The 72089-nt window shown below is 38.3% G+C and overlaps 4 protein-coding genes across 4 annotated transcripts; 3 read left to right on the top strand and 1 right to left on the bottom strand.

Moving 5' to 3' along the window:
* Positions 1 to 4148: 4148 nt before the first annotated feature.
* Positions 4149 to 4616, bottom strand: LOC142170256 (uncharacterized). The gene has a single exon (XM_075232119.1). The coding sequence runs from the start codon at positions 4614 to 4616 to the stop codon at positions 4149 to 4151; it is 468 nt and encodes a 155-aa protein (XP_075088220.1).
* A 27040-nt stretch (positions 4617 to 31656) lies between these two features.
* LOC107775240 (uncharacterized) lies at positions 31657 to 55256 on the top strand. Its single transcript, XM_075232118.1, has 11 exons — positions 31657 to 31728; positions 32877 to 33106; positions 48947 to 49134; positions 49288 to 49370; positions 49726 to 49838; positions 51678 to 51704; positions 51894 to 52258; positions 52344 to 52470; positions 52557 to 52840; positions 54269 to 54537; positions 54669 to 55256. Exons 1-7 carry the CDS (start codon positions 31657 to 31659, stop codon positions 51907 to 51909), a joined length of 729 nt encoding a protein of 242 aa, XP_075088219.1. The 3' UTR covers positions 51910 to 52258; positions 52344 to 52470; positions 52557 to 52840; positions 54269 to 54537; positions 54669 to 55256.
* Positions 51977 to 54942, top strand: LOC142170255 (uncharacterized). Its single transcript, XM_075232117.1, has 5 exons — positions 51977 to 52101; positions 52344 to 52470; positions 52557 to 52631; positions 53830 to 54053; positions 54669 to 54942. Exons 1-5 carry the CDS (start codon positions 51977 to 51979, stop codon positions 54940 to 54942), a joined length of 825 nt encoding a protein of 274 aa, XP_075088218.1.
* Positions 55257 to 59889: 4633 nt separating the features above from the next.
* On the top strand, positions 59890 to 65337 carry LOC107775238 (E3 ubiquitin-protein ligase RZF1-like). The gene is made up of 2 exons (XM_016594954.2): positions 59890 to 60945; positions 64951 to 65337. Exons 1-2 carry the CDS (start codon positions 59964 to 59966, stop codon positions 64983 to 64985), a joined length of 1017 nt encoding a protein of 338 aa, XP_016450440.1. The 5' UTR covers positions 59890 to 59963; the 3' UTR covers positions 64986 to 65337.
* The last annotated feature ends 6752 nt before the right edge of the window (positions 65338 to 72089 follow it).

Here is a 72089-nt window from a genome sequence, read left to right as displayed (position 1 = left end):
ACGCGCATTAACTCCCCCTGATGAGAGCATCAATTCACATCCTTGAGCCTTCGCATCCCAATCTTGTGCACTAGTTTCTTGAAGATTGACGTCGGTAGAGATTTTGTGAACAAATCAACCATATTATCACTTTGAACGAATCTGTTGCACATTGATATCACCATTCTTTTGAAGATAATGTATGAAAACTAACTTTGGTGAAATGTGCTTTGTCCTATCTCCTTTTATGAATCCTCCCTTCGATTGAGCTATGCATGCTGCATTGTCTTCATACAAAATCGTGGGTAACTTGTCACATTTCAAACCACATTTGTCTCGAATAAGATGTATTATAGACCTCAACCACACACACTCTCGACTTGCTTCATGAATAGCAATTATCTCAGCATATTAGATGAAGTAGCCACAATTGATTGCTTAGTCGATCGCCAAGATATGGCAGTGCCTCCACAGGTAAACACATAACCTGTTTGAGATCGAGCCTTGTGTGGGTCAGATAAATACCCAGCATCAGCATAACCAACAAGATCGGGACTGTAATTATTGTCATAAAATAAGCCCATATCGGTAGTCCCTTTTAGATACTGCAATATGTGTTTGATTCCATTCTAATATCTCCTTGTAGGAGCAGAGCTATATCTTGCAAAGACATTAACTGAAAAATTTATGTCAGGCCTTGTAGTATTAGCAAGATACATTAGTGCACCAATTGCACTAAGATATGGTACTTCAGGACCAAGTAGCTCTTCATTCTTTTCTTGAGGTCGGAATGGATCCTTATTCACATCAAGTGATCGAACAACCATCGGAGTACTTAATGGATGTGCTCCATCCATGTAAAACAGTTTCAATACCTTTTCTATGTAGGCAGATTGATGAACAAAAATTCTGTATGCCAAATGTTCAATTTGCAAACCAAGGCATAATTTTGTCTTTCCGAGATCTTTCATCTCGAATTTCTTCTTTAAATAATCAATTGCCTTTTGGAGTTCTATAGGAGTTCCAATAAGGTTTATGTCATCAACATATACGGCAAGTACAACAAATTCCGATGTTGTTTTCTTTATAAAAACACATGGGCAAATGGCATCATTTATATAGCCTTCCTTTAATAAATACTCACTAAGACGATTATACCACATTCGTCCTAATTGCTTTAGACCATACAACGATCTTTGCAATTTGATTGAAAACATTTCCCAGGACTTTGAATTATTTGCGTTTGGCATTTTAAATCCATTGAGAATTTTCATATATATCTCATTATCAAGTGAGCCATAAATGTAGGCGGTAACCACATCCATTAAATGCATGTCAAGCTTTTCATGGACAGCAAAACTAATGAGATATCGGAAAGTTATAGCACCCATAACGGGTGAATATGTCTCTTCATAATCGATACCAGGCCTTTGTGAAAATCCTTGTGCAACAAGGCGTGCCTTATATATTTGTACCTCATTTTTCTCATTTCTCTTGTGTACAAAAACCCACTTATAGCCAACAGGCTTAACACCATTAGGTGTTTGATCTACAGGCCCAAAAACTTCACATTTTGCAAGTGAGTTCAACTCTGATTGGATTACTTCTTGCCATTTTGGCCAATCAAGTCTTTGTCGACATTCTCCAACAGATTGAGGTTCAAGATCCTCACTTTCTTGCATAATGCTAGATGCAACATTATATGCAAAGACATAATCCACCACTATATCCACTCGATTCAACTTTGTCTCAATCTCGATTGGATTTATTGATAGTTCCTTATTTTCTTGAGTCTCGGGCTCAGTGGATTCCTTATGAATCTCAGAATTTATTAAATTGTGGATTTCTTCATGAGATTCTTTCGTAGTGTCATTTTGATCATTTGTTTTCCTTTTTCTAGGATTTCGATCCTTAGAACCTAATGGTCTACCACGTTTTAGGCGTGCTTTTGACTCATTAGCTATGACACTAGAAGATTGTCCAACAGGGACATCAATATGGATTGGAACATTCTCTGCAGGGATATGTGATTTTGTTATCCTTTTCAAATCCGTAAATGCATCTGACATTTGATTTGCTATTCTCTGCAAATGGATAATCTTTTGCACCTCTTTTTCACAAATAGAGGCACGTGGATCAAGATGAGATAATGATAGATTTTTCCACAAAATTTCTCGTTTGGTTTCACCAACTTCTCCCCCCAATTTAGGAAAAGTGTCTCATCGAATCGATAGTCTGCAAATCGAGCAGTGAATAAATCCCCCGTTAATGTTTCAAGATAGCGAATAATGGAGGGTGATTCAAACCCAACATATATTCCTAACCTTCTTTGCGGACCTATTTTGGTGTGATATGGCGATGCTACAGGCACATATATTGAGCATCCAAAAATTCTTAAATGGGATATATTAGGTTCATGACCCAAAACTAATTGCAACGGGAAATATTTATGATAATTTATCGGTCTGAGACGAACTAGCATTGCTGCATGCAAAATGGCGTGACCCCAAACAGAAGTGGGCAGCCTCGTTTTCATGAGTAACGGTCTTGCTATCAATTGCAAACGTTTAATTAAAGACTCTGTAAGACCATTTTGAGTGTGAACATGAGCTACATGATGTTCCACTTTTATCCCAATTGATAAGCAATAATCGTTAAATGCTTGGAATGAAAACTCAGCAACATTATCAAGTTTAATAGACTTAATTGGATTATCGGGAAATTGTGCTCGTAATCGAACTATTTGTGCCATTAATTTGCAAACGCGAGGTTGCGAGATGACAATAGGCACACATGAGACCATCTAGAAAATGCGTCTATTAAGACCATAAAATATCTAAACGACCCACTAGGTGGGTGAATAGGTCCACAAATGTCCCCTTGTATACGTTCTAAAAATGCAGGGGACTTAATTCCAACCTTTGTTGGTGATGGTCTAATAATTAACTTTCCTTGATAACAAGAAGTGCAAGAAAATTATCATTTAAAAGAATCTTTAAATTCTTTAATGGATGCCCATTTGAGTTTTCTATAATTCGTCTCATCATAATTGATCCAGGGTGTCCCAATCGATCATGCCAAAGTACAAAAATATTGGAATCAGTAACCTTTTGGTTTACGGTAGAATGTGCTTCAATTGCACTAATTCTTGTCCAATATAGGCCACAAGATAAAGATGGAAACTTCTCAATAACCCTCTTTTGGCCAGAGACATTATTGGTAATGATGAGATATTCAAGATTATTCTCATCTATTGTCTCAATATGATATCCATTTCGACGGATATCTTTAAAACTCAACAAGTTCCTCTTGAACTTGGAGGGGAACATTGCATTCTCTATGATAAGTATTGTTCCCTTAGGCGGAGTTATAATAGCTCTTCTAGAGCCTTCAATTAATTTACTACTACCAGAAATTGTAGTAACATCTGCCTTACACATATTTAAATGAGAGAAATATTTCTTCCCTTTGAATATTGTATGTGTCGTACATGAATCAATTAAACAAATATTTTTACAGTTGAATCCAAGTTCGTTTTGTGAGATATCCATATTTGCTTCCCATTGTTTGACATATAAAAAAAATTATACGATAAACATTAGTACGAATAACAACACGTTTTTTTCTTTATTTGTTGGTACAAAACTAGTAACTTGAAGTATCATTTTGTTGTTATAATAAATGTATAAAATATAAACATTCGCAAACCATAACTGTATGTTCTCGGAAGTATGAACACGTAAGGATAAAGTAACAAGGGATCATAACAGATTATGTAATGAATTATGAATAATGTAAGTTTTACATGTAACATGATTTAACACACATTGTTTTAAAACGGATATTAAGCAAACTGATCAATTTGGATACTTTGTTTTGAGAAGACTAAGCAAGCCGAAACATTATTTTAAAGCGAACTAATACTATCCCATAAAATTATATTTAATCAAAATGAACTAACACTATTTTATAAAATAAATAATACTAATGACTACTACTCATGTAAAAAAAATTATGATTACATGATATTTATTCACTAGCTACTACGAATAGGAAAAATAAAAATTAAACTACTCAATCATCTTTAACCACGGATCCATCACCGATCAAGTGGTCTATTTTCCCATCAGGGTGCTCAAAGAAGTCTGTCACATCCAAGTGGGTGATGTCTAAATCATTGTCGAGGCAAAATTAGCTTCAGGGCCTTTGTTCTTTAGAAATGCTTGATAAAGCTCAACCAAATGTCTTGGTACACGACAAATATTTGCCCAATGGCCTTTTCCACCGCAACGATAACATTCGGTTTTTGAACCATTTGCCTTTGGTTTCTCATCTTTCCCTTTCCACTTTTGGTGGTTATTTTTCTTTGGGGGCTGATCAACACTAGGAAAATTTTTTCCTTGTCCACGGCCACGACCATGCCCACGACCACGACCAAAAATAGGGCCACGGCCTTTTCCACGCTTAGCATAATGGGAATACACCTCATCCACTTCAGGCAATAGTGTAGACCCAGTGGGCCGATTTTTGTGATTTCTCATGAGCAAGTCATTGTTTCGCTCAGTCACAAGGAGAAGAGAAATCAGCTCAGAGTGCTTCTTGAAATCTTTCTCTCTGTACTGTTGTTGCAGAACCATATTGGAGGCATGAAATGTTGTAAATGTTTTTTCAAACATATCATAATCAGTGATAGTATCTCCACAGAGTTTCAATTTAAAAGTAATTCTGAACATTGCAGAATTATATTCAGAAACAGACTTAAAGTCTTGGAGCCTAAGATGAGCCCAATTATATCGTGCTTGTGGAAGAGTGACCAACTTTAAGTTGTCATATCTTTCCTTTAAGCCATTCCACAAAACAAGTGGATCTTTGACTGTGAGATATTCTATTTTCAACCCTTCATCAAGGTGATGGCGCAAGAAAATCAAGGCCTTAGCACAGTCTTGGGTGTATGCTTTAGTTTTGTCTTTAATGGCGTCTCCAAGACTCATTGCATCTAAATGGATTTCAGCATCCAACACCCATGTCATATAATTCTTGCCCGAAATTTCAAGGGCAACGAACTTTCTTTTCATGATATCAGTCATAAATAAAAGAGGAGAAAAGTTGTACCTTAATATTCTTGAGACGGTAGAGTCTCGTGCTGATAACGTGTAATAAAACAATAAAGAGAACAAGAGCAATATTGCAGAGAAAGAGAGAGAGGAAATTCTTATTGAATTTTGGGATGATTTACAATGGGGTAAGACTCCTCTATTTATAGGGGGAAAATGACTTAGCCACAAAGTAAAACTCTCTACAAGATAGACATTCACTCTAAATAGAATTCTATTCATAACAAAGATATAATTGTAAATTACCTTAGGCTGGTTTTTCTTTCCAGTTAAACTACGCATACATCAAACTCTTTCCTATTGAGGGTCAAATTCTTTTTTCCGTGACATAACCTAAAACTTAAATTGAATCATAAACCTAAACAAAGAATATACACCCGTAAGTAACAATAAAAATAAAAGACATAATTAAGTAGAGAATCCTAAACAAAGAAAATCCTATTCTAATTTAGAGTCTCCACCTAATGGAAACAAAAAAAATAAAAAAGATACGGTGTAAGGAAACAATCCTAAACAAAGTAAAATCTAAAGAATCATAAACCTAAAGGAAACTGTCATTTTTCTTTTCTAACAACAATATGCTTCCATATTTAATCATCTCCCGTCTGCATATAATTCAGCTTTATTGCACGAATTCATATAGGAAAAGAATAAGTCAGTTATTCTTATAAAAATTGCCATTATTCCATATTATTCATTATTCACTAAAGGTTTTGGTGTAGAACGAAGAAATTTTCTCCAAAGGTATTATTAGTTCTCTTTATTATTTCCGATTTTTGTAATTGAGTAAGTTCCCATTTTTCATAGAAAAATAATGACATCTTAACTTTTATTGTAATTATTTTTGCGTCGTACTTCTTTATTTTTTGGCGTAATTTTTAGTTTTGGATATCAAAGTCTGTTACATTAACATAGTATTATGTTTAAATTGTTTACCTTTAGAGATCAATGGTTTGTGTTATTTCAACTAGTATTAGTGTAACAATATTAATTTTCAGCTATTAGATAATATTTTGCAGCTTTTACTTATATATTGCAGGTACTTTACGTGGTGTAATGGAATCAGATTTGGAGAATAATATGTCCCAATAAATAACCTTAAACGTTATGAATGGGTAATTAAATATTGGGTATTCGAAGAGGACCAATAATAAAATATAAGAACGATAATAGAGAGGGTTTCCGTTGGCATTTAACATTTGTTGACGAGGAGGCAAACTTCTTTTGTATATTTATTTTGATATAATTTATTACTTATTCGTATTATTTTTAATTAATCTACAATTCTGTTTATATTAATTTATAGGGGACAAAGATCCAGGTAGTACTTTTTAATAAAAATATTGAAGATTGGAAAAATTTATTTCAACATAACAGAAGTTATTACATTATAAATGGTCGCGTGAAGGCTGCTAATTCTACCTATATATCTGTGCTCAAGGAGTTGGAAAAATGAAGGATATCCTTTTAAATTTGTGCGTAAATAATTTTCTGTCATGACCCAGATTTCCACCCTCGCGAGTCATGATGGCGCCTACTCGTGAAAGTTAGGCAAGCCGAATATTGTGAAATTATCTCTCATTTTATTTAAACATATTAAACAATGTAAAATACTAAGTAGTTAAACGACGGGATAAGATTAAACAAGCGGAAAACGCGGAAGCCGAAACTTAATATTCCAACGGAACGATGCTACATAATTTGAAGTACAATACTACCCAGAACTGGAGTCATAGCTTTACAGACAATCTAAGAACACTATAAACAAAGTCTGAATGAAATACATAAGTATGTCTCTGAATAGGTAAAAACAGAAAAAGGAAAGATAGGAGGTGAGCCAAGGTCCCCGGACGTCTGCAGGACTACCTCGGGTCGCCTGTTGGACTGAAGGCAGCAACCTCATTGCGGTCCAAACGCTCCGGTACTAGTATCTGCACACAGTGTACAGAGTGTAGTATCAGCACAACTGACCCTATGTACTGGTAAGTGCCTAGCCTAACGTCGGCGAAGTAGTGACGAGGCTTAGACCATACTACTAACTAAACCTATGTAGTTAAATCATATACTGCAGAAAAATAAAAGCAGATAATTACAGTTATAGATGGGAGGGGGAAAACATGATTCGGGGAATAACAGATAACAACAGAATATCAAGAGGAATATGAAGAAACCGAAATCCAATTACTAACAGGGATAAGGAAAACAAAATGCAGAATTTACTTTCTTTTCACATCTTGTTACAGGCGTGCAACCCGATCCCATTTCATGTATCTCGTTGCAGGCGTGCAACCCGATCCCATGTCATATATCTCGTTGCAGGCGTGCAACCCGCTCCCATTTCATATATCTTGTTGCACGCTCCCATTTCGTGTATCTTGTTGCAGGCGTGCAACCCGCTCCCATTTCATATATCTTGTTGCAGGCGTGCAGCCCGCTCCCATTTCGTATATCTTGTTGCAGGCGTGCAACCCGCTCCCGTTTCACATATTACTGTTGCAGGCGTGCAACCCGCTCCCATTTCTTTTATCAACACCAATCATAAAAGGGTCCCGGCAAAGGAACAATAATATGACAATAACATCCCGACAAGGGAACAATAATAATAATAATATCCCGGCAAGGAAACAATAATGATAATAACATTCCGGGAAGGGAACAATAACGATAACAATATCCCGGCAAGGGAACAATAATGATAATCCTCATATGAAGCGCAATAAACCACAACGGAGTCATAACAAGTATAATACAAGACTGCGGGCATGCTTGACACCGACGTATAGATACTCGTCACCATGCTTATACGTCGTACCCAACGAGTAACACGTAGCAAATAGGATACAACTCCTAATGCCTCAAGCTAAGGTTAGACCAAACACTTACCTCAAGCTTCCACAACCAACTCAAGCCTCAAACACCGTTTTTCCTTTTGAATTTGGCTCCGAATCAATTGTATCTAGACATAATCGACTTAATAACATCAATAAACACTAAACAATCCAATTTCAATGCTTAATTATAAAGTCAAAAATTTCCTATCGTTCTTCCCAAAAAGTCAAAAATTGACCTCGGGCCCGCTTGGTCAAAATACAAGGTTCGGACCAAAATCCGATCACCCATTCACCCACGAGCCCGAATATGTAATTAGTTTCAAAATCTGACCTCAAAACAAGGTCTAAACCCTAATTATGCAAAAAGCCCTAACTCTACCCAAATTCCTAATTTTCTACCCTTAAGAATATGATTTAGGCCTAGAAATCTAATATGTGTTAATGGAAATTGAAGAAAATGAGTCTAATATTGCATGCCTATGGATTTGTGGTGAAGTTCTCTTTCAAAAATCGCCCAATTTGGAGTTTGGAAGAAGAAGTTATGAAATTTTGGTTTAATCCTGAGTGTTTTGTTACTGTTTAAAAATCACTGGGCAGGCCTTCATCGCGTTCACGATAGGCCTGTCGCATTCGTGATGGGGCAGTCCTAGCTGACCTTCGCGTTTGCGGAGCTTCTGCTCTTAGAGCCTTCGCGTTCGCGGTCAGATGGCCGCGTTCGCGTAGAACAAATGTGAACCCCTCCCCCACGGCCATTAGCCTTACGCGTTTGCGAGTGCCTGGACGTGTTCGTGAAGGGTACTCCCCCTCCCCCCCCCACAGCCTCGCATTCGCATCCCAAGCTTCGCGTTCGCGAAGAATAAACTGGCACCTGAGGAAGTTGCCTTACGCGTTCGCGAGTGGAGTCACGCAAACGAGAAGAACAAAACCTTTGTGTATTGAGACAGCAAAAACCTTCAATTTTTCCTAGGTCCAAAACCTTCCGAAACTCATTCGAGCCCTCGGGGCTCCAAACCAAACATGCATACTAACTCAAAAACATCATATGAACTTATCCGTGCAATCAAATCGCCAAAATAACCGCTTAAAGAACAAATTTAGCATAGAAATCTAAGAAAAATCTCAAAACTTTCAAAGTATCAATTTTCACAACTACGGGTTCGAATAACCTCAAACGACTTCCAATTCTTATCAAATTTCACAGACTCATCTTAAACCACATATAAGACTTGTACTGGGCTCCAGAACCAGAATACATGCCCGATACCATCAAAATTTAAACACATTTCATTTCCAAAAACTCATAAATATTCCAGAAAATAATTTCTTTAAAAATTTATTTCTCGGGCTTGGGACCTTGGAGTTCGATTCCGGGCATACGCCCAAGTCCCATATTTTCCTACGGACCATCTGGGACTGTCAAATCATGGGTCCGGGTCTGTTTACCCAAAATGTTGACCGAAGTCAACTTAAACTCATTTTAAAGGCAAAATTCATCATTTTTCACAGATTTCCATATAATGCCTTTCCGGCTACGTGTCCGGATTGCACATGCAAATCGAGGTGAGACAGAAAGAGGTTTTTAAGGCTTTGAAACACAGAATTCATTTTTAAAACAAGTGATGACCTTTTTGGGTCATCACATTCTCCACTTCTAAAACAACCGTTCGTCCTCGAACGGACATAAGAAGGAAGTACCTGAGTCGGGGAAAAGATGAGGATAACGGCTCTGCATATTGAACTCGGACTCCCAGGTCGATGCCTTAGCAGGTTGACCTCTCCACTGAACACGAACAGAAGGAAAACTCTTCGATCTCAACTGACGAACCTGCTGGGCTAGAATAGCTACCGGCTCCTCCTCGTAAGACAAGTCCTTGTCCAACTGGACAATGCTGAAATCTAACACGTGGGATGGATCACCATAATATTTCCAAAGCATGGACACATGAAACACTGGATGCACGGCTGATAAGCTCAGCGGCAACACAAGTCTGTAAGCCACCTCTCCCACTCGATCAAGAATCTTAAACGGGCCAATGAACCTAAGGCTAAGCTTGCCCTTCTTCCCAAATATCATCATGCCCTTCATAGGCGACACTCGAAGCAATACCCGCTCACCAATCATGAAAGCCAAATCACGAACCTTACGGTCGGCATAACTCTTTTGCTTGGACTGAGCTATACGAAGCCTGTCCTGAATAATCCTAACCTTGTCCAAGGCATCCTGTACTAGATCTGTACCCAAAAACCGAGCCTCCCCCGGCTCGAACCATCCAACCGATGACCGATACCGCCTACCATACAAAGCCTCATAAGGAGCCATCTGGATACTCGACTGGTAGCTATTGTTGTAAGCAAACTCTGCTAAAGGCAAAAACTGATCCCACGAGCCTCCAAAGTCAATGATACAAGCTCGGAGCATATCCTCCAAAATCTGAATAGTACGCTCGGACTGCCCGTCCGTCTAAGGATGAAATGCTGTGATCAACTCAACTTGTCTGCCCAACTCTCGCTGAACTGCCCTCCAGAAACGTGAGGTAAACTGCGTACCTCGGTCCGAGATGATAGACATGGGCACACCATGAAGACAAACAATCTCCCGGATATAAATCTCAGCTAACCTCTCGGATGAGTAGGAGACTGCCACGGGAATAAAATACGCTGACTTGGTCAGCCTATCAACAATGACCCACACTGCGTCGAACTTTCTCCGAGTCTGTGGGAGTCCAACAATGAAATCCATAGTAACCCACTCCCACTTCCACTTGGGAAGCTCAATCCTCTAAAACAAACCACCATGTCTCTAATGCTCGTACTTAACCTGCTGACAATTCAAACACCGAGCCACAAACGCAACGATATCCTTCTTCATTCTCCTCCATCAATAATGCTGCCACAAATCTTGATACATCTTTGCGGAGCCCGGATGAATAAAGTACCGGGAACTATGGGCCTCTTCTAAAATCAACTCTCTGAGTCCATCCACATTAGGCATACAAACTCGACCCTACAATCTCAGAACTCCATCATCTCCTAAGGTAACCTGCTTGGTACCTCTGTGCTGCACCGTGTCTCTAAGGACACACAAATGAGGATCATCATACTGCCGATCTCGGATACGCTCTAATATAGAAGAACGAGCGATTGTGCAAGCTAACATGCAGCTAGGCTAAGAAACATCCAACCTCACGAACTGATTGGCCAAAGCCTGAACATCCAAAGCAAGCAGCCTCTCACCAACCGGAATGTAAGCAAGACTGCCCATACTGGCTGACTTCCTACTCAAAGCATCATCCACCACATTGGCCTTTCCTAGATGATATAAGATGGTGATATCATAATCTTTCAACAGCTCCAACCACCTTCTCTGCCTCAAATTTAGCTCTTTCTGCTTGAACAAGTACTGCAGACTCTTTTGATCCGTGAACACCTCACATGCCACACCATACAGATAATGCCTCCAAATCTTCAAATGCGTGAACAATGGCTGCCAACTCCAAATCATGAACCGAACAGTTCTTCTCATGAATCTTCAACTGCCGCGAAGCATAGGCAATGACCTTTCCATCCTGCATCAATACCGCACCAAGTCCAATACGAGATGCATCAAATAAACTGTATAAGGCCCTGAACCTGTGTGGAAAACCAACACCGGTGTCGTAGTCAAAGCTGTCTTGAGCTTCTGAAAGCTCGCCTCACACTCGTCAGACCATCTGAACTGGGCACCCTTCTAGGTCAACCTAGTCATTGGGGCTGCAATAGACGAGAATCCCTCCATAAACCGACGATAATAGCCTACCAATCCCAAGAAACTCTGGATCTCTATAGTTGATGCTGGTCTAGGCCAGTTCTTAACTGCCTCAATCTTCTTCGGATCAACTTGAATACCCTATGTTGATACCACATGACCCAGGAATGCAACTGAACTCAACCAGAACTGACACTTCAAAAACTTGTCATACAACTGACTATCCCTCAAAGTTTGAAAAACCACTCTAAGATGTTGCTCGTGCTCCTCCCGGCTATGGGAATAGATCAAAATATTATCAATGAATACTATCATGAATGAATCCAAGTAAGGTATGAACACTCGGTTCATCAAATCCATAAAAGTTGCTGGGGCATTTGTCAACCCGAATGACATCACCAAGAACTCATAATGCCCGTACCGAGTGCGGAAAGCTATCTTAGGGACATCAGATGCCCTAATCCTCAACTGATGGTAGCTAGATCTTAAGTCAATCTTCGAAAATATCTTTGCACCCTGAAGTTGATCAAACAAATCATCAATCCTCAGCAATGGGTACTTATTCTTGATTGTAACCCTGTTCAACTGCTGGTAATCTATGCACATTCATATCGATCCGTCCTTCTTCTTAACAAACAACACCGACGCACCCCAAGGCAAAACACTAGGTCTAATGAAACCTTTTTCAAGCAACTCTTGCAACTGCTTCTTCAACTCTTTCAACTCAGGCGGGGCCATGCGATATGGCGGGATAGAAACGGGCTGAATGCCCGGAGCCAAATCAATGCAGACGTCAATATCCCTGTCGGGTGGCTTACCTGGCAGGTCTGAAGAAAATACCTCAGGAAACTCACGAACAACAGGCACGAAATCAATAGAAGGAACCTCAGCACTAGAATCACGAACATAGGCCAAATAGGCCAAACACCCCTTCTAGACCATACGTCGAGCCTTCATATAAGAGTTAACACTATGGGTAGAATGACCAGGAGTCCCTCTCCACTCTAAATAAGGTAAACCCGGCAAGGCTAAGGTCACAGTCTTGGCATGACAGTCCAAGATAGCATGGTAAGGTAATAACCAGTCCATCCCCAATATGACATCAAAATCAACCATGTCCAGTAGAAGAAAATCTACATGAGTCTCAAGACCCCAATCATAACTATACAAGAACGATGGACTCGATCTACCATAATAGAATCACCCACCGATGTAGACACATAAACATGAGCACTCAAAGAATCACTAGGCATGACCAGATACGGTGCAAAATAAGACGACACATAGGAGTATGTAGATCATATATCAAATAAAACTGAAGCATCTTTGCTACAAACCAGAACAGTACCTGTGATAATTGTATCAGAAGCCTCAGCCTCGGGCCTAGTAGGAAGAGCATAACATCGCCCTGAACTACATTTCTAGGATAGCCTGCTGCTGACTGGCCTCCACCTATAGCGGCCTGAGCTCCACCTCTAATACCTATACCTCCACCTCTAGCACCTCTACCCCCACCTCTACTTGGCTGGGCGGGTTGTGGAACACTCAGTACCTGAACCATGGCACGGGAACCCTGCTACTGAGAACTGCTTGGTGCTCGAGGGCAATATCTAGTAATGTGCCTCGTGTCACCACTAGTAAAACAAGCCCTCGGCTGCTGAGGCTGACAACCCTGAAAACTCTGAAGCGGTGGTGCACTGATAGGAGCTGGTGGTGCACTATAGGACTGCTGATCAGAAAACTGCATATGAGAACCACGGCCACCTGAAGCACGTGAGAAACCTGAAGTGCCGACAGAAAAGGCCTAGGAGGATGGCCTCTACCATATGAATCCCTGCCTCCAGACGAGGCTCCACTGAATCTGCCTGAATGACAAGGCCTCTTGTTAGACCCCTAACCACCTCCCTACAACAGAACCATCTCCACTCTCCTGGCCATATTGGCCGCCTCCTGAAAAGAAATCTCACTCTCTGTCTCCCTAGCCATCTGAAGTCGAATCAGCTGAATAAGTCCATCTATGAACCTCCTCACCCTCTCTCTATCTCTCGGTGGGAAGTATGATAAGAGCATGATGGGCCAAGTCGATGAATCTGGTTTCATACTGAGTAACAGTCATAGAGCCCTGTTGGATATGCTCAAACTGCCTCCGATAGACCTCTCTCTGAATGATGGGGAGAAACTTCTCCAGAAATAGCTGAGTAAACTGCTCCCAAGTCAAGGCTGGTGATTCGGTTGGTCCAGCCAAACAATAATCTCTCCACCAAATCTTGGCGGATCCAGATAAGCAAAAAGTAGCAAAATCGACCCCATTGGTCTCCACTATCCCCATGTTCCTGAGAACCTCATGACAACTGTCTAGATAATCCAGGGGATCCTCAAAAGATGCACCGCTGAAAGTGGTAGTGAAGAGTTTGGTGAACCTATCCAATCTCCACAAAGCATCGGCAGATATAGTTGCTCCATCACCGGTCTGAGCTACCACACCCGGCTGAACTGCTCCGACTGGCTGAGCTGCTGGAGCTTGGAATTGGGGAGCCATCTGCTCCGGAGTGCGAGTAGCAGGAGTCTGGGCTCCTCCTCCAACCTGAGAGACGGCTGGTGCTACAGGAAGCAAGCATTCCCGGGTGACACTTTCCATAAGGCCCACTAGACGGACCAAAGCATCCTAGAGTATTGGGGTAGCAATAAACCCCTCTGGGACCTGAGCTGGGCCCACCAGAACTATATAGGCCGGAACCTCATCATCAAAGTCAACTTGAGGCTCCGCCGCTGGTGTTGTTGCTCTGGGCTAAGCTCCGCCCCTACCTCGGCCTCTAGCACGGCCTCGACCTCGCACTCTGCCCCTCGTGGGAGCTACTGCTGGGGGCTTGGGCTGCTGATCGGTGGATGAGAAAGCACGTGTTCTCGCTATCTGCGAAAGAATAGAGTAGAAATTCAATTAGCATTGAGAAACCAAACCGCACGACAGAAGAGAATAAATACGATCTTTTCCTAACTCTGTAGCCTCTGGGGATAAATACGGACGTCTCCGTACCGATCCCTCAGACTATACTAAACTTATCTGTGAACTGTGACACCCATGTAACATAAAGCTTAGATACCAACTTGTCACGGCCCGGATTTTCCACCCTCGGGAGTTGTGATGGCGCCTACTCGTGGAAGCTAGGCAAGCCGAATATTGCGAAATTATCTCCTATTTTATTTAAACATATTAAACAATGTAAAATACTAAGTAGTTAAACAACGGAATAAGATTATACAAGCGGAAAATGCGGAAGCCGAAACTTAATATTCCAACCGAACGCTGCTACATAATTTGAAGTACAATACTACCCAGAACTGGAGTCACAGCTTCACATATAGTCTAGGAACACTACAAACAAAGTCTGAATGAAATACATAAGTCTGTCTCTGAATAGGTAAAAACAGAAAAAGGAAAGATAGGAGGTGACGCGCCCGTGGATGTTTGCAGGACTACCTCGGGTCGCCTGTTGGACTGAAAGCAGCAACCTCACTGCGGTCCAAACGCTCCGGTACCAGTATCTGCACACAGTGTAGAGTGTAGTATTAGCACAACCAACCCCATGTGCTGGTAAGTGCCTAACCTAACCTCGGTGAAGTAGTGACGAGTCTAGGACCAGACTGCCAAATAAACCTATGCAGTTAAATCATATACAACGGAAAAATAAAAGCAGATAATTACAATTATAGATGGGAGGGGGGAAAACATGTTTCGGAGAATAACAGATAACAACAGAATTTCAAGAGGAATATGAAGAAACCGAAATCCAATTACTAACAGGGATAAGGAAAACAAAATGCAGAATTTACTTTCTTTTCACATCTTGTTACAGGCGTGCAACCCGATCCCATTTCATGTATCTCGTTGCAGGCGTGCAACCCGATCCCATGTCATATATCTCGTTGCAGGCGTGCAACCCGCTCCCATTTCATATATCTTGTTGCACGCTCCCATTTCGTATATCTTGTTGCAGGCGTGCAACCCGCTCCCATTTCGTATATCTTGTTGTAGGCGTGCAACCCGCTCCCATTTCACGTATTATCGTTGTAGGCGTGCAACCCGCTCCCATTTCTTTTATCGACACCAATCATAAAAGGGTCCCGACAAGGGAACAATAATATGACAATAACATCCCAGCAAGGGAACAATAATGATAATAATATCCCGGCAAGGGAACAACAATGATAATAATATCATGGCAAGGGAACAATAATTATAATAACATTCCGGCAATGGAACAATAATGATAACAACATCCCAGCAAGGGAACAATAATGATAATCCTCATATGAAGCACAATAAACCACAACGGACTCATAACAAGTATAATACAAGACTCACGAGCATGCTTGACACCAACGTATAGATACTCGTCACCATGCCTATACGTCGTATCCAACAAGTAACACGTAGCAAATATGACACAACTCTTAATCCCTCAAGCTAAGGTTAGACCAAACACTTACCTCAAGCTTCCACGGCCAACTCAAGCCTCAAACACCATTTTTCCTTTTGAATTTGGCTCAAAATCAATTGTATCTAGACATAATCGACTTAATAACATCAATAAACACTAAACAATCCAATTCCAATGTTTAATTATAGATTTCCTATCGTTCTTCCCAAAAAGTCAAAAATCGACCCCGGGCCCGCTTGGTCAAAACACGAGGTTCAGACCAAAACCCGATCACCCATTCACCCACGAGCCCGAATATGTAATTAGTTTTAAAATCCGACCGCAAAATGAGGTCTAAACCCCAATTATGCAAAAAGCCCTAACTCTACCCAAATCCCTAAATTTCTAACCTTACATGATTTAGGCCTTGAAATCTAACGGATGTTAATGGAAATTGAAGAAAATGAGTCTAAGATTGCATACCTATGGATTTGTGGTGAAATTCTCTTTCAAAAATTGCTCAATTTGGAGTTTGGAAGAAGAAGTTATGAAATTTTGGTTTAATCCCGAGTGTTCTGTTACTGTTTAAAAATCACTGGGCAGGCCTTTATCGCGTTCATAATAGGCCTGTTGCGTTCGCAATGGGTCAGGCCTAGCTGACTTTCGCGTTCGTGTTCGTCGGCTCGCGTTCGCGGAGCTTCAGCTCTTAGAGCCTTCGTGTTCGCGGTCTGATGGTCGTGTTCGCGTAGAACAAATGTGAACCCCTCTCCCAAGGCCATTAGCCTTACGCGTTCGCGAGTGCCTGGACGCGTTTGTGAAGGGTACTCCCCCTACAGCCTCGCGTTCGCATCCCAAGCTCCGCGTTTGCGAAGAATAAATTGGCACCTGAGGAAGTTGCCTTACGCATTCGCGAGTGGAGCCACGCGAACGCGAAGAACAAAACCTCTGTGCATTGAGACAACAAAAACCTACAATTTTTCCTAAGTCCAAAACCTTCCGAAACTCACCCGAGCCCTCGGGGCTCCACACCAAACATGCATACTAACTCAAAACATCATATGAACTTATCTGTGCGATCAAATCGCCAAAATAACTGCTTAAACAACGAATTTAGCATAGAAATCTAAGAAAAATCTCAAAACTTTCAAAGTATCAATTTTTACAACTATGGGTCCGAATCACCTCAAACGACTTCCGTTTCTTATCAAATTTCACACACTCATCTTAAACCACATATAAGACCTGTACCGGGCTCCAGAACCAGAATACATGCCTGATACCATCAAATTTTAAACACATTTCATTTTCAAAAACTCATAAATATTCCAGAAAATAATTTTCTTGAAAAATTCATTTCTCGGGCTTGGGACCTCGGAGTTCGATTCCGGGCATACGCCCAAGTCCCATATTTTCCTATGGACCTTCTAGGACCGTCAAATCATTGGTCCGGGTCCGTTTACCCAAAATATTGACCGAAGTCAACTTAAACTCATTTTAAAGGCAAAATTCATCATTTTTCATAGATTTCCACATAATGGCTTTCCGACTACGCGCCCGGACTGCACACGCAAATTGAGGTGAGATAGAAAGAGGTTTTTAAGGCCTCGGAAAACAGAATTACATTTTCAGTACGCTTGTATTTTGCAATGACAATAAATAAAGCACAAGGACAAACAATTTCGAATGTCGGATTGTATCTCCCGCAACATACTTTCTTGCATGAACAACTATATATTGCACTTTCAAGAGAAATATCAATATCTAGAACAAAAATTCTTATCATGACTGAGCAACCAAAGCGTCAGAATGGTACATACACAATATCGTATACAAAGAAGTCTTAGGTAAGATATCATCACATTGCATATTTATAAACTATAAGTGCATAATAGTATGTTATAATTAACATGATTGATTGATCCTTTTGCAGGTTCATACGATGATATCCAATGAGTGTGAGTTCCCATATTATGCTAATATATGTAATAACATTTCTAAGCATTTTAAATTATGGCAGGATATATATATATATATATATATATATATATATATATATATATATATATATACTAAGGGTTGTTTTATTATTGATATTTATCTTATTAATTTAATTTGATGTCCCTTCATGTAAAGAATTGACTACATCATCACGTGTCATTATTAACGTGCAACACACGTACATAAAAACTAGTTATATTAAAAACACAAAGGCTCTTAGTGAAATGTCGTTCGCCTTTTTTACCCTTTAAAAATAGAGTTCCCACTAGATAAAATAGTCATTTAATTATTTTCCTAATATTTAGGACCTAATATTTTGTTGAAATTTGAGTATTAAATCTTTCCTTATTTAAGATAGGTACCTAAATTATAAGACTTTAAAATCAATTAGATTTTGTACCTTAAATAAATATTTTGTAGACTTTCTTTTGACTATTTGATGATATTACAGTAGAACAATATCAGTACAAGTAGTTTCTTTGTGGAAAGTGACGTAACAATGGTACTCCGATTTTATTCATGGTGAATAAAATAATCATTTAACATCAATGGATAATAATTATTATTTTTTTGAAAAACAATTTTACTTTACTTAATTTTTTAACAAACTATATTAAAGTATTCTTATTATATAGTAAATAATGTGAGACTAAAATTATAAACTACTAAATATATAGAAAAATAATGTTTTACTTTTCTATTAATTTTGTCCTCTTCAGTCAATCTATCTAGACTATTATAAAAGCACGAAACTTCAACGCAAAATTGATTGATATTCTTATCATTTAAAAATAAATTCATATTGGATCAAATTACCGTTGGTTAGTATTTTTATTATTACTTAAGACGTAAAAATTAACTAAAATTTTGACTATTAAATATTTTCTTATTTGAACTAAATAAAAACTCCTAATGTTTAGGAATATAACCCAATAAATCTATAAGTCGAGTAAGCTAGTTTCACAAGAATTTATAATTTTAGGAATTGTTATTTCACATGGAACAACAATAATCCAGGTAACATTAGAAGTTTTTCCCTTCAAGATACCAAGAGAAGAAAACTTAAAGCAAATTATACAAAATTTGTACTCAGGAGCTCATAATTGTTTTCAGATCATCCAAAACTTTAAAGATTTAATGTGTAATGTTAGCTATTTCAAGCTATTCTTATTTAAGACAATGTCAAAAAACACTTTCCAAAACTGTTGCCATAGTGTTTCATAGTTTCTCATAGTCTTGATAAATTTAGTAGGGATATGTGACTAACTGATATTACCCATCATTATTAAGCTAAAGAAAGTAATAACATTTATCAGTATGTGTAATCTCTTTCATAATAATAAAGTATTCGTAGAGCAGAAACTTTCTTTTATTGAGGTAGATAAATGTGATTACATTCATCATTTTTTCAGTTTTTTTTTATATTTTATTTAATTAGTTAGACAATTTTGTGAATAACCTCTATGTAATTTTTACTAAATTTATACTCAGTGATATCAAATACACACGCAATGCGCGTACTCTAAGACTAGTATTATTAAAGGTAATTGTGGGTAATGTACATATTTGCATAAAACATGATTAGTAAAAGCAACCGATCGAAGTGAAATTGATAAAGATAGTTGTTTAAGCAATAATGTCACGATCCAAATCCCATAATAGATCGTGATGGTACCCAACACGTTGGTAGGCAAGACAACAGGCATACCTCCAACTTAATTATCCTTTTTAGCTTTTAAAATTAGAAATGCCATTAAATACTTAGAATTAAATCTATAATCCATGGAAATATACGTATTTTTTTTTACCAAAATGCCGAGTAGGAATACTACATAAAATGAAGTGCTAATAGTAATTACAAATGTGAATATCCACTAGAAACCCCAAAAACCCGATGTCACAAGTGCAGGAGCATCTACTAGAATATACAATACTGCTACATCAACTGTCTGGAAATAAAGAAATAGACAGAATGCAATAAATGAATAGGATGGGGACTCCGTGTGCTGCGGATCGTAACATGAAATGTAGCTCACCACATAGTCTCCTTAGTGGCAATGCCTATGTATCTGTGTGATCACTAGAAGTAGTTGTATTAATACCTGTACAATTAGTGTAGAAGTATAGTATGAGTACATAAATCAATGTGTACCCAGTAAGCATTTAGCCTAACCCCGAAGAAGTACTAACGAGGAGTCGACATCGACATTTTCTAGTAGTCCAATAACAAAAGTACAATAAAAGTAGACAGGTATGAAGCATGAGAAGTAAAAGCAATGAAACAGATATATATGCATAACAATGTCCTCAACAGAAGAGTAAACACAAAGTGCTCAAATATCGGATACTACCTCGAACGGAATACATAATGATCAATAATAAATAAGATGTCAAATCTCAAGTTAGGAAGATTCATAGGTACACTGACTCCCTATCGAATATTATGCATGATTCTGCCGAGATCGTTCGACCCGATACATAAAATAGTGCACAATACCGAGGTCGTACGACCCTATCCGTGATGCATCTTATAATATTGTCGAGTTCGTACGGTCCGATCCATAATAATATTACTGAGATATTTAGCCCGATCCTATAAGAATAGTGAGACTTTGATGGATCACTAGCCCAACTCATGAATATATGTGTGAGTTAGGAAATTCAAGAAACTTTTAGACAAATATGTACAATGCGGGAGAAATCCATAACAAAAGGTATAATTTTCGCGACTAATCAAGTAACGTGTCAAGTATCCACAATAGCAAAGTTCGATATTCTATGCAAGTCTAGTCACAGGAAAAATATAACTTAAAGCATCTAAACAAGCAAGAATAACTCAAGTAATACAGTTAAAACATGGCGTGGGGCTAAGTCTACCCAGACATAATAAAAAATCTATCATACATACGGACACTCATTATCTCGTATGTGCGTAGCTCCCATAACACGTAGCACATAACAAATATAAGCACATATGAGAAAAATCCATCTTACAAGGTTAGACAGGAGACTTACCTCGCTCCGAAATCTGATAATCGGCTCTAACGCCTCTCTAACACGTCAAACTAATACCAAACGATCCGAAACTAATCAAAGAACGTGCAAACCAATCAAAATATACTCAAAGACTCGTAATTTAACAATTAAAATTAAATTTGCAACTCCACACAAAAAGTCAACAAAGTCAACTCCAGGCTCGCGCCTCTGGATTTCAAAAATTATCGAAGATAATTATTACCCATAAATTATATAGTCTATGTCCAAAAAATCATCCAATTTCATCCATGAACTAACCCTCAAATCAAGGATTTACCATTTATCAACTTTGGGGCTCAAAACCCATATTTCTACAATCTAAACACGGATAGAAATGATAACCAACAGAATTAATCACGAAAAATAAAAATAAAGGTTAAATAATTACCCCTTGTTGAGACGAGAACAACTCCATGAAACTCACCTCAAACGGAGCTGTAAAACTAAAGATATACTCAAAATACTAAAATGCTCGGTTTGCCAATTTAAAATACTACCCAGGTAAATTTTGTTCATCGTCTTCGGGGGATACCATCGCGTTCTTTTAGAGAGATTTTTTGCATTGAATGGACAACCCAAAATTCCTTCTTCGCGTTCGCGAAAAATAAAAGCTTGCACCAGAAACCAGCAATCTTTGTCGACACGGAAATGAGCATATCTCTCTCATACGACCTCGGAATTCAGCGATTCTTACTACTATGATTCTATAATTATGATACAGATCTAATGGTTCAATCTAATCAAAAATCAAAGGTCATTTACTCAATATAGTACTCTTTATGCCAAAATAAACGACGCCGAAACATCAAATAAAAGCGTGACACAATCCAAACCCATCTGAAACCCATCGGAATCTAACAAAACTTGTGGAAAAGTCCTAAATAAAGATATAAATCTATTGATACTTTTAAATCATGAATCCAAGCTCGTTAAGTCTACTATTTGACTGTGGTTAACTTATTTCTTAAACTTAACTAGTATGCAACTTAAGTATCTCAATCACTCTTAAACATTTCGGATCACGACCAAACTTCTCACACAAGTCCCGATAAATTAAATGAACCTACTCAAGGTCTCGAAACACAACTCATAGTCCAATAGCACTAAAGTCCACTCTAAGACAAACTTAGCAAATTCAAAGATATTCAAAAATGCAAACTTCCGACAATAAGTGTTGAATCGCTCCGAGGCCATTCGATACTCAACCCAAATATACGCTCAAGTCCGAAATCACCTTACAAGCATATAGGAACCTTCAATTTACGATTCCGAGGCCATTTACTCAAAAGTCAAACTTTAGTCAACTCTTCCAACTTGAAGCTTCTGATTGACAATTATTCTTCCAAATCAACTCCAAACTTCTCCAAAATCAAAATCGACTACACGTGCAAGCCAAAATACATATAGTGAAGATACTCAAAGTCTCAAATCGTTGAACGATATGCTAGAGTTCTAAGCAACCAGTCGGACCCACTAGAACCATTATTGAAAGTCGCCCACTTTAATCTAGCCACGAATATATAATCAAACAACTAGTTCTCTGTTAGTACACGGACACTCCAAAAGAAGCAACCGAATGAATCTTTTCCCTTCATATCACATTCACAAAAAGTATAAAATCTGAGTCATTCCACGATCTTCACATGAATCGATAAGGTGAAATGTAGCACATATACATCAAATTCCTTACTCAAATTACCCTTGAAGTCCTCTTCCACAGTCGTAACTAATCGACCAATGCACTGATAACCAGAAGATGCAAAGACACATAACCACGTGACCCAATCATCAATGGTAGGCTCCCCCACTTGGCTTTAAAGCACAATCGCAAAATCTAAGGACCCACAATGACTTCTCTTCCTAGCTACCATGATATCACACTGTTACTCAGCCAAATTTCTCACAACCTCTTGTTGCACTAATCATAACACATCCCGAATTATCGATCGCAACTACACTCGACCTCCTGACAGTCGCACCATCTTCTTCATGCGATCCAACTCCACATTGTAATACATGTATCCCATTGGATAGAAGGCAAAACTCTTGAAAAGAACTTCATCAGAAGTCATGCAACCCCTAACCTTATCACAGGAGATAGCCCACCTGTGTAACCTTATATCAACATCCTCCAACGTCATAGCCATAGTCACATCCACTATGAAATCAGTTAATTCTCCTGGGTCCACACTCATCCGCCATTCGTAAGAGTCCATTCATCCCATTAACATCAACTAAAGGTCCAATAATATGTTTACAGCTCGAAGCTATATTGCAACCCCAAATGATAATGAAGTATTCCCATTCATCTACATCCCAAACAACTCTTTTCGTCACATTTGAACTTCCCAAGTATAGAAGCCACCATCTCAAACGAAATACATAGACTTGGTGATTTGTCCACCATGACCCAAATCACAATAAGCTTTCTCAAAGCATGTGGTCATCCTATCACAAAATCCATACGATATGCTACCTTTCCTACTCCGGTTCAGCCATCTCCAAAGCAAACTACTAGATCTCTGTTGTTCATATTTGACCTGCTAATAATTCAATCACCACAAGACATAACCAATAATGTCATTTTCCATCCTCTGTCACCAATAATGCAGCCCCACATCACGATCCATTTCCCTAGCACCTGAAAAAATAGATTTCCATCAACTCTAAGCCTCCTTAAAGATCATCTTCCTTGATCCATCAACACTGGAAACATCGATCTAACCCTAGCAATACACCATTATCTCAGATAATCGCTTCTTATGTACCACTCCGCAACACCGTGTCCTCAAAGGCAGACAAATAAAAATCTTCATACTGACGAGCCTTAAGGCGTTCAATGAGGACGATGACACAACAACACAAATAAGAATTCGACTAAGTTCGAAAATATCCAATCTCATAACTCCATCAACTAATGCCCGGTCATCCATAGTCCAATTGCCTCTCCTCCCATGGAATTAAATGCCGAATCTCCTAATCATGAATCGAATAATCCTCCTCCCGAATCATTCACTGTCGTGATATATAAGTAAGCACCCTACCATTTACACCAGCACTGCACGATAGCAATGTATGAACATTACAATACACTGTGCATATCGTCGAAACCATGGGCAATACTAACACTAGTCTGAAACGGTAGAATACCCCTCCACAAGGTGATGATAATAGTCTGCCCGTATATTCAGGAAAAAATATCCTGCACCATATCTATAGCATCTCCACCATATCTTGCACCAAATCTGTAGCATCTCCGCCACTCATCGGTGCCCAACTGATATCGAATGCTTGCCATTGCAGATGAATGAGTAGGAATGAACTGAAGGCATAAGCTTCAATGAAATCAAATCGCACGACAAGGAATCAAGAAAGAGAAGTTATCCTAACATTCCTACAGCCTCTCTAAAATAAGTACAGACGTCTCCGTGCTGATCTACAAGACTCTGCTAGACTTGCTCATGACTCGTGAGACCTAAGTTAACCAAGAGCTCTGATACCAAAATATCACGACCCAAATCCTATAATAGGTTATGATGACGACCAACAATGCTCTTAGGCAACCTAACGGGCGTACCTCCAACTTAATTATCCTTTTTAGCTTTTAATATCATAAATTCCATTAAATACTTAGAATTAAATTCCGAACCCATGGAAACATACATATTTCTTTACCAAAATATCGGGTATGAATAATACATAAAACAAAGTAACAATAATAATAAGTACAATTGTGAAAATCCACTAGAAACCTCCAAAACCCGATGTCACAAGTGCATGTGCATATACTAGAATATACAATACTACTGCATCGAAAATAAACAATTAGACAGAATACAATAAATAAATAGGGCAGGGACTCGATCTGCTTCGGATCGTAACATGGAACATAGCTCACCACAAAGTCTTCTTAGCGGTAGCGCCTACATGCCTGTGTGACCACCATAAGCACATGTATCAATACCTGCACATTTAGTACAGAAGTGTAGTTTCAGTACGTAAATCAACGCGTATCTAGTATGCATCTAGCCTAACACCGAAGAATTAGTAACGTAGGATCGAAATTGACACCTACTAATGGTCTAATAATCAAAGTACAATAAAAGTAGACATGCATGAGGCTGCACGCCGCAACAATATATATATATATATATATATATATATATATATATATATATATGCATAACAATGTCCTCAACAGAAGAGCAGACACACAGTCCTCAAATACCAGATACTACCTCGAACAGAATACATAATGATCAATAACAAATAAGATGTCAAATTTCAAGTCAGGGAGACTCATAGGTAAGCTGACTCCATATCGAATATTACGCACAATTCTATCGAGTTCGTTCGGCTCGACCTATAAAATAGTATACACTGCCGAGGTCGTATCGCCCGATCCGTGGATGCATCTTATAATATTGCTGAGGTCGTACGACCCAATCCATAATAATACTGCTGAGGCGTTCAGTCCGATCCCATAAGAATAGTGAGACTTTGATGGTTCACTGGCCCAACTAACGAATATATGTGTGACTTATAAGATTCAAGAAACTTTCAGACAAATATGCACAACATGGAAGAAATCCATAACAAAAGGTATAATTTCCACGACTAATCAAGTAACGCATCAAGTATTCACAATAGCAAAGTTCGATATTCTATGCAGTTTAGTCATAGGCAAAATATAACTTAAAGCATCTAAACATGCAAGAATAACTCAAATAATACAATTACAATATTGTGTGAATCTAAGTTTATCCGAACATAATCAATAATCTAGAATATGCACGGACACTCGTCACATCGTACGTGCGTAGCTCCCATAACGCGTAGCACATAATAAATATAAGCACCTACTGGGCAAATTTTCTCTTACAAGGTTAGACAAGAGACTTACTTCGCTCCGAAATTCGACAACCGGCTCCAACGCCTATCTAACACCTCAAACCAATGTCAAACAATATGAAACTAGTCAAAGAACGTGCAAACCAATCAAAATATACTCAAAAACTCGTAATTTAACAATTAGAAATAGATTTCCAGCTTCACACGAAAAGCCAACCCCGGGCCTGCGCCTCTGGATTTCGAAATTATCAAAAAAAATATTATCCATAACTTGTATAGTTTATATCCAGAAAATTATCCTATTTTGCCCTTGAATTGACCAACAAATCAAGAATTTACCATTTATCAACTCTAGGGCTCAGAACCCCAATTTCTATAATCCAAATACGTATAGAAATGATAACCAATGGAAATAATCATGAAAAATATCAAAATAAATGTTATATATTTACCTCCTTATTGAGACGAGTACAACGCCGCAAAAATTACCTCAAACGGGACTCTAGAACTCAAGATATGCTCAAAATACTAAAATGCTCAGTTTGCCAATTTAAAATATTGCCCAATTAAAATATTGGTCAACTCATTTTCTTAAACTTAGCTAGTATGCAACTTAAGTATCCCAATTACTCTTAAATATTCCGGATCATGACCAAACTTCACATACATGTAATGAACCTATCCAAGGGCCCGCAATGCCACCCAGAGTCCGATAACACTGAAGTCCATTCCAAGTCAAACTTAATAAATTCAAAAGCCTTCAAAAATGCAAACTTCCGAAAATAAGCACCGAATCGCTCCCAGACTATCTGATACTCAACCCGAACATACGCCGAAATTACCTTACGAACCTATAGGAATCTTTATATCACGATTCTGAGCCTGTTTACTCAAAAGTGAAACCTTGGTCAACTCTTCCAACTTAAAGCTTCCGAATGACAATTATTCTTCCAAATCAACTTCAAACTTCTCGAAAATCAAAACTGACTACACGTGCAAGTTGATATTCATACAGTGAAGATACTCAAGGTCTCAAACTGCCGAACAACATACTAGAGGCTCTAAATGACCGGTCGGATCGTTACATAATGCAAACTTTTACTTTCCTCCCAGTTAACCTAGTTAGCAATCGTTCAGTAGTAATGAATTAGATGTAGAGTTAGACATTCTTTTTTGGATTAACAGTAAATTGGATATGCTACCTCCTTTTACCGTTGCTTTGAATTAGAAGATGAATATTGGACATGTTTTTTTCATAACTAAACACGAAATGATTTTCAAATAAATAAACATTATTTCTCTATTCTCTTCTTGAAAGAATTAGGATCATACTGAAGCTCTAAAAAGTAATAGAGATAAAAAAACTTAGGCGGATTCAGAATTTGATGAGGATGAGTGCACCTATTTTTAACATAAAGTTGATGCTAGCAGTAATATATCTGCAAGGGTATATGTGAGTTAATCGGTTCGAAAGATTTTGAATTAAAGCAGCTCGATATATTCATATTTTGTTCATAGATGGTTATTACTACCTAGAGTTTGACTGCGTTCTTTGATTCGATTTATTTCACCTTGCTGTTATTCCTACTTGTTGCAATTACCTTTTATTTTTCAGTCGTCCTCTAGCCGAGGGTCTATCGGAAACAGCCTCTCTGTCCTTCCAGGGGTAGAGATAAGGCTGCGTACATCTTACCCTCCCAAGACTTCACTTGTGAGAAACTAGAGTCTGTTGTTGTTGTTGTTCTTTTGTATATGGTTCAATTTTTTTTTCCTGTTAGGGCAAAGAATGTTCGAGATTAACCCATCAAAAGTATTAAGAAAGGAGAATCTTCAATTTCCCTTATTGAGAACTTCAAACCTATGGAACTTCATTGCTTTAGTTCCTATTCCAACGTAGGGGCTTCTTCATTTGCTAAATATGTTATTTTGGGAAAAAACTTTAAATAATATGGCTAGTACACCTTTCAAGCCTTTCGTATACATGGGTATACAAACCTATATTCTATAACCGGTTTTGATAGATATTTACCCAAAATACATGAAGTTCAAGGAGAGGGTGGGAGGAGGATGGGTGCATGTGCACCACAAGCTCCAACATATAGATCCACACTGATAAAACAGGCAATAGCATCATGTTCATCAATCTCTTTTAAAAGGTGATATTCACATCAACTTGTATACACCTCGGCTATTTCACTGCTATGCGGCTATTTCTCACCAGTGCAGGTGTTAGATCACTTTGTCCATCAATGCTTTAGAAGGTTCGTCAATTTCTTTTACTTTGTCAAGCTATTTAAACTATACTTTTAAGATTATTCTGTGGCTAACTTTTAAATATAGGACAAAAGTGGCTGTACCATGTAATTCATCATATTCAAATAAGGTCAAACTGACCCTAAGATTAAAGAATAAGTATTAGTATCTCAAGAAAACATCAACTCTCTCTTAAAAAGAAATCCAATAACATAATTTTTTCCGTAGAATTGTTTTGAAAAACTAAAATTGAAAATTTTAACCAAAGCCAAACCAACACATTGCCTTTTAAGTAAATTTTGTGTTTCAGCAGAGATATAGAAAGTCTGATTGATAACTCATGAGGTCCTCCCATTAAAAGAAAAGAACGAATACAACTGAAGCAAGAACATTTATCTGGTAGCCGACAAAGTGTATAAAATTACACAAATTTTACACATTTTTTCAGCTATTATTTTTACAGCGGCTATATAGTGTCATTTTTCCTTTAAGATTTTGCAAGAGAAGAAAAATCTATTATATATATATATATATATATATATATATATATATATATATATATATATTTAATTTCTTAATACAACCATTCAAATGATCAATGGGTTAAGTGACTTACTGAACCAATGGAATTCAAATTCTGAATCTTCTTAATGTCTTGAATTATTTCACTTAATTAATTATTTACTTAATACTATAGTATATAATTTTTTGTAAAAATAATTTAATAATTTATTCTCACTTTATGCCTCTGTCTCTCTCCCACCCACATCAATTTTTCGATATTCTTGCAAAAGTTTGAATAATATTTCATATCGTATGCATCGCCATTTGAGACATTATAACAACAAAAAACCAACTCTTTCAATTTCGTACAAATGATCTACCTTTGACATAAGCCTCTTTGACCGTGGCTTTATGATTGTCAATCGTATTGGTGAGAGACAACCTTATACCTACTTCACCATAAAAGAAACATGCATTGCTCACCCCAAAAGTCGACGCTATCTTCAAACTGATTAAGACAAGCATCTCTGTGCCTTTTTCTTTAACTAGGCATCTAATATTTTACTTTTACTTTTTTTTTTTGGTCATTTTGAAATTACTCCATAAGAATGTCTAGAGGTCTTTACTTGATAAGATGAGAATTTCAAACACGATTTCTTATGGTGCATCCTCCACTACATTGGCACCACACAACAAAGGGGACCAGCAAAGTTACAGGCCCAAAATCTTCATTTTTTTTAATTTTTTTTTTATTTACTGAAAAGGGTGCCCGAGACACTTCATCTTCTCGTTTCGTTGTTACTCATTCTCATTAGGTCGAAGTATTTGGCCTTTACATAAGAATTAGACCATAACTAAAGGTTTGGCCTTTACCCTACATTTCTGCAATAGGTTGTTTCCACGGCTTGAACCCGTGACCTCCTGATCACATGGCAGCAACTTTACCAGTTATGTCGTGGCTCCCTTCAATTAGACCATAACTGTGCAGAATTAATCTGTAGTTATTTCTTGCCCGTTTAATTAATACTCGTGATAATTTTGTTGATGGCCCTTGAATTATAGTAAGAGCAGCATAAATAGTTGTACCAGGTGCCGATCTCTAGAACCTTTTGAAATGATGAATTTGTGTGACGTTAGAGATGAGAATATTTATATTGTCTACCAAAGTTGTCCAAAAGAGTATGGATGCACAATTTAATTATGTGGCATTGACAATTGAATATGAACTAAAGATTGCAAGAAGTCAGGTCTACAACCACACATATTTATTAAATTTTGTAATAAATGATGCTAAAAATTAAATTTCTTGACATTTTTAAAATAAACATCGTAAATATGAAACAGTTAATGAAAACTATCTTAGATTTTTTGTGACTTTTGATTTAAGTATCACAGTATCAGTCAAAATTAACGACCTTTATAACTAAGTTGTAATGACTCGATCAGTCGTTTTGAGCTCTAACATATTTTTCCTTGATTTGAAGCTTTTTTGTAGGTTCATTTGTTGTTTTATAACTTGCAGGTATTAACGACCTGGTCGGTCGTATTAGGTATTATAGTCTCGTTTCTCCTATTTGATGCTTTACATATATATACTTGTCGTTATGTGACTTGCGGGGCAGTTGGTTTGGTATTGGAAAGTTTTGGATTGAATTGGAACACTTAGTCCCAAGGTTAGAAACTTAAGTTGTGAAGGTTGATCAGAGTTTGATTTTTGTGTAGACGACCACATAATGGTATTTTGATGGTTCTAATAGGTTCTTATGGTGATTTTAGACTTAGGAATATGTCCATATTTGAATTTGGAGGTTCCTAAGTTGACTTGGTTCTATTTGGCGAAAGTTAAAAATTCAAGGATTGGAAGGTTCATAGGTTTGATCGGGAGTTGAATTTAATGATATCAAGTTCCAATTGTGGTTTCGGAAGTTGAAATAGGTCAGTTGTGTCATTTGAAACTTGCATGCAAAATATGATGTCATCCGAATTGTTTAGGCATGTTCGACGTAAGTTTTGAATTTAGAAATTTGGATTAGTTCATTAAGTTGAATTGAGGTGCGATTCGTAGTTTTGATGTTGAGGCCTCGGGTAGGTTTGTGTTGTGTTTTTAGAACTTGTTAGTATGATTAGATGGAGTTTCGGGGACCTCAGGTGTGTTTGGGATGGATTTTAGATCATGTTAGATTGAGATGACATTGTCGTAGTTGCTGAGTTCTGGTGTTTTCGCATCGGCACAATTTTGGTCGCAGATGTTGTTTACCCTCAAAATCGAATAACAATTGAATTTATAAGTGGTTTTAAGGGTACATGAATTAATTTAACACAAAGCGATAAATTGAGTTATAAATAAAGTGAATAATAATAAATTAGATCCAAACCGTATGATTTGAACAGTTATAGCCTTGAAAAGTAAGTTTCGCTCGAACTGGATACGATTCAAATGACAGAAGAACAGTAGCTTACGAAAAAAAATAATATTATAATTCTTTGGGAGTCCTACTTTATAAATCAGGGGAGTCCTACTTTAGGTATAATTCTATAAAAGGTAGAAAACCCAATGATTTGCTAATCAGTCGATCTCTCATTGATACGTGCCGAGATTTCCGCCATAATATTTGATCGGTTACGGATATTTCGACCTGCCATTATTTGGTCTGACAATGTTTCCTCGAGCTCATTCGAAATGGGGGTCGGTTCCGGAGTTACAGACTCGATGATCACGAAGACGTATGTTCTAACCTCGTACCTTGGTTCGATGGAACTCGGGGTCAATCTTCAATCTTTTACGTTTTAGTCCTGATCTGTCATACAATAGAAAAGTCTGATTTCTACCGTATATAAATAGTCTCCTCATTTTTCGGAAAGTAAACGACGAGAAACGACATGAGCCATCAATCCTCGTCTCGATACTTCACGTGAGAAATGAGAAAATGGACGAAACATCTCGTCAGTCAAGTCTCAATGGCATTAAGTGCTCGTCAGCTGCTCATCGACAACTACAGGTTTTGAACCGTCGTTTGAAAGCTATAAATACCTCTTCCTTCCTTCATTCAAACTATACATCCAATCTTTTCCTACTATTGCTCTTAAAGGGTCTTTGCATTTTCTAGTACTTAGACCCAAATTTCTTGAGATCTTTGTAAGGATTTCCCCTTTGTTTGAACTATTAAGCACACTCTTTTAACTCCTTCTTCTTTATCTTTATCCAAAAAATAGCGTAGACTTCTAAAACAGTTCCTAAAAAAGAAACTACTTCTTCATCATGGCCGGCCGGCGAGGAACCAACGACGGAGCCTCCTCTTGAGACGTTTATTCCTTGGCGGGTGCTCGGTGACTGCCGATTTTAAAGTTGAAAAGCCTTCACTAGTTCCTGGTCGGGGTGAAAAGGTATCGAGATATATTTGCTCGATCACCGCAGAGACCCTCCCTACAGTCATAAAAGACTTCAGCTGGGCCGGAAAAGACGTAGTTGTGCCCGGCCCAGAATAAGAAATCACTACCCACGTTAAGGGATACTTAAGTGTTTACACTTATCCTTTTACATTGGGTCCATTGGACCCGATGATCATCCAGTTTTGCAAAAGTTACGAGGTGTGCCTTGGTCAGATCCGCCCCATTTTGGAGGATAGTCATTCTCCTCCGATTCTTCGTGAGCAAGATCGACAGGTGCCCTTTCACTATTGATCATCTGATATGCTTGTACAGTCCCCGATTCTTCCGGGGGAGACTAATCAAACTTGTGCACTGGGCCGCCAAAGCCCTATTCTCGAGCATCGACGAGGATCGAGACCGAGTTTGGCTAGGTCGATTTATCCGAGTGAAGACCTCAGATTTGATCCCGGTCGAACATGCCATTCCCCGAGGAGTGGAACACAAAATGTAAGCAAAGCTCAGTTTTCCCTAAAAGTTTATTTCTAGGGATACAACTGTTGCCTGGATTTCGGATGTAATTCCTCGACTCAAGGAGTGGGTCAAGGGCCTTCTGTCCCAAAAACCATATTCTGAGCACGCATGGCGTAAAGCTTTTGAAGGGCTGATGGGAGGCCCGTTCTCACGGTGAGTTTTTTTTCCCGAGTGAAATAATACTTGATTTTTTTCTTGTGTCATTGAGTTCTTATTCGTTCTGTTTTCCTTTGCATGTCTTTCCAAGGATGTTGCCATGAGGCCTCCATCCGGTGATGAGGATGTACCCGTCGAGTCCCCTGCTCCGAGGAAGAGTGATGAGAAGAAAATAAAGAGGGCCATGAGTTCTCCGAGCTTGAAAAAGAAGAGAACAAAAAGAAGTTTGGTGCGTAAATCTAAGGGTGGCACTGTGCCCGAGCGACCTCTTCGGATTCGCGCCACTCGGATGAGTCAGAAGAAGAAGAAAAAGAAAACTTTGTATTGCTGGCCCATGTGCAGTCAGGGATCGAGATACGAGGGACCTCTGAATCTGTGGGAGCTGAAACTGAATTACCTCAACTCGGGGAGGTCGATGAGGGAGCTTTAGACTAAGCTTCTGAACCAGAAGAGGGCGAGGCCACTTCTCCTCGATCTAGGGAGGCCGATAATAAGGTCGTAACCGTTTCTTCCCAGACAACGGATAATGCCTCAAAGGGCGTACTCGGAGTGATAGACCTCTCTGGATCACCTTTATTTACTAAATCTATGTTTACCGAGGCTCATATGATGAAAAGGCGCCCCAACAAAGAGCCACAAGGGGCGGTAGACCCCTTCCAAAACATTTTTGATACCGTAGACTCTACCGCTACGGAGGACGTCACCGGGTTGGGTGATTTACCAGTGCCGAGGAAGAGTCTATAATCAAGGACGAGTGGACCTTCCTCAAGTCCCAAACTAGTCAATCGGTTACAGGCTTCGATTGCAAATCCTAAGAGGAAGCGGTTGAATGTTATGTCCATCCCGGAAGACGCTCGGGTTCTTTCTGCCCCTGTAGGGGTGACTAGTTACCTCTGATGCTTGGTGAAAGAGGAGGACCGGGCCAAGATGAATGAGGTGGAATCGCCCTGCCTGTTCAATGAAGCTCAACCGGTGTTAAATCGGGTAACTTTAGATAGTTCTTAATAATTTCTAGTTTATGCTTAGATTAGTTTGTAGGTGATCATAACTCATTTATATGTGTTTGTTGGCCTCAGTACTTCACCATGAGACGTTCCTCCACTATCGGGAAGACTTGGACCAGTACGAAGCCGAGATTCGAGGGCTCACTGAGAAAGAGATACTTACAAACTTCTTAGTGAGAAAAGTAAAGGGGAGGCTAAGAGCCTCCAGGCTGAGTTAGAGGCGGTTCGGAAAAAGCATGCCGACCTGGTTGAGCAGGTAAGAAGAGTTTTTGAAGTTAGTGACACCGAATAAGATATGGTGACTAATGGTCCGAACCCACAGGTCCAACAGAAGCTTGATCGGATCGAGTAGCTCCGGGTAGAGGTAGATACGATGAAGGCCGATGCCGAAGAGTGGAAAGGCAACATGGACCACTTGGCCTCTGAAAAAGAGTCTGACTGGGCACAACTGGCTTCGACTGAGTTCCAGCTCCAAAATGTAAAGGAAAAGGCTTCGATGTAGGCCAAAAAGATCGAGGAACTTCAGTTGCAGCTGGATTCGGCCGTCTTAGATCGATAAAATCTGGCCAAGGAGCTTGAGACGGCCAGGTTAGAGGCTAAGGTGGTCAAGGATGATGCAGAGGATATATTGTCCATTTACAAGGCCGATGTCGAGGTGTCCCAAGTTCAATCAAAGGTTCTCGTCAAATTCGCAAAGCGACATTCCCAAGGGGAGGCTCTCGAGGAAATTCATGCTCGAGGTTTTGACTTATCGGCCAAAATCGAAAGCGCCAAGGAGCTCGAAGCTGAGGCTAGAAGGTTGGCTTATCCCATAGATAATAATGACTCCGAGAGTCTAAGCGAGTCCGAAGACGGAGGAGATCTCGAGGGTGACGAGGCAGCCACCGGCGAAGACTAGGCCACTTAGGCTATTTTTTGTTTATCTCTTTGGTTGAGGCCGTTTGGCCTTTGTAAAGAATTTGTATCAAGGCTATTTCGGCCTTTGTAATTTTTTTTGGATATATATAGAGCCTTTTTTCCCTTCAGCAATTTCTAAGTTCTTTGCTTTTTTTATATTTGCAAAGATTAACATGCCTTAGCACGAAATATTTAGGTTTATGCCCGGAGGTTCGGACAAGACTTTCCTTTAACATTACTTTGTTTTTAAGGCATTGTGGGATTTCGGTGTGTCTGAATTTTTTCCCCCTAAAGTACTTATACTTTCTTAGATTATAGTTTGCCAAGAGTAACTTTTAGAACCGGTTAGGAAATTTCGAGGCCTTGTTATTTTTGTTACGAGTCTTGGACGTCTCCGACCCGTCTTAATTTGGTCGTAGCCTTTTTAATTGATTGTTTCCCAGTGGGCTTGTCACCCCGAGTTATCTAGGCTTGCCTAGGATAATAGTCCTCGAGTGGAGATGGTCATGGCCTTTAAAATTCGGGCGCTTGTTTAATTAGGCTTGTGGCCCCAAATTTCAACATCCCGGACCGCTCGAGTTTGTTTTCGGATGGTAGTCCCTAAGAGTGATTATTCGAACTCAGAGTAAGGTGGACCTTAGGCTCGATACCTTAGGGGGTTGGATATAGGAAATTCTTTGATAAAAAGCAAGAAAACGTTTTAGAAAGACAAAATATTTATCCGCAAGGAAAATACTTCTTTTTATTCTTGTGCAAAATAGTTATACATGCGTAGATGCAGGGCTCGATCGGTCTATGTGGGCATGGTTTATTTGACCGTTTGACCCTTACAATAAGTCCTATCTATCGAGACCCTTCAATCATGAAGTTTTTTCCTTGCTAAAGTTGATATCCGAGGGTAATGCCCCCAGTTCGAGGTTGGCTATAGGGAGAAGACTCGGATACTGTTGGTGCAATCTTTGACACCGGTTTATGACTGGCCTTCTACTTTAAGTTAGCATGATCCACTGTTTCCTCGTTAAAAACCTTGCCGGAAAATCCATTTGGGACAAAACCGGTTCTAGGGAAAAAGAGTGCAACGCATGCTTTCAGACCTAAAAATTTGTATCGCTTTTTGTTGGTTACCTGCAAGAGTTAGTTCAAAAATAAGTAAAAAGTAAATGAATGGGGTTGTACCTTAGTAATAGTACCGCTTCAAGTGAGTTATGTTCTAGTTATTCGGTAGCCTTTCACCGTTCATTACTCCTAGTTTGTACGATCTTTTTCCGGCGATCTCGAGAATTTGGTACGGTCCTTCCTAGTTCGGGATTAACTTCCCTTCGTTTGGGTTCCAGGTGTTTAGTATGATATTTCTTATCACTAAGTCCACAATATTGAAGTGTCGACGATTGGCCCTTTGATTGTAATACCTCTCAATCTGCTATTTTTGGGCGCCCAATCGGATGAGGGCGACTTTGCGTCTTTCATCTAATAGCTCCAGGCTCGTACTCATGGCCTTGTCATTTGGTTCCGTTGTTGCATATTGAAATCGGATACTTGGTTCAACGACTTTGACCAGTATTAGAGCTTCGGCGCCGTAAACCAGCGAGAATGAGGTGGCCCCAGTACTGGACTCTGAGGTCGTATGGTATGCTCATAGGACTTCGGGTAGGATTTCTTTCCATCTTCCTTTGGCGTCGATTAATCTCTTTTTGAGGTTTTGGAGTATGGTTTTGCTGGTCAATTTTGCTTGTCCGTTCCCACTAGGGTGATGAGGTATTGACAAGATTCTCTTGATCTTATGATCTTCGAAAAATTTCGTCACTTTGCTGCCGATAAATTGTTTCCCATTGTCATATACGATTTCGGACGGCATTCCAAACCGACATATGATGTGGTCCCAAATGAAGTCGATGACTTCCTTCTCCCTGACCTTCTCGTATGCTTGGTTTTCAACCCACTTAGAGAAATAGTCAATCATAAACAATATAAATTGAGCCTTACCGAGTGCCTATAGAAGATGGCCAACGATGTCCATTCCCCGCTTCATGAATGACCATGGGAACAAGACCGAATGTAGCAACTCCCAGGGTTGGTGAATCATTGGAGCATGTCTTTGGCATTCATTGTATTTTCGTACAAACTTCTTCGCATCTTTTTCCATGTCGATCTAGTAATAGCTGCCTCTAATTACCTTTCGAACCAATGATTTAGCGCCCGAATGATTTCCGCAGGTTCCTTCGTGGACTTCCCTCAGAACTTATTCGGTATCTCCCGAACCCATACATATTACTAGTGGGCCATTGAACATTCTTCCGAACAAGGTTCCGTCTTTGGACAAGCTGAGTCGGGCTATCTTTGTGTGCAGGATCCTCGATTTTTTTTGGATTTGAGGGTAGTTTCCCGGTCTCAAATATTCTACATATTTTTTTCTCCAATCCCAAGTCAAGTTTGTAGAGTTTATTTCGGTGTGACCTTCTTCTACTACCGACCTTATAAGCTGTACGACTGCCCCCGAGTTGAGCTCGTTGTCCTCGACCAACGACCCTAAGTTCGCAAGGGCATCAGCCTCCCAATTTTTATCCCGAGGCACGTGCTACAAAGTCCACTCATTGAACCAATGTAATGTTACCTACAACTTATCTAGATACCTTTGCATTTGTTCTTCTCTGACATCGAATGTCCCACTAACTTGGTTCACCACAAGGAGGGAGTCGCACTTAGCTTCGATCACCTCCACCCCCAAGCTTTGGGATAGTTCGAGACCTACAATCATAGCCTCATATTCGGCCTCGTTGTTAGTCAATTTCACAGTTCTAATAGATTGTCTAACAACATTGCCTGTGGGTGGCTTCAATACGATACCAAGTCCGTACCCTTTTGCGTTCAAGGCGCCGTCCGTAAAGAGGGTTCAGATTCCCAAAGGCGTCCCTGAGTTTACCGAAAACTCTCTTTCGACCTCTGGTATTAGGGCCGGCATAAAGTCAGCCACGAAGTCTGCCAAAATTTGAGATTTAATGGTTGTCCGGGGTTGATACTGAATATCGTACCCGCTGATTTCTACGGCCCATTTAGCCAACCGTCCTGAGAGTTTGGGTTTGTGCATTATATTTTGCAATGGGTAGGTAGTCACAACACATATAGGATGGTACTTAAAATATGGTTTTAGTTTCCTAGAGGCGCTTAGCAAAGCGAGTGCAAATTTTTCTAGGTGAGGATACCTAGTTTCGGCTTCACCTAGGGTCCTGCTAGTATAGTAAATTGGAAATTGCGTACCTTGCTCTTCCCAAACTAGGACTCCACTTACCGCTATCTCCGATACTGCAAAGTACTGGAATAGTTGTTCGTCTTCCTTTGGTGTGTGAAGCAGTGGTGGGTTCGATAGATACCGCTTAAGTTCTTCCAAGGCCCATTGGCATTCCGGGGTCTATGAGAATTTGTTTTTCTTTTTCAACAACAAGAAAAATTGGTGGCTCTTGTCGGAGGACCTTGAGATGAATCACCCCAGGGCGGCAATGCGCCTGGTTAGACTTTGCACGTCCTTCACATTGTCCACTAGCGTGATATCCTCGATAGCTTTGATCTTGTCGGGGTTGCTCTCGGTTCCTAGGTTGGATACCGTGAACCCGAGGAATTTACCTGATTCGACTCTGAACGCACATTTCTCCGAATTCAGCTTCATGTTGTACTTTTTCATTATACTGAAGGTTTCCTGCAAATGCTTTAAATGGTCCTCTGCTCGCAGGGACTTAACCAACATATCGTTAATGTAAACTTCCATGGTTTTCCTTATTTTTTCTTTAAACATCCGGTTTACTAGACGTTGGTAAGTGGAACCGGCATTTTTAAACTCAAATGGCATTACGTTATAGTAGTATGTGCCATACTTAGTAATGAAGGAGGTTTTTTCCTAATCATTCGGGTTTATACGTATTTGGTTGTACCCGGAGTAGGCATCGAGAAAACTGAGGATCTCGTGGCCGTTCGTGGTATCGATCATGTGATCGATGTTAGGCAAAGGGAAAGAGTCTTTGGGACGTGCCTTATTTAAATCTTTATAATCTACACACATTCTTAGCGTGTTCCCTTTTTTAGGGACTACCACTACATTTGCTAACCATTTCGGGTATTTAACTTCCCTAATGGACCCTATTTTAAGAAGTTTAGTTACCCCGTCCTTGATGAAAGCATGTTTAATCTCAGACTGGGGTCTCATATTCTGTTTGACCGAGTGGAATTTCGGGTCCAGGCTTAGCTTGCAAGTGGTAATATCCGGAGGGATTCTTGCCATATCAAGATGGGACCAAGCGAAACAATCTACGTTAGCTATAAGAAATTGAATGAGTTTTTTTCTGAGCTCGGAGGTTAACCCCATGCCCAGGTATACCTTTCGATCGGGTAGATGTTCGATCAATGTGACATGTTTCAGCTCTTCAACCGTCGATTTTGTAACATCGGAATCATCGGGGATTATAAAAGATATGGGAATCCCATAATCATCGTCTTCATCGGTCCCCTATTTATCCGATTGGGTAGTGGCTGGTGTCGATAATTGTTATTTAGCTTTCTACTTTGTATCCAGAGTCGGCTTCTTTGATGTCGCCAGTGTTGATACCGGAATCACTTCTTCAACTGCAAACATTTCCTTTGTAACTGGTTGCTCCCCGCAAATCATTTTAATCCCTCCTGGTTTTGGGAATTTTAATATTTGGTGAAGAGTCGAGGGCATTGCCCTCATGTTGTGGATCCATGGCCTCTCGAACAGGGCGTTGTACCTCATGTCCCCTGCGAACGCATAAAACTTGGTTTCTTGGATGGTCCCGATAGCGTTTACTGTTAACGCTATTTCTCCCTTAGTAGTTTCACATGCTATGTTGAATCCGTTTAAGACTGGGGTTGTAGGCACGATCTGGTCTTGGAGACTGAGTTGTTCTACAACCCTCGATTGAATAATGTTGGCCGAGCTACCTGGATTAATTAACACATGTTTAAATCATGATTTATTCATCAATACATATATTACTAGTGCATTGTTGTAGGGCTGCATGATTCCTTCTGCATCCTCGTCGCTGAAAGTTAAAGTTCCTTCTGGTATGTAATTTCGAGTCCATTTTTCCCTTGTGATGGATACTTTGGTGCGCTTTAACATTGGACCTTGAGGAAGATCGATCCCTCCGATGATCATGTGAATGATGTGTTGAGGTTCTTCTTGCTCGGTTTGTTTATTAGAGTTCCTATTTCTGAAATGACTCTTGGCTCGGTCACTCAAGAATTCTCGAAGATGCCCGTTGTTGAATAACCGGGCTATCTCCTCCCTCAATTGTCGGCAATCCTCTATTCTTTGGCCGTGAGTGCCATGATATTTCTGGTTTGGATCCCTTTGGGCTGGATCAGACTGTAGAGGTCGAGGTTATTTGGTATCTTTGATGCGTGCGATAGCCGACACGGTGGCAACAACATCAACGTTAAAGTTGTATTTAGATAACCTCGGTGCTTCTTTAGGTCTGATAGGCCTGTCGAAACCGTTCTTGCTCATGATCACCGACTGCTCTAGACTCGGTAATTTCTCCTTTCATTTCGCATGGAACTCTCTGGACCCACTACTTATTCGATCCTTATTGTAAGGCTGATACCGATCCCTATTTGGCCTTAGTTCTCGATCGATATCTCTCTTGACTTTGTCGATGGGTCTAACAGGATAAACGGACACAGAAGGAGCCCCCAGTTGATCATATTCGACTGATATCGGTTATGCACATCAGCCCAGGTGATGGCCGAATATTCTATCAGATTCTACTTAAATTGCTGTAAAGCCACCGAACTTCAAACATTGAGCCCTTGGGTAGAAGCTTGAACAACCCAATCATCAGTGACAGGTGGCAGGTCCATCCTTTCCATTTGGAATCGAGACACGAACTCTCTGAGCATTTCATTAAAAGGTCCGACTTCTTGGTCTCGACCTTGATAGCCCCGGCGTGTTCCTTCACGAAAGAGTCTGCAAGCATAGCAAATGAGCCAATAAAATTAGGTGGTAAATTGTGATACCATATCATAGCTCCCTTCAACAGGGTCTCTCCGAATTTCTTCAGCAAGACAGATTTGATCTCATCATCCTCTAAATCATTCCTTTTTATGGCACATGTGTAAGAGATAACATGCTCGTTTGGATCGGTCGTTCTATTGTATTTAGGAATTTCGAGCATGCGGAACTTCTTATAGATCAACTTAGGAGCCACACCCGGGGGAAAAAGTTTCTATATGAACTTTTTAGAGTCTAGGCCTTTCAATATCGGTGGCGCTCCTAGGATTTGATCGACCCTGAAATTGTAGGTTTCCACCTTCTTGCCGTTTGCCTCGATCTTCTTCTCTCCCGACTCAATACATTTTGTCAGTTCCTCGAGCATCATCATGATTACCAGATTGGTCCCTGATTCCTTCTTATTCGATCTCCTTGAGGCCGATTCAACTCTGTGAACAACTTCCTGGGATGGCCCGGGCTCAATCCTACTTGGTGGGCAACTCTGGTTCTAGAGTTAGGCTATCGCAGCCTGTTGAGCCAGTAACATTTCGAAGATCACCCGTAAGTTGATTCCACCATCTTCGTTGCCATATATACTTTGAGCGGCCGATCGAACATCCCTACGGACGCTGTCCTCAGTATCGGTGGGCAAATTTACGTTGATGGCTACATGTGAGCTGACATCGATTGGATCTGCAGCTAGGACTCCATCGAGATCAATCGGGGCATGTCGTTCCTAGGTGCTACGTTATCGTTTTTGCTGTGGCGGTCGAAATCATTGTTAATGTGTAGGGGTGCTAATTGACAGTTTGACATATTGATCCTGGAATCAAAGATCCTCCAAAGAACAAGTGTAAAATAGTGTGTATTATGGAAATTTGTATCAAATAACCACTATTATCCTTAGCCCCACGGTGGGCGCCAAACTATTTACTCAAAAAATCGAATAACAGTTGAATTTATATGTGTTTTTAAGGATACATGGATTAATTTGACACAAAATGATAAATTGAGTTATAAATAAAGCGAATAATAATAAATTAGATTCAAACCGTACGACTTGAATAATTATAGCCTTGAAAAGTAAGTTTCGCTCGAACTGAATACGAATTAAATGACAGAAGAACAGTAGCTGCGGAAAGAAAATGCTATTATAATTCCTTAAGATACGTGTTACAATGTATTTTACAAACTATCAGACTCCCGTTATATAGTAGGGGAGTCCTGCTTTAGGTATAATTTCATGATTTGCTAATCAGCCGATCACTCATTGATACGTGCCAAGATTTTCGCCGTGATATCCAACTGCTTAAGGATATTTCGGCCTTCCGTTACTTGATCTGACAATGTTTCTTCGAACTCATTTGGAATCGGGGCCGGTTCTAGAGTCACGGACTCGATGATCTCGAAGACGTATGTTCTAACCTCATACCTTGGTTTGATGGAATCAGGGTCGATCTTCTATCTTTTATATTTCAGTCCCGGCCTGTCATGCAATAGAAGAGCCCGATTTCAACCGTATATAGATGCGAGGCCGCAAAAATGCCATGTGTTGAGCAGAAGCGGTAATAGACTAGAGGCAGGGGAAGTCCACAGATGCAGAGATTTTTCGCAGAAGCGGATGCGCTTTAGCGATGTGGAGTCCAAAAAAGCGGATGGTCGGTAAGTAAGTGACTTCCGTACCTGTGACAGGTTATCTGCAGACGCGATACCGCAAAAGTGGAATTTGGTTCCTCAAATGCGGAATCGTTGGGCAGATTATATCTTTCCAGGGGTTTGGTCATTTTTCATTATTTACAGATGTAGAGCTCGGGTAGAGGCAGCTTTTGGAGGAATTTTCACTACAATTTGTTAGATATTGATTTCCATGGATTATTGAGCCTAGTTTATGTGATTTTAAATAAGAAATTACACGTTTTTGCTATGGATTTTGGAGAGTGAAATTTGGTGATTTATGGTTGATATGAGATTGAATTTCAATGAAATAGACATATTTGAACTCGTATTGGAGTGGGTGTTCAGGATTATTGAGTTTTGTATGGTTCTGGGGTGCGAGCCTAGAGTTGACTTTTGAGTTGACTTTGCATATTTGAATTAAGATCATAGCTTTATTGTTTGAGATTGTCTCCTTTGGTACTTATTGATATTATTAAGTTATTTTGGCTAGATTAGTGCCCACAACATTTCCCAAACAACAACATCCATGTCACCACAATACATAGCCCACGACTCAATCACAATATGTACAAGAATCTTAATAATAACAGAATGAAACGAGAAATAGCTCAATAAAGAAGGATACTCCATAAAACAACAACTTCAACTAAAACAGGTTAATAGGTCCCAATAACTTCAGCTTCAATTACTTGCTTATGAATAAACTTAACAATGAAAGGCATGAGGTGTATTAACAACCTCAAATAAATACACATAAGAGCAACTTGACTGTCACGACCCCGGTTTGCCCTCCGTGAATCATCCTGATGGCACCTAGTCTCTCCGACTAGGTAAGCCTAAATTGCGGAAGAGAAACCAAAATTTGCGGAAATAAAACGACTTTAAACAGTAATAAAGTAATATCAGTATTTAAATGTGTCACTCGGCATACACCATATTCAACTCTCAAAACCAAAACGTAAATCCAAGACCCGGAAACCCACGAATCACAAGCTAAGATCAATACTACATAGCTATAACTCCGGAATGTCTAATAAGAACAGAAAAATACAGAAGAGCTAAATACTAAAGCAGGAATAGAAAGGGACTTCTCGATCTGCGAACGCGGTAGATGTACGTCGAAGTCTCTAGAGCAGTCGCCTCCTCAAGGATGATAGGCCTGAGTAGCGGTACCTGGATCTGCACATGAAAAACATATGCAGAAGAGGCATGAGTACACCACAGCGGTACTCAGTAAGTGCCAAGCCTAACCTCGGTTGGGTAGTGATGAGGAAGGTCAGGGCCCTACTGAGATTAAATAAATATAAAAATGAAAAGATAAGATAAGTAGTACAATTGAGAATCTACAGTAAGAATCTACACAAGATAATAAGAGTACAATAACGGAAACAAAGATGAAGGCAAACCACAAGGAAGTAACACTCATAACAAGGATGATAACCGGGGATCTCTTGGTATCCCGAGGATCTCTTGGTATCCTCAATATATGCTAGGGATCTCTTGCTATCCTCAATATATGCTAGGGATCTCTTGGTATCTCAAGCTCAGTTCAGATCATAAATACGTACAGGGGATCTCTCGGGATGCCGGCCGGTAGTCCCAAAGTAAAAACACACAGCAACAACACAAGAATATCCAATTAAGCTAAATTTCGTACCAAGTAAACAGTTAATTCTAGCCTAACATGCTTCACGTAATGTAATTAAGGCAGTTTAAGCAAATAGGCAATTAAGTCAACTAACATGCTTTTTCTAAACTGGCAACAGGCTAAATTCATAAGTAGAATAAAACGGGAAAAAAAACTCAATTGAAATACTTAAGGAAAAATCGGATTTTCAACAATTAGCTCAAGTACGCGCTCTTCACCTCACGTACAAGGCATTTCAATTATCAATTATATTATATCCTAAGGGGAAGATCCCCCACATAAGGTTAGATAAGCCACTTACCTCGAACCGGCTCAAAAATCAATCCGAAACCACGCTCTTGCCACGAGTACTCGACTCCAAATGGCCTAAATCTATTCAATTCAATTTCATAATGTAAATAACACTTCAAGTAACTGATTCTACAATTAAAGTCTAAGTTAGTATGCGAAATTATGTGAAATGACCAAAATACCCCTCGAGCCCACATCTCGGAATCGGGTAAAATTCACATTTTCAAAATTCTCACATCCTCACGAGTCTAACCATATCAAAATTATTTCAATCCAATGTCAAATCCCCCATCGAAACTCAAATTCTTGACCTAAGAACCTTTCCCCAATTTTCATACAAATTCCCGAAATTAAAGGATGAATTCATGTTTAGATTAATGGATTACAAGTAAAAAGGAGTTAGGAATCATTACCCAATCGATAGCTCTGAAAATCCCTCAAAATCTCGCTCAAATCTGAGCTCCCAAGCTTAAGTTTTCTCAAAAATGGCTAAACCCTCGTTTTGAAATTTTTATATTCTGCCCAGCTGTTTACGCATCTACGGTCCACTGACTGCATCTGCGGTCCCGCTTTTGCGGACAAAAGGTTGCACCTACGACTTTCACTTAGAGGCTGACTCCGCACCTGCGATTCCATTTTCGCAGATGCGGCTTCTGCGATATTACTTCCGCATCTGCGGAACCTGTAGCTCCTTCCCAGCTCCGCTTCTGTGATGGCTCCACCGCATCTGCGGCTCCTGCTGGACTTCCCCAATTCCGCTTCTGCGGTTGAAATAACGCTTCTGCGGCTCCGCACCTGCGGGACCTAAACCGCAGGTGCGGTTATGATAGATACCAGCAATGCAAAAATCTTCCTAAGTCCAAATTCAACTTCCGTTAAGCACCCGAAACTCACCCGAGGCCCTCGGGACCACAACCAAATATGCCAACCAATCCCAAAACATCATTCAAACTTGTTCCAACCTTTAGAATGCTCAAAACAACACCAAAACACCAATTTAACCTCGGATTCAAGCCTAAGAATTCCAAAACTCTAGAAATACGCTTTTCGATCAAAAAGTATATTAAACCTCGTTCGAATGACCTGAAATTTTGCACACACGTCACATTCAACACTACAGACCTATTTCAACTTCCGAAATTCTATTCCGACCCTCGGATCAAAATCTCACTATCGGACCGGAAACTCCAAAAATTCAACTTTCGGTATTTCAAGCCTAAATTAGCTACGGACCTCCAAAACACAATCCGATCACGCTCCTAAACCCGAAATTGCCCAATGAAGCTAACGGAACCATCAGATTTCTATTTCGAGGCTGTCTTCACATTGCTCCGACTACGGTCAACTTTCCAACACTTAAGCTCTCATTTAGGGACTAAGTGTCCCAAAACTCTCCGAAACTCAAAACCGAACATCCCGACAAATCAAAATAGCAGAAATAAACTTGGGAAAAGCAGTTAATAGGGGATCGGGGCATTAATTCTTAAGATGAACGGCCGGGTCATCACATTGACATTGAAAGATACAACATTTTCTAACAACTTCAATTAAAGCATGTAAGAATAAACTTGACAATAGAATATAGAACATAAAATGACAAATTAAATTAAAACATATAAAAAGAAACTCGACAATGGAATATAGAATATGTAATGAAAAATTTAATTAAATGCATATAAGAAGCCTAAGAGTCTAATCTGGTCAATTTTCACATATAAGGCCGTGTACACACTCTCCATCTCATGTACACGTCTTTCACAATCCAAATAGTGCAATTAAACCAAATCCTACGGGGTAATTTTTTCACACAAAGTTAGATAAGATACTTATATCAAAGAAGCTAAATCAATATACTAAAAAGCCCTTCATGTGTGAAACAACCGCTTAACGACTCAAATATAGCCAAAATATCTTAATATCATAAATAAAAGCCATAGAAAATAATTTCGGATAATAAAGCTTCGATCTTTAATGAAAACTAAAAGTCAAACAAAAAAGTCAACCCTGGGCCTGCATCTCAAAATCCAACAAAACTCACAAAATCCGAACACCCATTCCGATACGATTCTAACAATACCAAAATTGTCCAATTCCGACCTCAAATCGTCCTTCAAATCATATTCTTATTTTTTAGAAAAGTTTTTACTAAAATTCTCAATTTTTTCTATTCAAATCATGAATTAAATAATAAAAACAAAGATGGATTCATGAAATATAATCAAACTCGAGTCAAAAATGCTTACTCCAATTCAAATCGTGAAATCCCGCCAAAATTGCCCAAAATCGAGTTCTCTAAATCAAAATGTGATTAAATAACTAAACCCTCAATATATGTGAAATCTGCCCAGAGATTTCCGTATTTGTAGACAACAGCGCATCTGCAAGAAAAAATGCCGCATTTGCAGCTCAACTTACCAGACCAAGAACCGCACCTGCGACACCGCAGAAGCGCCAATATAACCGCAAAAGCAGCCTCTCAACTCAAGATTCCTTCCCGCATTTGCGATCCATATACCACAGACGTGACCATCGCACCTACGATCCTTCACCCACAGAAGCGAAATACCTGCCCAAGCCACAACATCCCAGAAGCAACTCGATCTCGCAGAAGCGAATCCGCATATGCGTTCCAACATGCGCAGATGCGAAACACAAGAATTAGACCTGCCTAATAACATGGAAATGATTTGAGACTCATCTGAAACACACCCCAGGCCCCCGGGACCCATCCAATCACAGTAATCAATCCTAAAATATAACGTGAACCTCCTCGAGGCCTCAAATTACACCAAACAACATCAAAACAAATTACACCTCAATTCAAGCCTAATGAATTAATGAATTTTCAACTTCTACAACTCATGTCGAACCATATCAAATCAACTCTAAACAACCTCAAAATTTGCATGCAAGTCCCAAATGATACAACAGACCTATTCCAACTCCCCAAACCAAAATCCAAACCCGATATCAATAAAGTCAACTGTCGGTCAAACCTCTCAATCTTCTAAACCTTAAACTTTCCAACTTTTGCTAAAAAGCATCAAATCAACCTACAAACCTCCAAATCCAAATCCGGATATGCGCCAAAGTCCAAAATCACCATAGGAAGCTATTGGAATCATTAAAATATCATTCCAAAGTCATCTACACAAAAGTCAAATTCCGGTCAACTCTTACCACCTAAGCTTATAAAATAAGAATCATTCCTCCAAATCAATCTTGAATCATCCGAAAACCAAAACCGACCATACACACAAGTCATAATGCAGAAGTTGCTCATCTTAACCACCGAACGGAATGCTAAAGCTCAAAATGACCGATCGAGTCGTTACAATAACAGATTTCCTATTCTGTTTCCCAAATAAACCTCATCCCCAAATTTTATTTATACCCTTCTCAACCCCCCCCCCCCCCCCGTTTTTTCATATTTTACGCTTTTCACACCCACATCCATCTCATCAAGACAACTCTTAAATTTGAAAACTTATCAACTTTTATAAATTGGCAATATATATGTTGCCAATTAATTTGGCACAGTTGTTTATTACTACATTTTTTTTTATTTTGATCCGGTATACGAAATTTAAAAAGAAAGAAAGATTTCTTAAAACTTGAAGCATAACATAAGATTTTTGAAAATATCGTTTTTACGAGAAGTTAAAGTTAAATTATTTCTAAATATAGAAATATATTTTTTTTAATGAACTAATGAGAAAATAGTGTGAAACAAAGTGAAATGGAAGGGTATGTGTTTGGTGAATTTCCAATTACAGTAGGTGTGTTATTTACTTCTTTTATATAGTTCGAATTTCATTATAGAGACCTTAAAATTTTGATATTTGAAACAAATATCTATAAAATTTAGAATGGCGCAAAAACTTTATTGTTGTGTGGTTGGTAATCCAAGCAAGCAAAATTGCAGCAATGGAGGCATGGACTAACCCACAAATCGATTGAAGATAGGTTGGACTAGCATTTTGGGAGCCTTCTCAAACAATCAAACAGATAAAAGAAAAGTCTACAAGAGAAATAAGAAAAAATTTAAAACCAAAAATTGAAACTCTGATTAAGTGCAGTTCATTAAGGACATGGGAAATGTCCATGTTTGCTTCTGTGCCACACTCCAAATCCCACCATAGGGGTCGTAATGATACCTAGTCTCTAAAATTAGGTAAGTCGATCACTTAACAACATTTTAATCAACAAGACATGATATAATAAAAGAGAATTTAATATAAAAACAGGAATAAAATCAATACAAGCCAGAGTGGCAATACTCAAACACCTCCCTATAACTAGGTAGTATAAAGTTACGAGCTCTAACTGAATGCATAAGGATATCTCAAAATACAATTACTACAAAAAAAACAGCATTTAGCGACGGAATTTAGCGACAAGAGATACTCCGTAGCTACATAACGACGGATTAGCGACGCTTTTTGTAATTTGTCGCCAAATAAGTTACAAAATGAATTCGTATAGAATATAGTGACGGAATAGCGACAAACACTAATATTTGTAGCTAAAATTGGCACTAAATGTTAGCACCTTTATTTTACCTACAAAATTAGCGATGAAAGGGGGCCGACAAAAATTATTAAGACCTAGCGACGGATTTAACGTCAAAATATCCGTCGCTGAAGTCCTTTTACTTATCAAGACATTCCAAAGTTGATTGCGACAAAATGTTCGGTCGCTAGTTTTTTTTTTTTAAATAAAATTTCATTTGATATTAGTAGCAACAAAAATTCCATCCGTCGCAAATTCCGTCGCTACGTCCACCGTCTCTCCTATCTATCACAGACTCTCACTCTCAATACTCTTCAACAATGTGAGTTTTTTACTTTAAATACAAAAAATTAGGCGTGAATCTAGGGTTAATGTCTGAAAAATAGAAATTTTTTTTCGAAATTGCAAGATTTTTGCTTCGGAACTCTGAAATTCTTCAATCTGGTCTTACATTTCTTGTATTGTCAACTTTCAGGGCTTTTCCTTCCTGCAGTTGTAAGACCAATGCTTGATTATTTTGAATCACCAAAGCAAGTCCCTCAACCTGCTCTAAGTTGTGTGAGTTAATCGTCGCTTTGGTACCCATTTCGCTGCTCCTTTTTATTTATCCTTTAATCAAAAGTATTTGTACTGTACCTTCTCCTTCAAAGTTGGTTTTTATGGATCTCGGTGGTGTTTTTTTTTGGGGCTTCCGAGGTTTATTATTATTGAAGTATTTGTTTAAATGTCTTCTTCGTACTTGGTTGGTAAATGTTGTGCGCCCCATGCATCTGTAATTGAGGTTTTTTTTTTCTTTCAAATTTCTCAATTTTAGTTCCAAGTTGTCTGTGGTGTGCGCTTTATTTTGTTCAATTTTGGTAATTTTTTCTCTATTCTTGCTTTCATTGAATGTAATTTGTTATTGTTACTGTAGCTGTGGTGTTGGTGGCTATCGGCTACAGGCTATGTTCTTTTGGATAGTGTGCTATTGAATTTTCAGATCTTGGTGTTGCTCCGTTTTGGATCCACAAGGCAGGCTCAATTTTGGTAACTTCTATTAATAGCGTTTGATTGGTAATCCAGAATAATTAAATTGTACTGAGTCTGCATTTTCTTGCTACGTGTATATGAATAACATTTACATATCGCGGTTTAAGATATTTGTTAGTTTTCTTTATTTATTTGGTTTTTGTCTTAAAATTATGATTCAGTTGCTTTCAAATGGATAATTCTCTCAAAATCTCAGCTTTTGGTACAAATACAAGCTAAGAAACTACAAAAAGGATAAAGGAGAACTTTAGTGTGTGTGTGAGATCCAATAAGTTTGGTGCCTTTTGGATTGGTATATTCTCAATTCTCATGCTTATTACCTGCTCTATTGTAATCAAAGTGCAACTCCTTATGTAGATGTTTTGTTCTTAATTAATGATCTATATTTCTGGATGTCTTTAGTCCTATGTGGTTCAACTCTTCTATACTTAGTCATGGATATTATGTCTCAGTTAAGTGCATGTGTACAGGGGTGGGATGTGATGTTTATTTTTATCTGCTTTTTGTCTAATTGGAGAATCTGGCAGTGTTATGAGTTATGCAGTCTAATTTGTATTGGCCTTCTTTCCTCATGCTTCATGATTAGGTATTTCATTTCTTTCTATTAATAGAAATGTGGATTAATTGTTACATCCTAGTTGACTCTTTTGCTGTTAGAAATTTGTCATCTTGAAGTATGGGTAATCTGGGAAGAGCCTGCCTTCTGTCCTCTTGAATCATGATAATCTTCTTGGTCTTAACCTGAACTTCTCTTCTACTTGAGATATTTACTGGAAAAAAAAGAAGATCAAGAGCCATGTTGACTAGATCTCTAATTTGCTTATGCATTTCAGAATTTTGGATCAGTATTTTTATTCCCCCCAGCTATTTTCTCCAGTTAGTTACGTTATCTAATCATTTTTGACTTCTGATATCAACTTGTTATTCATTCTAGAAAGCATTCTGATGTCTTATTAAATAAAGAACTCTAAGGTCTTGTTTATTTTTATATTAAATAAATAGGAACATGGACAATCTAGAGCGTGATTGGATGTACAAAAGGTTGGATGACCGAGGGGGTATTAATTCAAGTTTCATAACTGGTGTGAACAAGTTTCTCCAATTCTTGCGTAGTCTTGCTCATGGACCATTAATAAGCGCAAAATGTTATCCGGTGTATTTTGTTAACGGATACAAATTTCACACGGAATGTCATGGTAGTGAAAAGATCAACAATTAATAGTGGAGTTTGTATCTCGGATCCAAATGTTGGTGACTATTTTGGATGAATACAAGAGATTATACAATTGGAATACCGTGAAGAACCTTTAAAGCAAACTGTGTTATTCAAGTGTGAATGGTTTGATCCAACTGTGAATGTTGGTGTCAAGGAGCATAACCAATACAAATTAGTCGATGTGAACCATCACCGTCATTTTAGAATAGGTCAGTTCTTTCCTAGTTTAGCACAATTAGTTGTTCTTTCCTAGTTTAGCACAATGAAAGCAAAAGTTTTACTTATTTTCCTTCTTCTGTTTGATAATGAAGCGACTGAAAGAGCAAGTGTTTTTCCTTTATCATCACACACAATCTGGACAAAAGCTCTGCCCATTAGGGGAGGAGGGTAGACAAGACGAATTAGGAGTCTGATACTTAAATAGCCACTTAACTATTAGATGAAGACGAAGGACACACACAAATTGTTAGATATTCTGACACAAACCAGATACGATCTATTACTTCTGGATACTGTCTTAGATCCGGTGCAGTAGTAGAATATCGAGCTATAGTCCTACAATACGTGAGCTATAGTCCTACAATTTGTTGGCTAATTCTGTTTTCCGTTTCTAATTGCAGGTTCTGCTACCCCTCTTCCAGCTCCAGGTACCAAACCAACTAATTTATCTAATCTTAAATTGTGTTTCCAGATGGAGGGAAAAATCAAATCAAATCTTGAACATTTCATGCGAATTTATGAATTCTATATAGTCTAATCTGGCTAAAACTTTAACATTTCATGCGAATTTATTGAACATGATGAATTCTATATAGTCTAATCTGGCTAATTTGTAGATATGCCTTGAGGTAGAGGTCGAGGTAGCGCAGGCCGTGTAGGTAAATCTTCAGTTAGGGGTAATTTTGCTACTGGTGAAAATATGCCCCCTGTTCCCATTCCCATAATCAATCCTCAACAAGGTGGTACGAGTTCCTCAGGTGGACCAGATCACATCAATGAAGTTCAAACATTAGGTCCTAGTAGTACGCCAAACATCAGGCCATGGTAGTACCCCAACTATTAATTTGGAACCATCTCCAAATACCCCTAATCAGAGCAACACAATAGGCGAGGGTACATCTTCTCAAAGCAACATAATAGGCGAAACTGAGTGTAGCAGTACCCGCGGGCCGCGGAAGCTTCTTACTATTTCTCCTACAGGGTTAGTCCATACTTGTACTATTACTTTTGGTATATTTTTATTGATATATGGTATGCCTTTAAATAATATGGTATAATTTTTTCAGGTTAGAGCCTTCATATGAATGCTCTGAGTATATAACTAAGTCTTTCAAGAATGAACTTGATCCTAATGGAGTCAACTGGAAAAGCGTCTCAAATGAGATAAAAAAATTTTATTTTGGAGAATTCAAGGTATAATCCATCACAATTGGATTTAGAAAGTATATTAACTTTTATATGTAACTTATTAATGTTATTACTTTATAAAATTATTTCAGAAGGTATTCTACTGGGATTCTTCGATTGATAGTGCGGTGCGATCCAATGAGAGTGTAGGGCAGCAAAAAGATACAGTGATTTTGTTAGCAAACTGAAATCAAATCAAGTGCAACTTGACACTATTCCAAATAATGTATGGTAAAATTGGTTGAGACTTTGGAAAGATCCTAAGTGTGTTGAAAAGTCAAAAATAAATGCAAAAAATCGTTGTGCTGGGAGCGGAGTTGCCACTGGGACTCACACAGGTGTCTCTATCAATGTTGGGGAGCATCGCAAGAGACTTGTAAGTGGATAGGACTTGTGCTTTTTGCAGTCAGTGACATGAGTTTTTTTAAGTACAGAGTCTAATGATCTTTGAGTAATTTTTTATGTCAGCTTGTTCATTAATTGGTAAACATACTTTCCTTCGTGATTATGCTTCCCTTCGTGATTATGCTTCCCTTCGTGACATTATGTTGATCTTATAAGTGGATTCCCTGTTTTTCATATCTTGTATTTAACCTGTCTACTTTAACTGTCTCAACTGATAAATGTGATAACTGGCTTGCTCAGGATATCTAGTAATCTGTGTATAACTTTTACTCTTAGACTTTGTTAATGCTTCATGATTAATTAAATCCTATGCTAGCAATATTTTATGTAACTAGTTTTGTGTAAAATCAGACCCTTAAGCTCCGTTTCAGAACACTGTTAACTTTTTAACACCAAGCCATCTTGATGTTTACATCTATGCGTTCACCTGTAGTAGTCCTAATAATTTTGTGGTAATGAAATGGTGTGAGTTCAATGAATGATCCTATATAAGGGATTGACCCTAATGATCTGTCCTTGTTTAAACGATTTTAACAGTTCAGTGAAGCTATGATGTTGTAATAACCTATACACAGACTCATGTACTAAGTGTTTCTAGTGAACCTGTTTGATTATTTAGGTGGGTGACACTTATCTGTAACACTTTTGAACCTAAAGAGATGAGTAATGAAGCAGGCCTACTACCTGCATTTTGTGATCATGTGTGATTATGTCCCAATAGTGACTCATGCCTACTATAGTGTACTATCCTAATACCCTATGTTTGATATGAGTTTTCCAAGTCAATGTTGTGCTTTGGTTTGGTCCCTGTGCTTTGATGATGAACTATAGTATCCTATTTGTTCACAATAGTTGAGTTTTGTTGTTTGATCGTTTATAAGGGTCAGCATGACTCTTATGCCTACTGTTTGTATCTTAGCAGTATAAAGTTACCCCGTTGATTCTTTATTTGTGTTTAAGCCTTTGAGGAAGCCAATTGCAGCACTTGCAGTTGTATTTATGGCTGTAGCTTTGTCTTATGTACAGAAACTTGGATTGGAAGGCGAAATGATTTATTCAGTTTTCATAGCTTTTGTTCGGCTATCTATTATTGGTTTTGTTCTTCAGTTCATTTTCAGTCAAGAGAATGCTGGTTGGATCATTCTTGCTTATCTATTCATTATGTTAAACGAGACATGGTTGAAGTATAACATCACTGTTGATCTTTCATAAAAGTAGGTGCATTGAATTTATTCAAGGAATGTCTAAAGATTATGTGATCTTCTGAATATATCAGTCTATGCTTCATGTTAACCTTGAATATGTAGTACACACTTAATGGTAAATCATTGCTTGTAAAATTAAGTAGTAGTTTTTAGCTGAAGTTGGTGTGCGGCTGGTCATTTATGCTCAATTGCAGCTGCAGAACAAGCTGACTTAATAAACCAAATCCGTTTTTCTTTCAAACACAACCTTCCAAGTGCTGGTCTTGTGATACATCTCTTACTTAAGAGAATGCACCAGAGTGAAAATTCTGGCAGAATGATTGAGAAGCTGCTTAATTGAATAACTTTTGTATAAGCCCTTAAAAAGGGTCGAGATCCAACACCAAGTGAGTTACATTTGCACGTCCATACACATGGTAATGATGGGAAATCTTTTGTTGCTGAGAAATCCCGGATCATACATGTAAGTTAACTTTTTAAATAATTTTATTGACTTTACTTTCATATATTTTATTCATTTGGTAAATTGAATGCTCAATATTATTTAGTTTTTTATTTCATTAATTATTTACTCTTCTACCTGAAAAATATCAGGAGATATTACAACAACAAACACACTCAATCTGATATTGATCAATGTAAAGCATATTATCAAGCCGTGGGAGGAGAAAAGAAAAGAAGAGTATATGGTCTTGGATCTCAAGCAAAATGCTACTACGGGCCAAATCTTCATGGCTCTTTTGGATCTGATGCTGCATCGTCAGCAACACCTCCAAATGCTCAATCAACACCGACAGGGAATCTGGATGAGTTAGTGATGAGATTGATTCTTGCACTAACGGATCATATAGTTCCTGTAATCGTTTAGCGGGTACGCGAATTAGTTTCCTTACCCTCGTATCAGCCAAATACTGATCTTACCAACCACCCATTAGATGCGGCACCTACAGTTCTTACATCTTCTACTGCTGCTAACATTGATGAGGTTCATGCATTGGGTTCTGATGATGACCGTAACTCTCCAGCCTCGCATAGTTGGCCTACTTTGTTTGGACTTTATTGTTGGTCCTTGTGGATTTTTTGTACTTAACGAGACTGTTATATGCATTATGTTATATATTTTGGACCTTGTTGAATATATTGTTAATTTATATTAATATCAATGACTTTTTATTATGTGTATTTAATAGCTTTTATGTAATATGCTAGAACAGGGTACATTTAAAAATAATAAATAAAAAGAATTTTAAAAATTAGCAATATATTAAAAATTAATTAGCGACGGATACTTTCCGTAGCTAAATTTATCGCGTAAAATTAAATCTTGCGACGAATTGGCGACAAAATATTATGTTGCAAAAGGCAGGGAGAATTAGCTATAATGTCTAGCGACGGATGATTTTCGTCGCTATAAGCACAAACGACGAATTTTACTATGTATTGCAGCGACGAAAGGTTCAAAATAGCGACAGAAACAAGCAAATATAGCGACGATTATTTCCCTCGCTAACATTTGCTACGGATATATGTCGTCGCTAATCCGTTGCTAATGTTGCGACGGTTGGGTATTTTTTGTCGCTATAAGCCTAGCTACGAGCATTTTAGGGGCTGACTTGAATCCGTCGCTAAACAACTGTAGCGACGGAAAACATTGATTTAGCGACGGAAAACGGCCGTTGCTAAACACTGTTTTTTTGTAGTGAATACTGTTTGGATATAAATATAATAGTATCAATGTAAGAATAAGACTCCAAGGGACTGTGACGGTCAATGCAGCTCTACCTTGAATCCTCGTAGTAAATGTAAGCTCTCACTGCCTAGGTCCGCTGCCCCAACACGGATCTACATAAAAATATGCAGAAGTATAGTATGAGTAAATCACGATCGGTACCCAGTAAGTGTTAAACTAACCTCGATGAAATTGTCACGAGGTTCAAGTCATGTGATACTCACTAGTCAAATGATCTGTGTAATATATCAAAGACTGACAATAGAATGTATTACAAAAAGCAGTAACAAAAATCTCTTTAGAACAGGTGATAACAACTCAATGCAAGTAAAGATTCAGCTTCAACAACAAGTCATCAAATAGAACACAAACATATGGCACCTCGTGCCCACATTTATGTCATAATAACAATATCCACCCTTTATCACTCCGTCATGACAAATCAAAATATCCAACAACGTATCGTTCCTCCCTAGCACAAATCATAATATTCAACTGTATCACTCTGACCTAACATGAATCACAATATCCAACCGTGTTGCTCCGCCCGTACACAAATCATACTATCCAACCGTATCACTCCGCCCTGACACAAATCACAATATAACCATATCGCTCCGTCCTGACACAAATCACAATATCTAACTATATCGCTCCGCCCTGACACAAATCAAAATAACAATCGCACGACAAAAATGTCGTGCCAACACCCAAATAATCCGCTCAACATGTCCATATGTGCCACAATAATCATAAAATAATAATGTCAAATTTCATCCAAATATAAGCTCACAATTTATAAATAAGGTGCACAAGGACATGACAACAATACAAATGCGGATGGATATTCAACATATACGTTCATGTAGTCATATTGATTAAGCATGTTTCACATAAAATACATCCTCGACTTAAGGCATATTAATAGCCTAAGATCTTATCCAATCATAATCCATAAACAACACCTATGTATACACTCGTCACCTCGTGTACACGTCGCTTTTTATACAACACGAATACCAATTAAAACCAAATCCTAAGGGGTATCCCCCACACAAGATTAGACAAGATACTTACTTCAAACAAGCCAAATCGATACTTTAATCCTCCATTTTCAAGGTACACTAGATCAAGTGTAAGCTCAAAATCCTTCATTACTTGTAAATCTTCTTATATATCCTTATCTTATCTTAGGAGTAATTAAGCCGGCATTAATTGGTGGATTCAGGGGCGGCATCAAGTCGAAAGAGTGTTGCAGAAAGATAAAGATTTGTACTTTCCTTTTACAACATAGGAGGGAGGGGGCCTTGTTCCTTAAAGTACTTGAGAGGACCGATGAAGCTTAGAGCGGGATCTAGAATTTAAGGAAGCGACTAGAAGATAACTGGGCTAGATTGATCTTTTGCAGTAGCCTGATTTTGGGAAAGAGACTATAATCGCAACCGAGAATAAACATTCCAGTCGGTTCCATAAATTCTGAATCCTGCTCTCAGCTTTGCTGATCCTCCTCAAGTTTCTTATCATGTTGAAGGCTTATGAATCGTTTTCCCTAAATAATCAAGCTTACCTCATCTCAGTTCAATCTGCTCATGAACCTGCAACAAGATGCAGGTCTTTTGATGGATAGCTATGTTAGCTAGGCCACTGTCTAATTAGAGTTTTCATTCGAACTAATGCCTTAAGTTTAGGTATGACCATCTTAACAAAATTATGAATGTTTACACCATTCTTGAATATTTTATCTGTGGGACTTCTTCCGTGAATGTTTCCAACAATAAAATTCCATAACTATACATGTCACCGTAGGTTGAAAACTTACTGTCTGTCGAATATTCTGCCTGGTACAGTTTTTTATTGATGATTTAGCATCAAATATAAATTTTCTATACACATATTCAGCACATCATGCCTAATAGATACATTTTGGCTCGAGTACTCAAGTGTTCACTAGGTATAATCCTCAATTCAGGTGTCCAAATGAAAAATCCTTGGGCATCTAGAATGCATTATTTACCTTTAGTTAGAACATTTGTCATTGTTCCTCCAATGCAATATCTAGAATGCATGTAATAGCCGTCACCTTAACTACTAAAAAAATGTGTTAATGATATATAGAGGATTGAGAAAAAGGAGATTTTGTCTAAGAATTACAGCTGCAATGAAGGCAGATGTTACAACTAGAACTTAAGAGGAGATATACGAGACTAGGCAGCAGTTTCTAAATACTTGTCTCAAAATCCTTTTTTGCCTATATACATTTCTACATTTGGTTATTTCGCCCTCAAAAGTAAATGGCGTTATTACTTATTGCACGTCTCCAACCCAATTTAGAAAATTTACTATGTATCAAAATGACGGAAGGATAGAAAGAAAGCAAAATTAAAGATTGTATTTTATTTTCTTATTAATCACCACATCAATAAATGCATAGTTTCTTCTCGCCCTACTCTCTATTTACATTTGGAGCCTCCTCACATTGCCCTCTCTTGTTCCGTATATCATAAGAGTTAATTATTTATTAGTATAACTGTTCTGTCCACTCTCTGTCTTTCCTGCTCAATCAACAACCTGCTATTGTCAATTTTGATAAAGGTATTTTGAGAAGTACTGAAAAAATTTGATCAAATTAATAAATTTGATTATAAGCCGAAAAGTTACAAGTATGGGTGATGACGTATGGCTTTTGGGTGATGTTAGTTTTATAAGCACTTAACTTATAAATAATTTGCATTTTTATCAAATGAGTAAATAAGCTAAAAGGTGCTTATAAGTCAGTTTCACAAGGTATTTTAAAAAGAAATTTGCACGGTCAATATACATTGAATGAAACTGAATAAAATTTAGACGAGGGGTGTGTTTGATATGAAGGAAAATATTTTTCAATTTTCTCATGTTTGATTGGCTTAAATGTTTTGGAAAACATTTTCCTTATGAACTCATTTTCCTTATTAAGAAAATGGAAAGTATTTTTCAAAATTCCTTCTCAACCTTCCCCACCCTCACCAACCCACTGCACACCCCCACACCAACCCCACCCCATGCCTACCCACCCCACCCCTCTCTCCAAAAAGGCTTGTTTTTCAAACTTCGGTTTTTTTTTCCGTCACCACCCACCTTGCTACCCCTCCTGCAAAAAATATTATTTTTTTACCTTTTTTTTTTTGTAATTTCAAATTTCCATTTTTTCGTTTTTCTGCACCACCCACCTTCACCCCACCAAACCCCACCCCCACTTCCCCCTCCCCCACCCGCACATTTTTTTTGTTTTTACTTTTTTTTTTTTTTTTGCTATTTTTAAATTTCTGTTTTTTCGTTTTTCCTGCACCACCCACCCCCACCCCGCAAAATTTTTTTTATTACTTTTTTTTTTTGTAATTTTAAATTTCTATTTTTTAGTTTTTCTTCACACCCCCGGTCCCCCGGCCCCTAGCCCCCCCTCCCCCCTCGAAAAAAAATATTTTTTAAATATATTTTCAGTTTTAGTTTTTTCATCTTTCGGTTTACAGGTTCCAAATTTTACAAGTTCGAAAGTTATGAGTTCGGAGGTTTATGTGTTTGGAAGTTTACGGGTTTAGAAATTATAAAGTTTACGGGTTCAAAAATTTGCGGTTTCGAAAGTTTAGGGTTCGGAAGTTTATGAAATTTGTGGGTTCGGAAGGTTGTTGGTTCGAAAGTTTATGACTTCATGTTTATTGTATCTAAATTATTTATGAATACTCTTGAAAAATTATTTTCCTTAATTTGCGTACCAAGCACCGAAAAATGAATAAGATTACTACTTATTTTCCAAGGAGCTTTTTTTTAGAAAATATTTTTCATGGACAACATTTTTCGTTATACCAAACACACCCGAGATCTCCTTCCCAGCCCTCCTATTGGAATTTGTTTAAAATAAACAAAACTATTGACAAGCATAGCCGCTATAGGCTGATGCTTTTCTTCAGAAAGAAGCAGGAAAAAACTAACAAATGAAGCCAGAATCGCTTTCTCTGCATACCAAAAGCCATCCCTTTTCCTCTAATCCCATTCTTGTTCTCTCCCATGCTTTTATTTTTCTCTTTACAAAAATCATCTTTACATATAAATCTAACCTATGATCTTGTTTCTGTTCATAAAATCTCAATATATTTCCCGCAAAACTAAATCTTTCACCAAACATCATGTCCTCAACAGAAAACCCTAATAATGGGATCAGGAACTTCCGGCGTTACTGGTGTTATCAATGCCATCGCACTGTCATAATATCGCCCGAAAACCCTTCGGAGATCGTTTGTCCTCGATGTTTCGGCCACTTCCTTTGCGAAATCGAAGAAACAAACGCTAGACAAATCTTGGACTTCACTGCATTTGATCCTTCCCCAGAAGCTAGAATTCTTGAAGCTCTAACTCTCATGCTTGATCCTAATTTGTTCAACAGATCTAGCAGTGGCAATGCAGTTCCCATTTTTCGACGATCGGACGGGACAGAAACCATAGTACCATCTGATTCTATCAGGCCTACACGTGAACAACGCAGAACACGAGACTCCTGGCTAAGGCCAAGAAGACGATACTCATTTCTAAGTAATGACACGGATGAATGGACACCGGAGAGTGGAATTCTAGCACGTCCACGTTCATGGATTATTCTTCGGCCAGCCGGAGAATATTCTTCCGGTGGACCTAACCGACTAGGAGAAAGGCGGTTAGGTCCACCTTCAGGAGTGAACGATAGAGATTACTTTACAGGTCCAGGCCTTGAAAACCTAATAGAAGAGTTAACTGAAAATGATCGGCCAGGTCCAGCACCGGCACCAGAGCCAATCATAAATTCTATTCCGACGGTGGTGATTACGCCAGAACACTTAAGGGATGATTCAGAATGTCCTGTTTGTAAGGAAAAGTTCAAAATAGGCGGAGAAGCAAGAGAGTTGCCATGCAAACATATATACCATTCCGATTGCATTGTGCCTTGGTTAAGGCTTCATAATTCTTGCCCGGTTTGTCGAAATCCGTTGCCGGTTTCTTCTGAAATTCAAATGGATACTTCGGATGATTGTCTTGAAGAAGGGATCAATAGACAGCGGCGTTGCTTCAGACTTAGACAAATTGCAGCTTCTCTTTGGCCATTTCGTTCGAGGTATCGCCCTTTGCGTAACCATGGTGAGAGTTCATACATTTAATTCAAAAGAAATTAAGGGTTAAGAAAATTTATATTTATTTTAAATATCTTCTACTATTATTTTTTATCTTATGCATGTTGTTGAGGAATTGTGCTGTATATATGTATATGTTAAACTTGACGGTTTTATTGTGATCCAAAACAAATTAAAATTCTACGTGAACCTATAATTAATACTAGTATATGGTATTTGAGGATTTCCAATCAAATTCATACTATTCTAAACGAAGAGGAAAATGAATAATTCTCCTTTATAAGGAAAGTATCACCTTCAGCAAAAAAAAAAAAAAAAAAGGAAGGAAAAAAATGAAGAAGGAAAGTATCACGAGCATAGCAAATAAGAAAATGCGACGTAATTTAATAAGGCGGGAAATAAGTTAAACAAGCAAAAGAAGTAAGATGAATGAAACAGCTCTTTAAATTCTTTTGCCCTTGACTATTAAAGATTAAAATTTCTGCTATAATATAAGAGACTGATCTGATTGGGCAGAGATTACTGTTTGCACTTAATTGATGTATAAATCTTAATTATTTATATTTTTGTGCGGTTGTTTTTTAAGTGAATCTGAATCGTTCAAATTTTGATCGTTAAGTGTGTTTGTTTTTTTAATTTCACAATCACTTAATGAGTCTGATTATATATATGAATGATTAAGATCTATAACAGAGACTTAATTTTACGAAGATATTATTATCCACATTCACAATTAATTACCGTCACTACCCACCATTATTAACTACCACCGTGCACCACCTACCTCCATACTCAACCACCACCACCGACCACCACCATCCTCAAGTATAATCGTCACCGCCATCATTATTGACTACCATCACTCGCCACCTCATCATTATTGACTACCACCACTCACCACCCCCACAATTATCAACTACCACCGCCACCGCCACCATCATCCTCAACCATAACCATCTACTCACCCACCTCAATTATCACCACCAACCACCCCCACCACCATTGTTAACCATAACAATCAGTACCCACCATTATGAGCTATCACCACTTTCCTTAATGAACCACCACCACCACCACCTACCATTATCAACTTCACCAGCCACCATTCTCAACCATAATCTCCATTACCAATCACTACTAGCTACTACCTCGAACCACCACTATCAACCAAAATCATTAATAACAACTGTCTCTAGTCGGCATCCATAAATACCATTGTTAGTCGTTACCACCATCAACTACGATATATTTATTTAAAAAAATATTTTTATGATAAAATATTAAGTAAATTAGTATTTTATTTAAATTTTATATTTATTAATTTCTAAATAAATATAAATTTTATTCATTCAGATGTTGAAAAAACAAATAGTCTTAATCATTTAGTATGCAGATTTTAATACACATCTTAATATCCAGATGTGTATTCAGATTCAGACATCTTAATCTTAATAGTACACATCTTGCCATTCAGATATGTATTTAGATTCAAATGTTTAATCTTAAAAAAACAAATGAAGCTTAGAAGAGCAGTAGGATATGTACAATCTTGTTCAACTTGCGAGGTCCAATTGGATTGTTTTTATTTTTATCCTTTTAATAAAGTTCGAGTAATAATTCAATGATAAAACTGTTATCTTAAAAATAATAATTACTATATTCAATTCTCACCAGGCGTTTCTGTTTATTCGGTAAAAATTATGAGAAAATATCACTTTATACCCATTAATTCTAAACTATTTACCCTTTAATGCCCATACCCAAACTATTTACTACTCCTACCCATGCGCCTCAAACTATTTACCCGCCTTTATTATGTTCCTCTTCTTCTTCTTCCTCATTTTACCTTCCTCCAGTTCTCTATCTCTTTTATATTTATTCTTACTGTAATCGCCACTAGCTAGTCACATCAGCAACACGTAATATTCGTTCTTATTCAACCTAATTAATTTAGTTTTAGTTTCAATGGAATCTTAACAATTTGAATATTGTTTTCTCTCTCTCGGTTTTCTAATGGAGTACTCATTAATTGTTGAAGTGGTGCTATTATTTTGAGGATTTATTGTTTAATTCGATGTGGTGCTATAAAATATTGCTTATTGTATCTTCGAGTAAACTTTCCAGATCTAAAGTTTTATGTGTATTTGAATATCCACCATTATTGGGCTTGAAGCTCAATTTTATTTTTAAAGATTTCTTGTTTGATTCAAAGTGGGTACTGTTATATATTGCTTATAGTACCTTCTGGAAGTTCATACTGAAATTTGATAGCATTTGGAGTTGATTTGAGGTGATTGAGATCGAAATTTTCAGTTGAAAATCGAAGAAGAACACAGCTACAGTATACCGCTACGATATACAATATGTTGTAGGAGTATATAGCTATACTGCAACAGTATACTATTATAGTTTACAATATACTGCAACAGTATATTGTAATAATTGAAGAAGAACACAGTTACCTAACAGTATACCGCTACAGTATAAAATATACTATATGAGTATATAGTTATACTGCAACAATATACTATTATAGTATATAATATATTGTTATAGTATACTGTAATAATATGTTGTAATAGTATACAATATACTATAATAGTATACTTATATACTATAATATTATACTTATTACCCGTAAATTCATTTGTCTTTTCCCTTTTAATTTGCTTTAAGCTTTTACCTAGTGTGAGAGGAAAATTGAAAATACAAAAAAATAAAATAAAAAATATTATAGTATGCTATATAATGTAACGGTATACTTTTACAATTAGATCCTTTTAGATTTTTTGGAAATTTTTATTGACAACTGATATTATTTCACTTTAATAATTGAATAAATTTTTTTTAACTTTTTGCGTACAATTGTATGCCCTGTTGGTATAACTATATATTATACTGGTATCATATGTTAGTTAATATTTTTTTGGTTGTATTAGATATATTTAATTGGTACACAATTTGATTTTTCTTTAGTAATAATATAAAAAAAAGAATAATAAAAATTAGTGAAAACAGTAAATGAAATTAGATTATAAAGAGAAAAAGAATATAAAAAGAAAGAAGTTAAATGAAATTAGAAAAGGAAAAAAGAAAAAAAAAAGAAGAAACGAGAAAAAAGAAAAGGAAAAAAGAAAGAAAAAAAATGCATAGAAATAAAAAAGAATTGGAGAATAAAAAAAAAATTCCCCACAAAACTTACTATGGGTAGGAAATGTAATTAGTTTATGGGTAGAAAAATAAATGAGTAGACAAGGGTAAATAGTTTTATTTTTGTGGGTAACTGTGTCAATACCCCAAAAATTATCTATATCCTATATTTACACCAAACCGTACGAATATACAGTAAAAATAGCACGACCTAGCCAATTTTCGGACTGGTCATTCAAAAATAGCCAGCATTTATCAAGTCAATGAAAAATAGCCACTATTTTGCTGCAACAGAGTCCGGTCCAGCATAATATACTGGAGTTCGGTGCACATGTGTATGAATTTCCAGCATATTATGCTGGACCAGTATACTTTGTTGGCTCCAATATAATATACTAGAGACTGGAGCACCGGTGCTCCAAACTCTAGTATATTATGCTGGACCGGTATATTATACTGGAACTCCAGTATATTAAACTGGAGTATTTTTCCGAATTTTGATCAATATTTTCGTTCAGATTTATCTTTACATGAAGTGGCTAAATTTCGATTACTGTTAAAATTGAGCTATTTTTGAACGACCACTTGTAAATATAATTATTTTTGAATTTCTCCCGAATATACAGTGTTCCTTTTCTATCAGAACTTCGGCAGCCCATATATAAATAATTGCTTTTATATGGTCTTTCTCCTATTATTATGACACTTTTAAATAAGAGAAGTACTCATTTAACCCCGAGAAATAATTACGCTATCAGCTTTTTTTACCCTTTTATATTCCCTTTTTATCCTTTCCGCCTTTTTGTATTTATTTATTTTAATATTCATAATTTAAAAGAAAAATAATATTCTCTGCGAACAGATGAACCGTCGGGGCCTTCATGTCATATTCTTTAGCGGACATTCACTTGAAACAATCGAAACAGAGGCAAGAGGTTCTACACAAGATTATTTGTTTACCGACAGAAAAGGATGGGGCAGGAGGCAGAGCGAAGGAAAAAGAATAAAGAACAGAGATCCTAGAGGCAAGAGCTTGAAAAGATGAACCAAAAATCACGATCCAATTCCTTTGTACAGTACAGAAAATTACTCTGTCTTCTGTTCATTTTTACAAATCAAGCTTCAAAGTTGGTCCAACTGACTCGTGAACAAATTTACTAAATCTATAAAGTGGGAAACGGAAGCCGGAACTAAAGCATATACTTTCAGTTTGTTATAAATTGAGCATGAAATAAGAATTTCTATTTAGTGGTCTAGACATCTCACAAAATCAACTTTTTTACTTTGACAAACAATAAACTTGTTAAAAATATTATTGGATTTTTTATTGGATAAGTGGTGTGACTGGAAAATGAACGGCAATGAAAATTTAAAAAAAAATCCTCGTCCCATATTGAAAGAGGAAAAGAAATTTATAATACAAATGCACTTCTTCTAGCTCTCACGGAGTTGAGAATTCATGGCTAACACAGATGCTTTAACCATGGATAATGCATATAATACATGAAGCAAACAAGGCATGAATAAAGCAAGATTTACCCGAAAAGGGTCTTAAGATTCTTGTATCGGTTTATCATTTTTCATTATCAAATGAAAGAGGATCCGCCCCACTCAAGATTGTGTGAATCTCTTCCTTTATTTACATTTTATTGTCATTTATGTTACTTAATGCATCTTTTTTCATACTATTACTCGACTATATTTTTTATTCATGGTGTTCATCTCAGATCTAGAATTAATTATTCTTAACTAGGATTTACCCTCTATCTTCTTATTTAATTAGTATGACAAAAAGGTCCCATACTTTTTTTGGTCAAACACACTCGTCACCATGCATATACATCACCCCCAACACATTTGCATGCAGCAAATAGAGCCAAATACAACCTAATTCTCATAATCAAGGTTAACTAAGATACTTACCTCCAGAATAAACCATCTCCAATACTCTTTTCCCTTAAGGACAAGCCTCCAAACAACTCGAGTCTAGTCAAACGATACTCAAATAAGTCAAAATAAGCTTAAGAAACCCTCCTGATACAAAAAATGTTCGATTCTTAACACATTTGGGAAGTTCATCTAATAGTCAACTCGGACCAAATATGTGATTTATTTTGAGACCCGATTTAGTCTCTAAAATTCATATCTTATGTTACTATCCAAAAATCCTATTTCTACACTTTAAAATTCCTAGATCTAGGGGTATCTATGGGGAATAATAAAATTTAATCAAGATAAAGTTAAAATCACTAAACCTAGAAGTTGGGAAGAAAATCCTCTAAAAAAATTCCTCCTAAAAATGTCTAGGTCTCAAAAATGAAATAAAGTGAGCTAATCTCTGAACCCTTCCTTTTTTACCCGGCTAGAGATATTGCAATTGAAAAATATTATTTGCAATTGCACAGCTCGCAAATGTAAACTATTGGTGTCAATTGTTAAAAAACTCATGGGCTACTAAAGTCGCAATTGCGAGCATCGCAAATGAGATCCTAGTTGTGATCTGACCTCGCAAATGTGAGTTAGTTTTTTTAAATGTGAACATCGCATTTGCGAGCTGGTCATCAATATGCAATGACTGTTGCACCGGTAATGACAAACTCATCAAATGAGCCTGAAACCAATCTGAAACTCATTCGAGCCCCATTCCAAATATCCATACAACTATAATAACCTAACACGTACTCGCTCGTAAGCTCAAAGCATTAAAAATAACATCCGAACTAAAAATCAAGCATCAAAACCGAATGATTTCAATTGTTCATAGCTCAAATTTTTAACTTCACCTATAAGTGCCGAAAAGGCTTGGGGTCACCTCAGATCCAAAATAAATATACGTACATATCCAAAATTATCATAAAAACTTATAAAAATTGTCAAAATATCGATATGATATCGTTTACTAAGAATGCTGGTCGTGGCCAACTCCAACAACATCAAAGCTCTTGAATTTGAATTTCTCTACCAAACACATCTAAACTTTTCGGAAATCAAAACGGATCATTGATCGCTGCCGACTCGACACTACACTATGGTAGGAAGAGCAGGTCACAATAGCTTTTACCCAAATAGAGGTCCGGGATTGAATTTCCACAGGGAGCTAGTAGTGGAGTTGTATTTTTTGTCTAGCCTAGAGTTGTGGTTGTGCTTCTAATGTCGCTTCAAACATTTCTTGAGTTTTTGTATTTATAACCACTATTATAAAACTAAGGATTAAAGCTAAATTATGCAGGAAAATATTGCTCAGTTGTAATTAATGGGAAGAAGAGCACTAGGGTCGTAGCAACACCTAGGTGGCTAATTGACGGGTAGATGTTACTAGGGGTAGATTGACATATTTGGGGATTATGCTGAAACCGTTGTACAATTGCATCCACTCTCACACCTCTCAGTAGAGAGAGTGATTTTGCCCAATTGACTCTCTCGAGACCAATTGGATAGGCCAATGAGACCAAGCAACTAGTGTTCAAGTAGGGTGATTACTCTCTCGAGATTTAACCGTTAATTGGGACTACCATTTCTCATGGGTCCCTCCCATTTTCTTGTTGAGTCAATATTGGGGTCATAGACTCTCTTTCTCAAGAAGAGTTAAACCCACTAAGCTTGAATCAACATTTGCAACCACCAATTCTTGAATAAAAACATAAAATCAACCCAAATAGCAAACACCCAATATCAATCTAACCCTAGATGGAAACACCCATCGATTACCCACACTAGGGTTGAGCCACAACCCTAGATAATGGGTTTAGCTACACATAATTAAGGAAGAAACTGAAGAAATAGATGAAGAACTAAACATATTAATTAATTACTAAGAAGAAACTACAACAATCTATTGTTAATGGGAAGCAAAATATGCCAAAAATGGCTACAACACCAAGCGCAACTTTCGTCTCAAGTTCCCAGATAAAAACCGACCCCTAATAATGGTAAAATGTTATATTTATACTAGGCTAGAAAAACTGGACAAAAATACCCCTACAGGGTCAGTGCGGGCCGCACAAAATGGACTGCGACCGCACTGGCTCTTGGACTTCAACTGCTTGATAACTTGAACTGGGGGATGCAGACCGCGTGGAAGTGTACCGCAACCGCAATGTCAACTGGCGCGGTCCGTGCAGTCGTGACCGCGAACCGCGTGATCAAAAGTGCCCTTCTCTGAACCTTATGAATGCGGACCGCACAAAGCAAGAGTGCGGCCGCGAAGCTTCACCGCGGACCGCAAAAATCCTACCATGGCCGCGTGACTTTAAGCCTGAATATGTCATGTCTCTGAACCTCCTAGTGCGGCCGCGGTCACTGTTACGCGGTCCGCACTAGGCCCTTTCTTCTTCAATTCTCTTGGTCTTTGATACTTGAGCAGGTTTCACTCCTTTTTGAGCCGATCTTTGACATTTCGTCACTTTTTCGATCAAACCTGCAATCAAGCACAACTTGTGAGCATTTTGGGACTATTTTGTATCAATTTATACTCAAAGCATAGACAAGTAGGGGCATAAACACATAAAAATCCTAAGTTATCAACTCCCCTAAACTTAAGCCTTTGCTTGTCCTCAAGCAAACAAAATAAAACCCACCCCTTAAAGGAACGTCCAAGTAATTCCAGCTATCCTGAAAGAACCTCAACAAGCATAAATTGGGACTAACAATTGCCCTCAATACGAATGCATCATTAATAATTTAAAACTTTGAAAACTATGGATCAAGTGTGACACAAGAGCATCAAGAGTTGACACATTTCATCAAAGAGCTTTTTACTTACTTTGGTCATTGTGGAACCCAAACTCCCACATCCTCAACTCTCCCTAAGAGAACCTCATTTTAAGTATGACACACAAACCGAGGTTAATAGAATTTCGCTCATCTCTCTCAAGAAGAAGGTCACAAGTTCGGCTCTAAGTACCATATGCTTGCCCCTTATGTAAGTATCCACTAATGTAAGCTCCCTTCAACTCGAGATCAAATAGGGCTTTTGTGGGGTCATTGTGAAGGCTTTTAGGTAAGGGTAGGACATATTTTTATTCAAGTGGGTTCAATCTTCTCTTAAGCATTTCTTTTGATTCATTTTGGCACAACTCTCTTGACTCTTTTAAGTATTTCACTTCTTTACAAGGGGTTAGAGAGACACATTGTCACTCTTTCTTATACAATTCAAAACATTTCTCCTTTTTCTACTTTTTCCACACACCTTTTTTACTTTTGTTTTCCTTGAGTCCCTTTTTTTTTAATTCTTGTTCACATTGGACTTTCTTTTTGTCGTTTTTCTTTTCTTGCTTTTTTCATTGCCTTACTTTTCTTTTGCTTTTGTACATTTTTACCACTTTTCTTCCTTTCTTGTCTCTCCCCCCAAACTTATATATTTGCCATTATTCAAGGGAAGATTTAGGTGCCAAGAGAGGGTAATCATTTAGAACGAGTATAGGCTTGTAGCATTGGTTCTTGAAAGAAAAATATTTAAGGCTCAAAAGGGTTAACTAGGGATCATCTCATTGGTAGGCTATGGAATTGTTCAATTTAACATTTGGATCAAGGAGAACCTATAATCATTTCTTAAGTCAAATTTCACCTAGGATTTCGCCTCAACAAACATTCAGGGCAAGTTCTAGACCATTGGCTCGGGACTTGATTCACATTTTGATTCCTCACCACACACACTAGGGGATTGCTAAAGACATCGAGTCCAGGGCCCACCACGACCTTAGTTATGATTCAAGCACACAATGGTCCGAAAAGACCACATGATGATTGTTTGGTCAACGCAAGATTCTCAAAGCCATGACTTTTACCATCCTGAACATAACATTATGTCTTTGACCATGGGATCAAAGGCAAATGTGCTAGGCCCAAGTGAAGCTTTGCTTGAGGTACCTTTAACTACAACTATCAAAAACAAAAGAAAAATCAAAGAAATGGACTCAAACCCTTAAGAAGGTAGTCACGCCATCTATCATTGGGAAGAGCCACCCGGTTCGCATAATATTCCACCCTTGGAAAGAACCGTGGCATTAAGAAAACCAAGGGCTTATTGGAGGCGTCAAAAACAAAACAAGAGGTTGCGAGCCTAACTACAAAGCTAAAAACAAAATGTTTTTGCGAAAATAGAAAATAGAATGAATATGTATAATAGGGGAGTAGAATATACAATGGGGATGAATACATACAGAAATGTAAAGTTATATACAACCCAAAATAAAAAAGTATCAACAAAAACATAAACTAAGAATCTATATATACAGTCATCCAGATAAAAGTAGGGCGCACCCCCACGAATAAAAGCTGGCATTGTCCTCAATGCCAACTATCAAATAAGCATAAAAAACAAAGTAAAGGATATAGGAGTCCCCAAGTCCTCTGTATATACAGGAACCTCAGACTGGTTCCCGATCTCCTACTGCTCAGCTGCTGGGACTGGGGCCTGCTCCTGGACCGGCTGGATAATAGGTGCATCATTGTAGGGGGTCTCCTGTGGGTTTGCTAGCTCAATAACTGCACCAACTGAACTGGGGAGCTTCCTCTTCTTCCTTGGAGGCCTGGGTGCCTGCTCCTACTCCTGCTGTGGATGTGGCACTGGTGCTGCTGCTGGGGCTGGATTCCTGAATAGCAAGTCTAAAGGCATCTGGTCCGCCAATAACTTGTCCACATTAGTCCTTAGCACTCTCACCGACTCCTTAGAATCCCTTGACTTCCTTATCTTCTTATGCTCCTTGGAAAGCTCCCTCAAGCCCTTTCCATGTGAATCCACCGCCTTAGTCAAGGCGTCCTGAGTCCTCATAATCTTCTCCTGATTGTCTAGGAGCTTCTTCAGTGTATCCTCAATGGACTGAGGAATCTGAGCAGTGGAAGGTGCTGAGTGGGCCTCAACTGTAGCAGACAATGTAGACAACTTGGATGTCGTAGCTGACATCCAGTTGTTCAAACTGGCTAGTGTCCGGCTCAATTGATGGGCTGTAAAAGGATGAGTCCGGGAAGAAGGAACCCCCGGGTCAGCTGAAGTACTGGGGCCAGTAGAAGAGGAGGGTCCTGGAGGCAAATCATCAACAGTGGTGGAAGCAGGCATGGTGGAAGGCTCAACAGAAGACTCTACCGCAACTGGCTCCTCAGACTGGCCAGCTGGGGTAGAAACAAGCGGCTTGTAATTTTTGTCCTTGGGGTTGTCTGAACCCTTCAAACTGTACCAGGAGAACGAAGCCACAGGTTTGACCTTGATGTCAAACGGTCTCTTCTCCACCTCCAAGTCCCGGAAATACATAGTGAGGGTGCTGGGAAAAGGGTAGTTCCGTTCATGCTCAACCCCCACTGCAGAAATGGTGCGGGACATCACATTGCCCACATTGATAGGATAGCCTGCCATAATAGAAGCAATAAGAACTACCCGGGCAAGTGGAATAGTCTGATCATGGGTAGTCGGGTCGAGCCGACTGCACACAAAGGTCAACCACCCTCTAGCCTCGAAGTTGAAAGTTTTCCGAAGTTTTTTGGCCCCTGCCCATAACCATTCTGGAACCGTACCCGGGATTGCCAGGTATGAAGCTAACCACGGACGAACCTCCTCATCCATTGCTAACTTTTCATTGTAAAGGGACTCATCTTCATCAATGAACCCCAAGTATTCATTCAGTGCCCTCCCGGTGAATACCACATTTTTGTTTCTCACCTTGGTCACCTTAGTGCTCTTCAAGATATGGGCCACATTGCTGTAAAATTCCTTGACCATATGCTCATTCGCCTTCAAACAATTGTCTTTAAAGAACTCCCAACCCGCTCGAGCCTAAAACTGTCTATGCACATTGGGTTGTAGGGGTAGAAGGTCTTTGTCAATGAAGCTTCTCTTAAGAATCAACTTCCGTGACAGCCACCATTCCCTAAACTTGTGGAATGCCACCTGGCTGACAAATCGATCTTCCCAAACTTCAGGTTTTCTAGTTCGTTCAACACCCCCAACCTAGGGCACACCACTGTCCAGTACCTCATTATCACTATTAGTCCCACCTTCTGCACTCT

The sequence above is a fragment of the Nicotiana tabacum genome, chromosome 16 (assembly GCF_000715075.1).
Source record: "Nicotiana tabacum cultivar K326 chromosome 16, ASM71507v2, whole genome shotgun sequence".
Lineage (NCBI taxonomy): Eukaryota > Viridiplantae > Streptophyta > Magnoliopsida > Solanales > Solanaceae > Nicotiana > Nicotiana tabacum.
The sequence above is the reverse complement of the archived record's forward strand: the minus strand, read 5'-3'. Positions and strand labels throughout refer to the sequence as shown.

Excerpts from the sequence above, each read along its gene's own strand:
- LOC142170256 (XM_075232119.1), bottom strand. The coding sequence starts at position 4,616 with ATGGTTCTGCAACAACAGTACAGAGAGAAAGATTTCAAGAAGCACTCT.
- LOC107775240 (XM_075232118.1), top strand. The coding sequence starts at position 31,657 with ATGGACGAAACATCTCGTCAGTCAAGTCTCAATGGCATTAAGTGCTCG. Across the intron at positions 31,729-32,876 it reads CTGCTCATCGACAACTACAG|GATGTTGCCATGAGGCCTCC; the intron begins GTTTTGAACCGT and ends TGTCTTTCCAAG. Across the intron at positions 49,839-51,677 it reads ACAAGGCAGGCTCAATTTTG|GTTCTGCTACCCCTCTTCCA; the intron begins GTAACTTCTATT and ends TTCTAATTGCAG.
- LOC142170255 (XM_075232117.1), top strand. The coding sequence starts at position 51,977 with ATGCCCCCTGTTCCCATTCCCATAATCAATCCTCAACAAGGTGGTACG. Across the intron at positions 52,632-53,829 it reads TAGGGCAGCAAAAAGATACA|CCTTTGAGGAAGCCAATTGC; the intron begins GTGATTTTGTTA and ends TTTGTGTTTAAG. Across the intron at positions 54,054-54,668 it reads TTAAACGAGACATGGTTGAA|GAGATATTACAACAACAAAC; the intron begins GTATAACATCAC and ends GAAAAATATCAG.
- LOC107775238 (XM_016594954.2), top strand. The coding sequence starts at position 59,964 with ATGTCCTCAACAGAAAACCCTAATAATGGGATCAGGAACTTCCGGCGT. Across the intron at positions 60,946-64,950 it reads TCGCCCTTTGCGTAACCATG|ATGAACCGTCGGGGCCTTCA; the intron begins GTGAGAGTTCAT and ends CTCTGCGAACAG.